Below are 72089 nucleotides of genomic sequence, written 5' to 3' on the forward strand. Positions count from 1 at the left end.
ATGCTTTCGGATGTACTGTTTCAGACATGTGGCTACTTCTTGTGATTCCCCCAGAATTTTCTGTTTCTGGCGAAGTCAGAGTTCCGTTTATAATACACATTTGATGTCGTTAGCTTTACGATTAAGTGTATTTAGGGGTAATACTAAGAAGCGATATGAAATGAGCAGTCACGGAAAATCAGTATTAAGGAAGGCGAATGTAATATGTCCAAGGGGGGGCTACGAAGTTGGGATCACGGATTTATTTCAAACTGTACACCTTTAGTGTGCCATTAATACAATATAATTTGCAAGCAGAAAGGTGCACTACTCTGGTAATTCTGAGAATATCGGAAGAGAATTTTATGCGTCTGTTACGTAATTGATGTTCCTTCGAGGAGGTGCTGCCAAGAAATCGTCGTGCTCAAGTCTACCTTCGACAGTGTGAGGAGCGCACGCCTTGTTTGCGTCTCGCCTGTTCTTCCGCTTGCGAGTGAGGTCACGTTTGTTTACTTCCACGTACGGACTTGTCTCCGACTCCGATCTCATCGACCGTCAGGGCATTTTCTTACCACGAAGCCACTATTCAATTAAATTAACTTTTCCTTTAGATCACTAACGACCGTAGGTGTACGAAGTATAACGCTTTATATGGGATGAAATGCGTCTCCCGCCACCAGATGTTCTCGGAACACATTTTTCGGTCCTCAGTACTACTGTGTACGTAAAACTGGTGAATGAGGAGACGTGCGCCGATGTCATGCGGCGCCACGCTAACGCTCTCAAGTTCAGATACTCCGACGGACGTGCGGAGAATGTCGCGTTTGATCACGCTGGTTTTAGACTCCGAACGTTGCGGGCTTTCGAACTCTTGTTCGAGGTACCGTCTGACGTTGTGGTAGCGGCCTTTTAACCTTTCGTCGGCAGTCACGTTGCTGAAACGTGGGAGACGTTCTAAACGCACCGTGTCTTCAAAGTTGTTCGTCAGATAAAAACTGAACTACGGAAACACGTGCCTTATTGCCGACTGCAGGACTGTCGTCATGTGCAACGGCCAGCCGCGCACCTGTCCACGTGTGGCCGGGAAGGCCGCGTCCGACGTAGGCTGGATCAGACGCCTATCTGAGAGGCAGCTCTTCCTGCGGCGCCCACTGCGTTACCTCTGTCTTGCGCGTCTGCGGCGGTGCTGCCTGCTGCACCCTCTCTCAATCAGACGGTACCGGCATCGATTCCTCTCGACGACGCGATGGACATTTCGCCTGTCTCCCCTACACTCCTCCCGGAGGCAATAAAAGTGAACGATGACCGACAGCAGACACAAGCCGTCTGTCCCGACCCCACGGTTGTTGATGAAGGAGCTGCACCGACCTCCGCTTTTCTGCCATCTGGCCACACACCGGACGATAGCCGCCCGCCATTCGACAGAGAACGGTTGCCGAGGAAGCGGAAGAGACAACGCCGTACCCCTTCTGATGACTACCTCCGTGCCTCCCGGCTGTCTGACGCTCACTGTGGGCGCTCCTCTGACAGTGCTACACCGAGCCGTCCCGGTGAGACGTCTGTCTACTGGGCGCACGACGCCGATGCTGAAGATGGACAGTCTGGAGCCGTACAGAACGGTGGACCCCTCCGCCCCCCCCCCCCCCCGTTGGCTCTCACCTCATCACGTTTACGCGCCCTTCCACGGGGGCCTAACATGGAGTTCCTCGCGATTCCCTCGTGCCGTGATTGAATCACCTGTCGTCCTGGCGATGGCAGCTTTCCAAACTTATTACACTGACACGGTCAATGTCAATACCATTTGCGTTCGCCACAAACATGCTTTACTCCACGACATCACGACATGCTGTATGCTGTGGACGTTGAAGCTGTGCACATGTTTCACATGCTTCCCCTACTGGAAGTGAGGTGGCGATCCTCTTACGTGACGCTACCCTCGCTGATAAAGCTGCCTATCTGCCTGATGCCAGAGGTATGTCTCTCACGTTTAGTAGCGTCAGGATCGTCAATGTCTGTGTGCCACCTGGTTCGGGTCGTCGCCATAACCTTCCACCTACCTCTCAGAGATGGCCACGCCTCTTTCCCTGGGTCGGCAGGATGCATTCATCGTGGGAGGCGATTTCAACTGCAACCGGCCACCCAAAGACCAACTATTCACGTCACTCTCCTTGCACAGCGCTAGCGACAGTTCTCCAGCACCTAGCCTTGTGGATTCTTGGGAGCACGTTCATGGCGATCGTCTAGCGTTTACGCGTTTCACTGACCATTCTTCCAGTCGCCTCGATCACCTTTACCTCTGCTTCGATACTGTCAGTGAGGTGGCGGCTGTTGGAAGTCTGGCCCGTCTTACTCTCTGACCGTGACGCCACCAATCTCTGCCGCAATACGGTGTGGCGCGGCCGTGGCCCACGGGCACTGAACACAGTCCACCTTACTTCACCTGACTGCCGGCAACTAAACGAGACCAGGTGGGCAGCTTGTTGTCGACGCCGTCATGCCTACCAGACTTCCCTGTCCTGTTGGGTGCTCTGTGCAAAGCCTGCCCTCCGCAATACCTCGGTTGATTACAGACGAGCCGGACGGGGTGCCCGAGCGGTTCTAGGCGCTTCACTCTGGAACCGCGTGACCACTGCGGTTGCAGGTTCGAATCCTGCCTCGGGCATGGATGTGTGTGCTGTCCTTAGGTTAGTTAGGTTCTAGGGGACATGACCTCAGCGCGCGGTTCCAGACTGTAGCGATTACGGCGGTCCCTAGACACATCTTTCGCTCGGTTCCGATCGATGCGACGATGGGTCTGCTTGCTAATGTCGCAGAGGACGAAGTCCATGACGCTATTCTCTCGGGTTCTACGAACAAATCGCCTGACCCTGACGACCTCCCACTGGAGTTTTGTCGAACATTTCATTCCCTTCTGGCAGTCACATGGAGTTGTGGCGCCGTTGTCCTACTTCCCTTACCATCCTATTGCCGGAGGCCCTTGCACCACTCTCTCTCTCAGGACCTTTCCCGCTTTCGGACGTCCCGCCGCCCTTCTTTTACTTCCACCACTTTTTCCTCGACCTGACATCCACGAAGGCGATCTATGGCTTCCTTCAGCAGCACAGGGCACCGAATCTGGTTGGCGGGTAGCATCCTCACGGCGACAGGTGTGCCGTTTGGAGATCAGTGAGCGCTCTTTATCCTGACATTGACATCCGGTCTGCATGGTACCCAACTATCAATGGGTAGTAAGTATTCCCATCACGCCTTCGTGGGATTCACCTCGCAGACACCCCGTTTCGTGTGGCCTGTTTTGGACACGGACGAGCATCGCCTGGTGGGAAGATCGGCAAGAGGCGTCTGGTTATTGGAGGGCCAGATGCTGTCCCTAACTGCACGTACGACTCCTGATCAGATACCTACTCAACTGCTCCTCTTTGCGGACGCGGGATACTGCCCGCAAACGAAGACGAACTCTATGAAGTGGGTTTGTGGACACGCATCTCACTATCTGTTTGCTGATGACGAGAAAAGTATATTTGATTTTTGGCAGCTTCTTAATGAATCTCCATTGTGTAGTTGTTCGCAATCCAAAATACAATTTTTCTCCAATTTCCTTTCCAGTGGCTTCCTTAACCCATCTCAGAGCTGGGATGTTCCTGTTATGAAGAGCTGATCCCCGCCTGTCCCACACTTAGAACTGATTTATTTTCCGGTCATCGGAATGTTCTCCTCGGAAAAAGTATACGTCGATATTCTCAATGAGTCTGACGTTTTGCTGCACCCTCCTTCTCGCGAAGTCGGTTTCCTGACATTCTCTGTGGTATGTTAATTGAAATAAATAAATAAATAGAAATAAAGAAATAAATAAGCAACTGCTGTTCATCCTAGCTCTAGTAGCCAGACCTCGGGTTGCGACCCGTGCCCACTTTGTCCCTACATGTTCTGTTGGTCGCCAGGAAGGTTCCTAAGGAAAAAAAGTGGTTAGCGTTCACGCACTGCAAGAGGGACGTGGACGAAGCCATGCTGGAATACGGCTAACACTTTTTGTTTTCATCACTGGTCACATAATTTAATTTATGTGACATTTGAGAGGTAACGTAACGGAAAAGAAACAACGTGAATTTTCATGAACTTGTAGTAAATTTCCTGTACCATTCGACTATTTGCTATTTTAATTAAATTTACAACACGGAAGAACAGGCTTGCAAAGCCCAAGTCAAACCTCGATAAATAATGGTGAGAATGACGTTGTTCGTAATGAGCGATGTAATCAGCTAGAATGTTCCACCCACAAGAGTAATGTCGTATGTGCTCTGGACATCATACGTTGCACAATGGCATTTCTCATTCATACATGGAAAACATAAATCGAAACTTCATGCAGATACACGTGTTTTTTGTGTTTTTTTTTTTTTTTGCGTCTCGAATGTCATATAAAGGAAATAATATGACCAGTGATTAAAAAAAAAAAGAAACAGAGTAATAATTCAGTTGGAGCGGGAGTCGAACCGCTGCCTCATACATGTTTGTTTTCGATATGCGATTGCTAATTACTTGACAACTATGAACTCTAACGTCCGGCACCTATGCATAGATACAGCCATGTAATAAGAGCGTACAACTTCTCTTGCAGTTTTCTCGGAATTGCCAGGGTAGTGCACGTTACTACGTGCATTTTACTCTGTTTTAGTGGCCTACTAAAGGTGTACAAAGTTTGAAGTAAATCTGCGATCCCAACGTCGTATTTTTATAGCGAACGCTATGAAAATACAAATAAGAAAACTGGAGTTAGTCTCTTTGGTCTCCGAAAGCTGTAACGAAAAGCTGAATTCCCACGGAAAGTATCTTCACAACGTGGTGCAAGAATGAATGACTTGAGTTAAAATTTTGGTCATTGAAAATACAAATGTTTGTGAGGTTTCCGTAATCAACAGTACAAATATTATGGAAAATGGAGTTGTCCGTTTGGCTTCTGAGTGGCAAATATTCCTTTACTGACGGAACCTGATATACTCATCTATAAAGCTCAACCATTCAGGCTGTGGGACCGATCTGACCTCGCTGTTCGGTCTCCTCTCTCAAATCTGCCATCCACCCAACAAGGGTGCAGAAGTAGGCGGCAGTCCTCTATGCCGGGAGGAGTACGACGTGAGTGTTGTTTCCAACAGTACACCTCTTACTAACTCTATTTATAGTGTACAAACCTTCCTTTGCCATAACCGTCTGACCTAATATTACGTCTGGTGTTCGATGATGATGATGTGTGTAGGGAATAGCAATCGTAGGAAGATTCTAAGGAATTGCAGTGAACCAACGATAAAACATATGACAATCGCTATAACACAATTCCACAGGAAAGTTAGAGAGACGGGCTCCGGGAACTTATACGGAATTTCATGGAAGGACGAAGACGTAGTTCTTACAAAACCATTTTGCGTGAAGGAATCTGAGTATCAGGATGGAAGAAAGACAACACCACAACGATTGCGTGTTAAGCGCCAGCATTGTAATTTGAAGTGAGTTTTCGCCTAAATTATAGGTGTTTTACATTACACATAAGACGGAAACACTAGAGCGAGTCGTGATGCGAGATGACATACGTCTAAAGTCGTCCCATGCGGGTGAAAGCTGTTGACAGAGACAAAAAAAAAAAAAAAAAATTGTTCAAATGGCTCTGAGCACTATCGGACTTAACTTCTGAGGTCATCAGTCCCCTAGAACTTAGAACTACTTAAACCTAACTAACCTACGGACATCACACACATCCGTGCCCGAGGCAGGATTCGAACCTGCGACCGTAGCGGTCACTTGGCTCCAGACTGCAGCGCCCAGAACCGCACGGCCACTCCGGCCGGCTGTTGACAGAGACGTCATCTGACTTTGGAGGGACATAGCTATGTTACACACGCAAGAACGGTTCTCTTACACGCCACAGAACTGAATCTTAAGCTGGAAAAACTTACATAAGGCTGAAAAAAATCTTTCGGTGTGAGCTGGAACACCCACACACTTTGTGTACAGCGCATAGAGGGAGTCTGAGACATTCTGAACCTCCCATTCGAAGCACTTAACGTCTTCACCCGTGAAACATTTAACTAATAGAATACGAGTGTTTAAACAGGTGACTATAGTCGAGATCTTCTCTGGAGTGTAATTTCGGATCACCAGTGAGCCACGCATTTGATCCTACAGCTGTCAGTGCGCAATTCTGGTCTACACTTGTCGCTCTACAGGTCATCATGTCTAAACCAGAACCACATTTCATCGTCTAATCCTAGCTGCCCTATTTTCACCCGAATACTGTTTCAAGTATACGAACACGTTTCTCACCTGCATGGAAAGTAACACAATAAACAACATGGCAAAGTACTAGCCTGCACGGAACTCCTCCATAGAAGGGTCTTGTAGTTTCCACTGCAATAACAGCATATGACAGTCACTGACAAGCCAAGGTCAATAGTACTCACATGTGTGTCTTCTAATTTTATAGAACAAGTGTTGAAGGATTTTTATAAATAATAATTTGGGTTCGGACAAATATGTATTGAAATTGACAAACTGTGTTCGTACACCCTGAAGCGCCAAAGAAACTGTTGTAGGCATGCGATTTCAGATAGAGAGATATGTAATGTAAACAGGCAGAATACGACGCTGCGGTCGACAAGTGTCTGGCGCAGTTACTGCTGCCAGAATCGCAGGTCTTCAACATTTAAGCAAGTTTGAAGGTGGTGCTGTAGTCAGCGCACGAGCGATGGGACACAGCATCTCCGAAGTAGTGATGGGATTTTCCCGTACGACGATTTCACAAGTGTACCGAGAATATCAGGAATCCGGTAAAACATCAAATATCCGACATCCTGCAATAACGGCCTGCAAGACGACTGAAGAGAATCGTTCAACGTGGCGGAAGTGCCACCCTTCCGCAAATTGCTGCAGATTTCAATGCTACGACATTAAAAAGCGTCAGCGTGAGATCATTCAACGAAACATCATCGATATGGGCTTTTGGAGCCGAAGGCTCACTCGTGCACCCTTGATGACTGCGCGACACAAGGCTTTACGCCTCGCCTGGGTTCGTCAACACCGAAATTGGATCACTGTAAACATGTTGCCTGCTCGGACGACTGTCGTTCCAAATTGTATCGATCGGATGGACGTGTACGGGAATGGAGACAACCTCATGAATCCATGGACCCCGCCTGTCAGCAGGAGACTGTTCAAGCTGGTGGAGGCTCTGTAATGGTGTGGGGCGTGGGCAGTTGGAGTGACAGGGGATGCCTGATATGTCTAGATAGGAAGCTGACAGGTGACACGTACATAAGCTTCCCGTCTCATCACCTGCGTCCATTGATACCCATTGTGCATTCCGAAGGACTTGGGCAATTCCATCTGGCCAATGCGACACTCCACACGTCCAGAATTGCTACAGAGTGGCTCCAGCAACACTCTTCTGAGTTTAAACACTTTCGCTGGTCATCAGACTCACCAGACATGAACATTGTTGAGCATATCTGGGGTTTCTTGCGATGTGCACCTCGTACTCTTACAGATTGATGGACAGTCTTGGATGATTCATGGTGTCAGTTGCCTCTAGCACCACTTCAGACATACTTGAGACCATACCAAGTCGTGTTGGGGCACATCTGAGTGCTTGCAGGGCCCCTACACAATATTAGGCAGGTGTACCAGTTTTTTTTTTTTTTTGGCTCTTCAGTGTAATAGGGGCTCAGAAGTATGAAGTATAGAAAAAATATGGAAACAAGAAGTACTATTTTCAAATAAACCATACCTTGTTCTAAAAAACAAAGAATTTATTCCTTCTTTGGTCTCACTGGCATCATTTACATTGTTACAATATACAACAGTAGTAGGGCAACCTTGTACCGCCCCAATCTCCATTGTTGCCATTTGCATCCAAGATGGTGGCCGTGACATCACATGATGACGCGAGTAATGTTATAAAAGATGTCGGCTTTTGGCACCGAAGTGCTATGCCCCCTTCCACGCCCCCCTGGTGGGAAGTTCAAATGACATCCGGACAATGCAATCTCTACTAACCTTAGAAAATGGCAGAAAAATAGGTCACTTGGGCTATCTCCATTAACCTAAGTCATCCGACCAACACATCTTTCTAGGAAATGGCAGAAAGACGACTCAGCCTGTTCTGGATATAGGTCTTTACTTTGAATGTACTGTTCATCCTCCAGTGTGCTCGCCATGAGGTCCATAGTCCAAATAACCTAGTACACAGTGCTGTCACCAGAGGGTGCTGTCATCGGTTCCATGACATAATTAAAGATGGCAGTCTGGGGTGGAGGGGAAATGGCAGGACACAGTGTGTTTACCAACGAGGTCCGGACCTAGTAAATAGTACTGCCACCAGAGGTTGCTGTCATCCCTTCCATGGCATAATCCAAGATGGCGGTCTGGAGAGGAAGCATCTTATAACACAGAATTCAAGGGTATATTGTTTATTTATAAAAAAATCAGTTTGTGGAGGTTGGATTTCTGTTTCACATCATTCTCTGATGTTTGGAAACATGTAAGTCGTGTAAGAGTAATTACATTGAGAAAATATGTTGCAAAACCTACTGTTTGCAACTGTACTCTGGGTGTCTTAACCTAATGTTTGGCCCTTTGTCAGCACTTAACCTATTGTTCTGTTGAGTGGTTTTCCATGTCACCCCCAATTCCTTAAACTATTGTAACACCTTTGATACCAAATTAAGTAATAAGTTATGTCCTCCCACTGTTATGTGGTACACTATTCTAATTACACATGTTTTTGAACGCCATTTCTGGCTCATTCTTTTCTGTCATCCTCCCCCTTAAACTACTGTACTGCATTTTACATAAACGTCATGCAATTTAAGCAAGTGTTCTAGACCTAACCTGCTGTTCTGCCCCATGTCACCCACTCGCAAAGACCGTCCCCTTAACTATAGTGCCGCTAACTCCACGTTGATATAAAAAATTTACGCAAATTGATTAAATCGATACTTTGTGCATGTATGGGGTAGTTTGCTCTAAATGCAGCATCCTATTGGTCACTGAAATCGGTGGAGTACAGTTTAAACAAAAGATTGCTAATAAAAAACAGTTGCCGCCAATCAATGCCCGAAGCCGCCACGACCTTCACCGCAGCAGCCGCCACTGCTGCCGTCACCACTGCCCCCCCAGCCCCTAACCTACCTCAGTCATGGCTGCCACAGCATCGCTCTGGCATCCAAGGGCTACCCTCTCTCAGACTAGCACGTTGGGGCTACAGCAACCAGGCTGCTCACAGCAGCCCGATTCCGCAGCATCTCCTCCTCCACTGTCACGTCCTCGCCGATCATGTCAGGTACTGCACATACCCATGTCCACCTTGCCACATAACTCCAAGGCACGTCCACATCGATTCCATATGCGAATCGCCTCTGGGCAGCACGTGCGTTTACCATTGCTGATGTTATACCTGTGGATACTGATGTCGCAGATTGCGCTATAAAAAAACTGTTCCAAAATAGCACAGGCTGCTTTCTCCGTAGCGATCATAATGGGACATACGAGCCGTGTCCAGCCATGCTTTCCTTCCCCAGCATGATTGACGCATCGCCTTGAGACATCTGCAAGGCGACTCACCGCTTCAAAGGTTCTCTATCTTATACTGACGTCACATGGCTATGTAAAGTAAGAGCCGAGTTGACCTCTCGGAAATTGTATAGTGTCCCAGAAATAGTTAACAGTCGATTTTGTAGGAGCTTATACGTTGTCTAAGCTTGTCTGCATGGAAATTCTTGCCCTAACAGAACCTGTTTACGAATATAGCGCGGAATAGCGCCGAATGTTTTTCTCTCAATGTTCCTAATGTGGCACCCCATCCATCACGTCTTACCCTCCCTGCTTTCAACATACACAAACGTTCTCATCGCTATGTAGAGACTCCTATATCCCAGCACAAAGGATGTCTTGTGCATGAATCGAGCATTATGATTGGCTCTTATTGAATTTACCTGCCGAATTACTGATGCCACCGGTGTGGAAGTTCCATCCACCTTCTTTCTTTCTTACTGTAGACGAGACTTTTAGCCACAAAAATTATTTTATACAGATGCCCATATTGCATCCACAATTAAACCTTACAAAGTGCCCTACATATCGTCAAATATGGAGAGACTCTTACTCAATGACACAGATGTCCGACTGAGCACAGGAGCGTGAATATGAGAGCGTGAAATCGATCTCCAACCCAGCTATATATCACTGTGTACCATGTAGATGTGGTAAACATACGATTTGTATCCTGTGCCACACAAAAATCTCCCCTTTCACATCATTTGTGGAGCTATCGATCACCACATAGTTCCATCTATGCGATCATGACGTAACCTCTCATTCTGTGTTCTAAAATTGTTTGTAAATGTAGTACATCTGCCAACACCTAGCCCAGATGCACTGATCGGGATTAATGTTTTCTCTTACCAATAATTTCCACATACTGATCCTAGACTCTGAAATAACACTTTAAAATTGATAGCTTGGTTGATTTACGTAGAAATGCTTCGAACTCCATCTGTCTGGAGCATAAAAATCACCTGTACCTTGCTCTTCTGCACCACCTGCTGTTATAACACTTTCAAATCTCTTACTATACACTGATAAGGAGTACTAACCTCCTTGAGAAGGGCGCATCTTGAGGAAGCTTGTGCCCCTGGATGGACGAGGACTCAGTAAGCTCCATTCACTCGCGAAACGTGGGATGTAGCTGTCTGCTTCTGGTCGATTGCAGATTAAATTGGTAAGGTGCTGCAAGGCAGGTTGGTCAATGACAGTGTGCAGGGGGTCTTTCGGCGTCTAATTTTACCCTATGACTGCGAGAACGCTCTGTGACTCCCATCAGCATAGATCGTAAATTAAGCACTGTGCTCGAAGTGTTGAATTATTTAGAGCCCTGTCTGATATACTTTGGTGATGGATATGCCCGAGAATAAAAAATGGACAGATATACTGCACAGTCATCTATCCACATTCGCAATGATACTTGCAAAAGTGGGGAGGGGGTGGTTTAGGTATGATACTGAAATTGGGAAACATGCTGTCACATCGTTGGTCAGTGTTGAAATTACTGTAAAATTGGTAAAATTGTTCACACACTCAACTGTAATGCCTATTATTTCAGTACATTGGGGGTATCTTTTTCATCCCATCTGTCCACTGGTACTCTGTTGGTTACCACATAATGACTGATTGAAATCGCTTGTTTGAGTTGTGGGAAGTGTTGTGGTGGAGGGACAACACCTTCTGGGGGCGGACAGCACCGAAACAGAGATCGCCTACGTGACTGCAATATTGGAATGAGTCAAAATGCAATACGGAGCCATGAGCTATTCTGTCACAGTGGTAGATGAGTTTAAATGTAGAGGTCATCAATCGCTTTCAGACAGCAGTTTGGAACTCTCCACAACGCCACCAAACTCTTCCAGTTTCCTTATCTTGTAACTGTCCTTTATTTAAAATCCTCCAGTGTTTGTGGCATGTTATGGTAGGCGCAGTAACAACATGATCTACACCATGCGACATCTAGGTTTCTTCGAGAAGCAATGGATTAGAACAAGTTAATGTCAGTTTAGAACCTGACAAAGACCTCAAAGTCGTGATGAAAAAACAAAATGTATGACAGTGTACAAATCATGTTACAGCAGAAAAAACAATGTTTCAAACAACGACACAGGATCACAGGGAGTGTCTCTTGCGACTGTGGGACACGGTATAGGTGATGAAACTTTAAACTACTCTGTGCAGTGGATCAATACCTGTATATTTAATAGGACTGTCACATGGGCTCAAAGCCGGCATGCATGTGGTATTTGTTTTCGATATACGGGAGGAGAGATTTGCAGTAAAAATCTTATTCAGTTCGCTATCGGATGAAGTTAGTGGAGCTTTTATAGTTCGTAATTTTTCTCTGGTGGATGGAACAGGATAACGATGATAGAATGTTGGGGTGATAGATGTCAATGGGCCCTGAGGGAAGTTGATCTGTAGTTCCTACTTGTAGTTTGGAGAAGCACCACAATGTAGTAGCAAAATACACCTCCTTCCCCCAGTTCCTGTACTGTCTTTTATACTACCTCGTGTTGCACGAGCAGGATTCGTTTCTGTCAAATGGTCAAAACACAGTTCTGCCGCAATAGCTTCACCTGTTTCTACATGGGTTGCAGAAGGTAGTGGATATAGCTATGCATTGGATAGCTTACATGATCAAGTGGAAATTTTGAGAATATTCAATATGGACGTGTGTTTGCCCTGGACCGTTATTCCCTTTTATGTAAATAGCATAGTTGAATTCTTCTGCGCATTTCACACATTTATTTAGCTGAGGGAACATGTATTGTGATGTGTGCATCTAGCAGGTGAAAGACAGGTGGAAGACACCTTTGCTGGTTCTCTCTAGATATGAGAAACACCTTAGTTGACTTTGTAAATTATAGGGATGATTTGGAATCTGTTACATCACCGTCATCGGTATTCGTGAGTGGAATTATCAGTTTCATCCACTTTTTTTCGAGTTCTCACGTAAAGGTCTTCGCAGATGGGATAAGTTTCTAGTTACTCAGTGGTTTACAGCACGCTCCACCTCGCTAAAATTTAGGGTTTGTAGACGAATAATTTCAGGTCTATATCTTCGGAATTATGTTGAGCGAGGGATGGGTAGGATACCACTGTGTGCTTGATATCGAGAAGTACTGCGAAAATGGTATAATATAATGGCAAACCATGCGAAAATGAATGTTTTTTTGTAATCTCACTGTCTGATGATGTGTAGACAAGTAAGCAAGCACGTCTGGACCATAAACAGTAATGTGTTTGTACCGAGGGGAAACAAGCCCGGTTTGTAGAACAGTTCTGAGAGTGACTTCAATCCACTCAGGGCACTATGGACACGCATTGGGAGTGGAAGACTTGTGACCGTCGGCCACGGGAAAATATCTAGTGCTGCAAGTAGTTTATACAGTGCTGTCTGTATTCGTTGTATATATATGAGTGTCTGGTGGTTGATAGCTATATGAATGATTTAAAAGTGGCGATTTTTGTATGGGACAGGATACGAATTGTATGTTTCCTACATCCACATGGTGTGCGGTGATATATTGCTGGGTTGGAGATCGATTTCATGCTCTCACATTCAAGTTCCCTTTCTGAGACAACAGTGTAATTGAGTAAGAGTGCTTCCATATTTGACGATATGTAGGGGACTTGCAAGGTTTAACTATGTACGCAATATGGCTATCTGTATAAAATATTTTTTGCAGCTGGAAGTCTCATCTACAGAAAAAAAAGGCGGATGGTGATTCTACACAAGCAGCATCAGTAATTCGGCAGGTAAGTTCAATAAGAGCCAATCATAATGTTCAATTCATTCACAAGATATCCTTTGTGCTGCGATATAGGAGTCTCTACATTGTGGTGAGAACGTTTGTGTATGTTGAAAGCAGGAAGGGTAAGATGTGATGGATGGGGTGCTACATTAGGACTATCGGTAGGAAAGCATTCGGCATTATTCCACGCTATTTTCATAAACAGGTTCTGTCAGGAAAAGAATTTCCATGCGGACAAGCTGAGACATCGTAAAAGCTCCTACAAAATCGACTTGGACACTATACAATTTCCGAGTGGTCGACTTGGCTCAGAAATAGTAACACCTGATGTCAGTATAAAATTGAGAACCTTTTAGATGGTGAGTTACCATGCAGACGTCTCAAGGCGATGCGTCAGTCACGCTGGGGCAGCTAAGCATGGCTGGACGCAGCTCGTATGTCCCATTACGATCGCTATGGAGAAATCAGACTGTGCTATTGTGTAACAATTTCTATAGCGCGATCTGCGTCATCAGTATCCACAGGTATAACATCAGCAATGGTAAACGCACGTGCTGCCCAGAGGCGTTTTGCATATGGCATCGATGTGAACGTGCCTTGGAGTTCTGTGGCAAGGTGGACATGGGTATGTGCAGTACCTCACATGATCAGTGAGGACGTGACAGTGGAGCAGGAGATGCTGCGGAATCGGGCTGCTGTGAGCAGCCTGGTTGCTGTAGCCCCAACGTGCTAGTCTGAGAGAGGGTAGCCCTTGGATGCCAGAGCGATGCTGTGGCAGCCATGACTGAGGTAGGTTAGGGGCTGGGGGGGCAGTGGTGACGGCAGCAGTGGCGGCTGCTGCGGTGAAGGTCGTGGCGGCTTCGGGCATTGATTGGCGGCAACTGTTTTTTATTAGCAATCTTTTGTTTAAACTGTATTCCATCGATTTCAGTGACCAATACGATGCTGCATTTAGAACAAACTACCCCATACATGTACAAAGTATCGATTTAATCAATTTGCATTAAGTTTTTATATCAATGTGGAGTTAGGGGCATTATAGTTGACCTGTGTGAGTGGGTGACATGGAGCAGAACAGCAGGTTAGGTGCAGAACACTTGCTTAAACTGCATAATTTTGATGTGTAATTAGAATAGTGTACCACATAATGGTGGGAGGATATAACTAATTACTTAATTTGGTATCAAAGGCGTTACAATAGTTTAAGAAAATGGGGGGTGATATGGAACCACTCAACAGAACAAAAGTTTAACTGCTGACAAAGGGTATTCTGATTCAAAAAGGGTATTTTTGGTTCAAAAACGGGCTGTTTGAGCTATGTGTGGTGTACGTTCGAGAACCTCTTGTCGACCCCTATTCAATAGTCTGGGAATTCTGACATTGCCCTCACAGTACATATTTTCTTTAATGTCGTTTGTTGTTAGCAATATTAGCTTATTCGCAAGAGTTAGCAGCTTTCACTTAGTTAATACTAGGCAGAAATCAAATCTGCATGTGGAATGCACTTCTTCGACTCTTATGCAGAAAGGAGTGCAGTATTCTGCTGTATCCATTTTCAATAAGCTACCACAAGAACTCGAAAATCTTAGCAGTAGCCCAAACACTTTTAAGTCTAAACTGAAGAGTTTCCTCATGGCTCACTCCTTCTATTCTGTCGAGGAGGTCCTGGAAGAGCTAAAAAATTAAGAGAATTCCAGTGTTACATTGTTGATTTTCTGTATTTAAACTTATACGACTTGTTGTCTGAATATGCTTTTTTATTTCATTTTGTCTGTTTCTACTATCGTGTTCCATGACCATGGAGACGTTTCCTTAATTTGGTGCCACGGAACAATAAATAAATAAATAAAAGATACGATACGTTAGTTACGGTACAATCGATAACACTGAGCCGGCCGCGGTGGTCTAGCGGTTCTGGCGCTGCAGTCCGGAACCGCGGGACTGCTACGGTCGCAGGTTGGAATCCTGCCTCGGGCATGGGTGTGTGTGATGTCCTTAGGTTGGTTAGGTTTAAGTAGTTCTAAGTTCTAGGGGACTTATGACCTAAGATGTTGAGTCCCATAGTGCTCAGAGCCATTTGAACCATTTTTGATAAAACTGATCCGTTTATGGCTGCAGAGGAATATTTTCACAAAATTTCAGTCTGCAAAATTCTACTCGAAATGCGGAAATACAATATGTTGTTAACTCCTGCCTCTATAAGCAGAAACGATGATTGTAATAAAATAAGAGATTTATGTGTCGGTTTTTCATGTGCGTCGTTCTAGAGCGCGGCGTTAGATAACTAAAGAGAAAGTGGTTCGATGGTGCCTCTGGGCGGCAGTTAAGTACGAGTTTCGGAGTAGTCGTGTAGATGTGATGCTCAGATCCGTGAGAAGATGTTTCTGTTACAGAATTCAGAATTTCGGCGCTGTGTATCCCGGACGCACATAATGTGGGAGGTGGGAGGCCGGTGTTGGCCGAGAGCTGACGTCCAGCGCGGCCCTTTGAGCGGCGGCGGCGGCGGCGACGGCGGCGGGGCAGTAATCACCTGCCGCGAAGGGCCACTTCCGCTTCCGCTCCCCACCCCGCTGCTGCTGCCGGCCCTCCATTACGCGGTCGTTTGCAGCTGCCTTCCTCAGACGGGCGCTCGCCTCTTTAGTACCCGCTTCACACTACGGCGTCGCCTCTCGCACAAGGAGCTCGTCCCAAGTGCCTGTGAAGTCTGCATCTTTAAAGCGGGCGGCGGAGGCTGCGCCTGGGGTGGGACTGCGGGACAGGTGGGGACGGAGAGCGGGGCAGTCCGCTCGAATCGGAGGCGGCGGAAATGCCAAACACCTGCTAAGCCACCGACAGCACTTCGGGTATCTCTTTCGTGCGCTGATGATACTTTTAACGATAGTCACGAGTTCGAAAAATAACGAAAAGCGTGTTTTCCTACGTTTATTAAACTCCTGGATGCTAGTATCAGTTTGTCAAATGAAATTACGCGTTGTTTTTTTCTTTTTTTCTCTTTTTTAACTCTACAATAATCGACGTACTATCAGACTTTCGGAAAACATCCACACTATTCTGAAGATAGCGAGGGTAAGGAAATGCGAAAACTATTGCACAGTCAGCTTAACAGCTGGTGACGAGAATAATATACAGAAGAATGGAAATGAAAATTGAGCACCTATTAGATGATGATCAGTTTGGCATTAGGAAAAATAGACGGGCTCGATAGTGGAAGCAAGTCTCAGGAGAAACCAAGACAGACTCACAGGATTTGTCAATCTCGAAAAAGGGTTCGAAATTCTCAGAAAAATACGAGAATGCTGTACACGAAAAGCAAGAACGAAGTGCTCAGATTGGAAAGGGTGTAAGACGTGGATGCAGTAGTCCGCACCTACGCCCTACCGTTCAATCTATACATCAATGAAGCACTGATGGAAGTAAAAGAAAGGTCGACTTAAAATTCAAGGTGAAAGAGTACTTATGATAAGTTTCTCTGATGATATTGCCATCCTCAGTAGAAGTGATGAAGAATTACAAGATGTCTTCAATGGAATCGATAGTCTAATGAACACATGATATGAATTGAGACTGAACTGGAAAAAGGGAATGATAACGAGAAGTACCAAGAAGAAAAACAGCGAGAAACTTAACACAAAACTGGTGCCCACGAAGAGACAAAGTGAAGTAATTCTGCGACCTTGGGAGAAAAATAATCGAGGAGGACATAAAAAGTGGACAAACACAAATAATCCATTCCTGCCCAAGGTAAGTCTAGTGCTGTCAAACAGAGGCCTTAATTTGAGGAAGAAATTTCTGATAAAGTATGCTTCGGGGACAGTATTGCTATGGTAGTAAATCGTGGACAGTGTGAAACCCGGAACAGAAAAGAAATCGAAACGTCTGAGATGCGGTGGTACGGAAGAATGTTTGAAATAAAGTGGACTGGTAGTGTAAGGAATGAAGATTTCCTCTATAGAATCGGCGAATTAGCGAACAAAGGAACATAAAGAAAACTTACAAGAAGAAGAGACAGGAAGATAGTACACGTGTGGAGACATCAGGAAATAACATCCATGGTATTACAGGGAGCTGTAGAGAGTAAAAACTGTACGGGAAGGCAGAGACTGGAATACACCCAAGTAAATATGGACACAGGGTCCTAAAGCGCTACTCTGAGATAATGAGGTTAGTAAAGGAGAGGAATTCATGCCGGGCGCATCAAACCAGTCAGAGGGCAGACAACTCAGGTCTTCTTCAGAGTGCACCTAAAATTCGTTAAAAGTTAGTATCGATTGAATACTGCAGATGTTTAACGAGCACTTTAAATGAATCTTCAGCTTATCTCTCAAAAGTGCTAATCTACATAGTCTTTAATTCTGGTGAATTTCATTCGGAACATCGTCCTCTACTACTTCCCCAGATGGGCTGTTTTAATCCAATTTTTTATTGTTGAGAGAAGCAAAAAACTTCGGGTATTACATCATTCAACTCGTCATAAGAATAACAGAAGAAGCATAGAAACGATTTACAGGAGGACACAGGGGACCACACGTCATCGACATACGAGGAAAACCAAAATTGGTCTGTAATTGAGCCCTGTGGCACTCCTGAGAAAACATGCTTGCACAACGACTTTTCATTCCCACAGGGAGCACATTGCTGTGTGTTGCACAAGTAGTTTTCAGACCACTTCAGCGCACTATGTGACGCTTTTCAGTTGTCACATTTTTCTGAACAGTTCGTTAAGAGCTGACATTATCAGATGATTTGTTGAAGTCTAATAGTGAGAATATCGCAGCCTCAAGGTTGTTCGCTGCATATTTCAGGTCTTAATCAGTGCAGTATTTGTGCTGTGGTGTTAATAGAGGCCAGGCTGATATCTGTCATACATGTTGAATTTGCGTAAGTATTCAGCACTTTGGTCGTGAAGAACATATTTCAGGGCTTTAGATGCTGCAGGTAATACGCCGATTTTTCGGTAATTACAAATTGATTGCCTGGTTTCGACGACAGGGACCGTACCTTTCTTACTATATTCACCGTTATGTGTCTTAGGAGGAAAGTGCCGTACTTACTTATGTAGTCTGGGGATTCTTGAGGGCATTAATTGGTTGCAGCACGAGGACTGGTTGGTGCAGAGAAAGATAAATTCATTTCGTCAACTGAGACATGAAAAATAGTTCCTGATTTTGTCTTTCCAATACTGAAGCTACGGAAATTCTAAGTAACGTTTCGATACCATATTTGCCTTGAAACGTCTATGAGCAGCTCGGTGGCAACTATGTGAAAGAAGCGATGGCAAGAAGGTGAAATTTTCTGCTACTTAACTGAGTGGTTCTGTTTTCTGTGCCCGCCGTATTTCCTTTCATAATAAAAGGCGGCCATTAGTTTCGGAATGATCCTGGTAATGTCCATTGTAACGCCAAAAACTGCAGTGGATCAACAGTTTATGTTAACATAACATTGCTTCCACTACTGCCTGTGCGTGCTTTCACGTGGCGTGCAAGTGGACACGGCTGGTGTGAGCTCTTCAGCGGAGCAGTTTGCGCTCCCGATACGCCGTGCTCGGCCTCGATCCTCGTTTCTCGGTAAAGTTCTCGCATCACGCCAGCGGGATTCGTTACTCCTACTTTGGGGGAGCACGCAACGGGGAGAGCCTTCCTGATAACGAACCGGTAATTTCCTTAAGAGCAAAGAGTCCTCTCCACCGATGCGCATAGCGTTACCTAAGGACCCAGTCATCGCGGAACTTCCCTCCGCCTTTACGTAACGACCCTCCGCGCTCGCGAGGCGTTGCACAATACTTGGTTGCTTAAAAGTTCGGTGCTGGGCCGCAGTATTAAGCGAACGACTCTTAGACAAAGTTACAGTGTCACTATTGTTGTCGTGGCCTTTAGTCAAAAGTTTCGTTTGATGCAGCTAGCTACCCATATACTAACACACACAGGCAAGAAGACGAATTGTCCGCATTAGAAACGGAGTTAGAAATTGAGTCCTTTATTAGGTCGGCTCATATTGTCCAGCCCTCCTTCAGGTGTGAGTGCATTGAAGCCCTGAAGTGAGACTCAGTATAATATCCATCAACAGGTGAGACACCCTCTTTACTTGACAGATATGGTATACCGAACAAAAATTTCTTATGATGTGGGAATGAGTTTGAGTCAGCAGAAACCAGATTTGGTAAGAAAGTGGATGTTATGATGTCTTGTTCATCAATTATCTGAGTTTTCTCATTGCCAAAGTAATTTTTCTGGTTCTAGCAAAAGACTAAACTTGCTTTTTCAATTCAGACCTCTCTTTGCGTATTTCCTTTTCTAGTCGAAAAAGAAGGAAAGTTTTCATGTCCCTTCACGGTCACCAGAGAAGAAAAACAGCTCATGCTGAAGAAGGGGATTCGCTGTGACGTCTTAAACAGATCATCGATACGTTCACCTTGAGCGATTTAACAAAATGAAGGATGCGTACGGTTAGACGATGATCTGAACCGGCGTCCTCGAATGCGAGTCCAAACAGTACCTGGCTGGCCTCAGTCCACACAGCGTCTGCCCGGCCCACCACTGCGTCTTCTCGTTTAGTTTTTTCCGGTCAGTCCAGAAGACTTGAATCCTAATTGGCAGCTACTGTGTTTGCCATTGCAAGGTAATCCGTAGACGACACCGGCCATAACCCTTGCTCCAGACGCAACTGGCCCGTCCTATTGTGACACATACACACCGAACTCCGATCACTGCTCTGACTGACATTAATTTTACTGGGCAAAGTGGAGGATTCAGCAACTAATCGGTGAAACGTAAGATGGATCCTTTTTGAAACAGTCTAAATATATGTAAATAAATTATACCCAAATGCAACCAGTCACTTTTTCATTAACCGGTTTTCGAACCCTTTCAGGTTCATCTTCAGATGATTTCGGGAGAATTCGCGCATTGTTCTAATTACCTGGCGTGGTATTTATTTACATTAATATACAGTCACGGTTCTAAAATATCCGTAATGGATAAGCATAATCTGTTGATACCACGCCAGGTAATTAGAACAATGCGCGAATTCTCCCGAAATCATCTGAAGATGAACCTCAAAGGGTTCGAAAACCGGTTAATGTAATAAAGCATTATTAATGAAAAAGTGACTGGTTGCAGTTGTGTATAATTTATTTACATTAATATACAGTCACGGTTCTAAAATATCTGTACTGGATAAGCATAGTCTAAATATAGGTCACACGTTCGTTTCCCAGTTCTGTTTTGGACAGACCGGCGCTGATGAGATACCTATCTTACAAAAAACTATTACTCACATAAATGTAACGTAGGATGTACCGTAGTCTTTCTTCTTTTGTGCACTGGTACACCATTGGTTGCCGATGCTATAGTATCATCGTCATTCATCACTCATTTGCCAACCACTATGAGATACAATCCTCTTTTACACCAGCCACGTTTGCTGTCTCCGCACGTTATCTGATGTCCTCTACCCATATTCCGCTGTGTGTTCGGTTCCAAGAGAGAACTCCCTGCAGTTAATTACTCTTGCTATACGTCCTACCCACCTACATTTCAACAGTCCAAGTTACGTTTTCCCGTCCAGTCTGTTCTCTGTTAGATCTTTTTTTTTTCCGTGGCTCTGCTGGTAGTACCAAACATGCATCTCTCCTGTAATAGCTGAACGACTCTTAGTCTTTACTACAGCGTTAGGCAAACAAACGGCAAATTGGAATGAAATTCAGTATATGCTCGGATACGGAAATCGTTAGCATTTCAGCGTTCTGTATACAGGGGAAAACTACGCAGCGGATTTCTCACTCTGGAAGCGCATTTCATAGTTATTTTTTTGTAAGAAGATTGAGCTACACTTCAACTCCATGCAGCACCTCGAGGGCACCAAGCGACTAGTGCCCAGAGGACTGACGTGTCGGTGACTCGGCTGTGTGGATTGTACAACTAGGTGACATACTTCGAGTCAGAGTAGTGGCTTCTTACAAGTACCCCAGTTTCGTCATTCAGCGCGGACGGTGGGACGACGTCGGGAGCGGCACGGTCTATCAGAATGGTGGCCACTGGTGTGGCTTCCCTCGTTGCCGCAGCAGAGAGAAATGCGTTGAGAATGGTGCGCACGGCGAAAGTGTTGGACATGTGAGAGGCACCGTACCGTCGTTTCAGGCGAGTACTGGTTCTGGAAACAGCATTACCGCTGAAGTCTCCGTGTGTGGAAGCACTGTGGAAAGGGAACGTCGTTAGATTGCTTTCGTCATCCAAACGCAGTGTCTGTCGTGATGTTGTGCGATGCCAGTGTATACGTAACAGATAAACTGTGGTTCGCGAGTGAGTAGCTAGGTGGCAGGCGTTGCCGTTCTGACTTGTTAGGGCCAGACGCTGCCTCTGTGTGCCTTGTCTCCAGCTTTCTGCACTGTCCTGGCCCAGCTCGGTAAAGGGGCTGTTCCACTTTTGCTTTGGAGAGCACGCTGTTCAAATCTGTTACCCTTTGAAAACATGTGACCCTGAACTGCCGATATACTGGCACGCCGCCCGCATCTCGTGGTCGTGCGGTAGCGTTCTCGCTTCCCACGCCCGGGTTCCCGGGTTCGATTCCCGGCGGGGTCAGGGATTTTCTCTGCCTCGTGATGGCTGGGTGTTGTGTGCTGTCCTTAGGTTAGTTAGGTTTAAGTAGTTCTAAGTTCTAGGGGACTGATGACCATAGCTGTTAAGTCCCATAGTGCTCAGAGCCATTTGAACCATTTGAACTGGCACGCCAGTACGATTGGTGAACTCGGGGACAGTTGAAACAGCACGGAGGGCCTGACACGTACCTGGCAGCCAAGTTCAGCCAGTGATGCAGTTTATACGACATTTAGCGCTCTGAGGGCCCCCAAACCATTTGAAACTTTAAGCACGTATTCTACCTACTCTACTGCATAAGTACTCTAACTACTGTTTTATTCTTTGCCATCCTTCTTAGTACTGCACTTTTTAATTCCTTGCAACGTAGTTCTCGCGTTAGAGCGTCATGTCTCACTGTGTCATTCAGATCCACTAGTTGCAAAATGTGTTTTCAGACGTTTTGGAAGATTGGTTTTGAAAAACCTGTTTAGTTTACCAGAGGCTCGTTCAGGCGGCCAGTTTTACTCTGCTGTATATTTATTTTTGTGTATGTTCAACAGGGGCAATTATGCAGGGTGTCCCAGCAGCAATAGTCAGTGCTCAGGGATATGACAGGAGCGATCACTCGGGGCAAAAAAGGCTAGTGAGCGAGGGCTCTAAAATGCGTACCTTAAGGACAATGAAAACTTCTCCATCTTTAATATTCTGAAACGTGTCTCTTCTTCTGCAAGCACTTTGCTTTCCGTATTTCGAGAAGATGGAAACTACAATCGCCTGACCGTAACTGTGGGTTCTTTGATTGTTCTGGGAGATGTCTCCCTGGGTCTACAGTACGTGAAATATTACTTCACTTTATTGCAAGAATGATGCAATCTTTTTCCACAGACGCGCTTGATAATTTACAACTTTCATTGACAATTAAAGCGTCACTTGATGCACTAATTAACAAACAGTTCTCGGGAAGTATAATGTTTACCATTTACAAAAGCACATTTTCATCTGAGGCTTGAGTAACACTTCAGTCCTACTCGATGGTGCTGACTACATTCACCTGAGGTCACGAAGTGGTCAGACCGCTTCCACGCTCAGCTCGTTATCGACTTCCGCACAGGGGCTCTGCTGCTCTGAGAGACAGGGAATGTCTTCTATAGCTTCTCCCATTCGTAGTTGCAGATTGCCGACTTTGGAGTGGCGGCGTGATCTATGGACAGTACCGTAGAGGTAGTAAGGACCAAAACAACAACATACTGTCCAGTAAATACGGGCTCTAAAACACATATCTAAATAGATATGAGCACTTTTTCACTACAAGAGATGTCTTTTTACAGTAGTGAAGACGAACAAGTGGTCACAGTTCTTAACATATGCACTTTACAGCTCATGTTTACAGGATATTTCTTTCTTGTTTTGGCCCACATTAGCCCTTCTCAAAATATGGAAAACAGAGAGCTTGCAGGAGAAGAAATTTGTTTCACACCATCGAAGCTGAAAGATCATAGCTCTTAAGGTCCCATGTTTACTAGACTTTTTCGCTTCAAATGATCGTTCCTGTCATCCCTGAATGTCGACCATTCCTCCTCGAATACCCTACGCTTACTTTTAGGGAAGGAACTGGAGTCTCAAGAAGCTAAACAATCATTATAAAAAATGATGAAAGTTTGAAAAATAATGTACACTACTTGAGGAGTAGCAGTTAAGTAACAACTCTGATACAAGTCAGTAAACTGGTTTAATACAGCTTTCCACATTACTCTATAGTGAAAAAGCTTCTTCATATTGAGGTAACAGTAGCAATCTACATCCATTAGCACCTGCTTCTTTATTCAAGTATTTGGTTTCCTCTACAGAAGTTAAGTCCTATAGTGCTCAGAGCCATTTGAACTTCTCTTCATAATCAAACAGACTGTTCTTTTATACCTCAGGATGTGTCCTATCAACCAGACCCTTGTAACAAAGCTCTCACGGAAATTGATATTAAATACGAGTATTAGATTAAACATAAAAACTACATCTTTATTTAATCAACAGGAAGTATAAATAATAACGCCTCCAATCAGAAGTTTTCGTATTTTACTAAATCACTAGCAGAGTACACAGTGTTGCGCAGGTATGTATTCATTCCAATCATGTATTAATCCACCTTCTCCTTCCTCCTCCATATGACCATGTCCTCTTCCCCCTTTCTCTGTCTGTCCCCTCCTCTTCCTTTTCTCTGCCCATCTCCTCCACTCTCCATAGCTCTCTGCCCATACCCTCCTCCCCTCCCTATGTAAATCTCCCCACGCCCTTCTCTATCCATATCCTCCTCCAAACTCACTCTCTCCATCTCCTCCTTCCCCCTCACCATCTCTGTCACCACATCCTCATGCCCCTGTCTGTCCCCATCTCCTCCTTCCCCCTCTCCTCTTTCCCCTCTCCTCTCCCCCTCTCTCTCTCCATCTCCTCCATCCCCCTGACTGTCTCCATCTCCTCCTGCCCCCTCTCTCTCTCCATTACCTCCTCCCCCCCTCTCTCTCCACCTCCTCCCTCCTCTCTGTCTCCATCTCCTCCTCCCCCCCCCATCTCTGCATTGCTTCCTCCCCGACGCTTCTCTGTCTACCACCCCTACTCAAACTGGAGTTTGGCAGTTCTTAACCTTTTTAAACCTACTGCATTTCTGCCCAAATAGTAATGTGCCAGGATCTGGGCACTTACATGTTATGTCGTCAATTTAAGTATTAACAATAAAGGGACTTTCAAGGGCATCAGGCCATGACTTCATTCACTTACGATGAATATGAGGCACTCTCGAGAAGTATTCCCTGAAAGTCTTCAAGACTAAGTTACTAACTTAAAGCGCTGGTGAAAAGTGTCGAAGTTGAGAACTCTATAATACAAAGTCTGCAGCTGGCCACAGCTCGCCGGGCCGCCGTGGCCGGCAGGTAGCGGTCACCGGAAACGCGGGACAATACGCACCTTTTGGGGTAGCCCGGCCTCCGGAGCCACGTACGTGGCGAAGACGGGAATTTCGTTTGCCTAGGGGTGATATGACCGACACGATCATTGGGTAGAATCTCAAAAATGGTGTTGGAGGGATTTCGGCGATGTTAGACCTTTCGACATTCGCCGAAACTGACCATTCTTCCGCCGCGTTTTCGTACAAGTGGAAGACGGGATACTTGTGGAGAAAGAGGACTTCGCCTTCAGCCATCGAGCGGTACGGACATGGAAATGGCGTCTTGACCATCGTCTTCGAAGGATGCGGACTTCGACTTGGACGTCGGCGACTTAGGACGCATCCCGCGAGATCTAAGACGCGAATTGTTCCTTCGTGCAGAATAGTGAAGAGAGGGATTTTTCTCGTATTCGAGTTACGGGTTTTGTGAAAAGAAAATTGGCATCTGACTTCTAACTTGCGGGATTTGTGCTGTCCTGTGGGATGGAAGTTTGAGAAGCAAATTTCAATTGAGTTTACCTCAGACTGGCAGTGCTGTGTTCGAAGATGGCAGAACCATCCGAATTATCAGTATCTTCAAAACAGGGCCAGTTTGAGTGATTTCCTTCACTATGGGTATAGGATTTCGCGTGTTGTTTTAGGTCTACACGACTAGGTTCAGCGCGGGAGATAACGGTCTGAATCGCAGCATTGCCCCAACGCGTGTTTCATGCAGAGTTCCGTGCTTAGAGCTCTGTGTGTGCTCAGAAGCGAGATTTTCACCAACGCTTAACCACTTCCAACAAATTATATAGTATTCTTGACTGTGTAGTTATCCTTGCAAGGTGCCGAGTATTCATCAACGTAGCTGCCGGTAATTGGGGTGCGTAATTGCAAATTAGTTAATGTGCCATGCTAAGGAGTGTGTGGGTGATCAAAGAAACTTCACATTTTTGTAATTTATGTCAACTGTGGTAAATATCAAAATTAAATTCCATTATTACAATCGAACTGTCTACTTCATTGTAGCTAGCATTTAACATCTCCCAGCAAGGTTTGCATGTACCCCAGTTACTGCACAACTTGCCCAGAAGGGATGGAAAGAAGGTTTGCGATCTTCTGTGTTAGCGGCGGACAAATACGCTTACAGTAAATAAAGTGTGTATGAAGTTGGGTTGAAATCGGTCCAGGGTTTAGGAGAAACCTTAAAAGTTACAAGTCATCTGGCTTCTTCCATTTATATACTGAATTCATCTGCCCCTTGTCACGATTAGCGTAGACAGGACACTTTAGCTTCATCATGCTAAAAGTGTCGTGAATTTATTTACTGCTGGGGAATGTGTTAAGAATTGCAGTGGTTGTCGGACGAGGGTTGTAGTTCCAGTCAGTTCGCACGGATCACTGAGAGCGACAGGGGAGAACACACAGCATTCAGAGGCTTCGTTTCGTCTTGTGTGTGCCAAGGAGCCAGGATAGCTCCTCTGCAGCGGCTATGCATATTCTATGGGTTCTTCCCATAGAGTGCATAGTCTTTGGTCTTCATCGCATGTTTCCAGTTGACCCACGTGGTTCACTGCGTTTGTTTGCACATTACAGTAACGAGCAGTGTTCTACCGCTTTGCAGTATTTGTGTCTTTGCAGCATTTGTATCTTTTAACGCATTTCCTTCGACGTCTTAGCCGTATACTTGTGCATTGTAGCAGCATTTGCATTTTTTCCGCGTTTGCTATGTGCCTTTCACAGCGTTTGCTTCGTCGTTGTAATACTGTTTTCCGCTTGTGCTTCTTCGTTGCAAAAGTGTTTTGAAATGGGTGCTTTTAAATGTGACATTAGAGGAAAAGAGTGCAATTACCGCAGGCCTCTGAAGCGGCATATTTCCACTGCAAACCCACAGAAGCTGAGCGAATTAATGTCTCCTGTTAAAAATAACGAAGGTTCGCATACCTATCGGTGCTCCTTTTGTGACAAGGATTTTACTTAAAGTAGTTTACAAGACCACCAAAAAACTATTTCTGAGAAGGGCAACAGTAACTTTGAAGTGTACGATTTGTGCAGTTGAAACTGATTCTAAAAAGTGCTGGATGGATCCTTTCCAGTCCACACATGATTTATGTGTGAAGAATCATTCTATTCATTGCTAAAACCACTCAAGTATCACTGTATTTTTGGAAAGTGTACCAATAATGATATATTTGGCACCCTCAAACAACATAACCATTTAAATGGGGTTTTAACTTATTCCAAAACATCTGAGAAAGATTTAAATTTTAGATGAAGTTAGGACACGTGCATTTATCCCTTTGAGATAGTCAGCGTTTGTTTCGCAGTAGTAAACGCTGAAGATGTTTTAATCATGTATAATAGAGTTAACAGAATGAAATCATTCATAACCATTGAACTTTATGATTACTGTTGAGGTATCTCTACCAGAGCCAATTGTACGTCACCTACAACTTGTTCCCACGGTTGCTTTATTCCAATGTGTTTAGTAGTTACAAGAGTTTTACTGAGTCATTAAAAGTATGTCATTACAGAATTTGCTGCATTTATTACTTTGCTCATTTCACATGTTCGCAAATTAGTCACTGTGCTGGAGATTTGAGGTGGAGCCATCGAAATTTCAATTTAGTTTTGTGTTGATAAAGTAAAAGCAGTCTACCTTGTCTCTTTACATGGGAAATCTGTCAACACTTAACTGTTGGCTTGTTATTTTCTTGGTAACTTATTGATATTGAACTGTAATGTTCTGAATTTTCACACAAAACTTGCACTGTATAGTTTAAAATTATACAGATGCAGACGTTTTACTACGTTGGAATGTGAGAAAGACGTCTTGGATGCAAATTATTACTTCTGTCATAATGTAACAGCTTTGTGATTTTGTTCTGCAGTAGTAGCTGAAGTCACTGCTATTTTGGTGAGTACTTTTATTATGGGCAACAAATAATTTCATATCCATTTCTTTCTGATTGTCAGTTTCGTATGATTGGCATAACACTAGGGGCAGACATAAAAAAAAATTAAAATGTTGTGAAAGCTTTTGTACATGTACTCATGAATTATGAGATGTGATTGTATTCATGCACCTCAAATATACTGCTATAAAGAATTAAATATTTGCTTTCAAAATACTTATCCCCATGGTGGTCTCATTAGCTATGAAGAAGTGGAAGTGCTACACAAGACTCTGTTTATATGGTTTAGGTGGTGCTTGATGTAATCCTGATTACTAAACATTTGGATCTTCTTGAAATATTTGTCTAATTGCAAATATACTAATACTTACTACAATATACAAACATTTCCGTTTGGCACTAACAAGCAAAACTCTTTTGGCACTTGGAACATCATGAAAACGCCCTTTGATGGAAACTGGCAATACTCGTGATGTTTTAATCTGTTAGTTACAATAAATTTCACATAAACTGTGAAATATATAATCATGACAAGTTACTACATGTGATTCATATAGACTACGCACCCACATTCAAATTCCAGGGTGGTCTTTATATTGTCACAATAAACTTTCAGAACACATAAAAATTAGAATTTTGAACCCACATACATTTAAACCAGAGCTAATGTTGTAAATTGGCAGGCGCCCTTTAAAGACACTATTAACCCCAGTTGCAATGTATATATCGGAGGAACACTTCTTTTGTATGCATTCACTTCTGCATTTACTGGTATATGTGTATCACCATAGAGCACCTTCCAATAATTCATTAATACCTTAAAAGTCAGCAACTGTTCCAAAAGTGGTAGCTTCTATGAGAGCAAATGTTGACAACTTATTTAACTTCCAGAGGACTATTTTAGATCATTTGGGTTGGAAATGGATATCTGGTTAATTCTTTTAGAAATGCGATGAACACCCATGTTAATTGTTAATTATATATAAACAACACAAAATGTATACATTTTCAATTGAAAGATCTGATTTCTCTCACATTTGCTACATTCAGTGATTGTGGTTAGAGATGAAAAACTAAGTCTGTGCAGGTATATGACAACTCTGTGGAAAGTTAAAAGTCTGAAAAATTTGGAAACAAATTAACATATCTCAGGATTAATGACTATCCAAATACATGCACAGCAGTGGAACTTCTATTACACAAAAATAAATTTGCAGGGCCTTATACATGGCCTCACTTCCTCCAGTTTCTCCTCATTGTTTCCCTCCCTACTCCAGACCATTACCAGCCAACAACCAAGGTGGGCAGGTGGGCAGTGTAACCTCTGTTAATTTCAGTTTGTTGTCCCCTGGTTTCCTTTGACAGAATAAATGTAAGGGTGTATGATATCTTTTACATCCATTTACATCAGTACAATAAATAATGGACTTTTTCAATTCATTTTCTTAAATTCATGAAGGATATACTTACTCATTTGTGTGGTTTCAGTGTTAGTTTAAAAAAGCAATTCCATGAAAAGTCAAAGTCTGATGAAGATTTACCCAAAGTGCATAAAATATCATGACTTTGGTGCAGTATATTTGGTACAAAATGTTACTTTGCTAAAAGGGCCTTTTTTTCCTCAACCTCTGATAGGCTATAAATAAAAGACATGTTAATAGAAAACAATTATTTTGTCACCAAAAGGTTTGTACACTTATGGCTACTTTTCAACATTATCACCGAGAAGATTGAGACATTTATTGTACTGTGGACAAGCTTTGCAATACAGTCTTCAAAAACTGTTGCTGCCAATGATTGAAAATGAGTGCTGACATTGTTTTGAAGATCATCGTTGGTTTGAAGGTGCTATGCTCCTAGCCACATCTTTAGTTAAGGGAAAAGGCGTAAGTTGCTGGGTGCCAGGTTAGGACTACAAGGCGCATGCATCCAAGTTCACCAAACAAACCAAAAAAATTCAAACAAACATTCAACAACTGAAAGGATATTCATACCGTGTTTTTGGACCAAAAAGGTGTGTTGCTTGTAGAGTTTATGCAGACCAGACCACTATCAATGCACCTGCTTATTGTGAAACTTTATGACGTTTGTGAAGAGCCATTCAAAACAAACGAAGAGGAATGCTGAATTCAGGAATTGTTTTGATCCATGACAATGCACGTCCACACACTGCTGGCACAACCAAATGGGTGCTTCAAAAATTTCAATGGGACATTTTCGACCATGCGCTGTACAGTCCTCACCTGGCACCCAGCGACTTTCGCCTTTTCCCTGAACTGAAGACATGACTAGGAGGGCGGCACTTCCAAACGAACCAAGATCTTCAGTCTCATTTGCAATCATTGGCAGCAACATTTTTTGAAGAGGGTATTGCAAAGCTTGTCCACAAATATGATAAATGTCTCTATCTTTTCGGTGATTATGTTGAAAAGTAATGATAAGTGTGCAAAACTTTTGATAATAAAATAATTGTTTTCAATGAACGTGTCTCTTATTTATACCCTATCGGAGGTTGAAAAAACTTCACTCGTATTTTATTGTTTCAGTAATTTAGAGACCTCCAAAAAATTTCATACAATATTTCGGAAATGGCTCTTTACATTTTAGAGACAAATAAATAAAATAGTTCATTTAACTCATTTACTCCCATAATTTTATATTTAACACAGTGAGCTACAAAGGCCACAGCAGAGCCTAATGCTGTTTTTCCACCAGTGTGGTGGTGAAAAGCCATCAGTTTGCATGCTGCAGTCAGTGTTTTGTGGAGGAAACATTGTAGTGCTCTCCAGTTTAATTTCAGTGAGATTTCTGTTGTTCATCAAGATGAGGTGAGGAGTGCACACTGAAATAATAAACAAATCACTATTTACACAACAATGGCCTACACAGTTACCAGTCCAGTTTCAATACCCTATATATGTTTATCTGCAATATGAGAAGCTAGGTGTTTATGTTTTTAATCAGAAAAAATACTTCAGGAAAAAAATCTTGAAAGTGGTGGAAATATTATCTGATGGAACCAAAACATCATGTTTGGCAGTGTGTGAAAGTCAGATAAACTCTCATTACTGATTTCACATCTTTAGTAAAATGTACAAAATCCCTAACTGAAAGTTGTTATAACAGATGTTCCAGTGGAGGAGGTGACAATGCCATGCTGGCAAGGTACAGATGCATTGGGGTAATACCATATCCCTTCAAATACTCAAATGCACACTCTCTGCACCATTGGGAAAATACAGTTTAAATAAGATCGTGGTATGGAAATGGCACGCACTTCCACTGCATACCTAATGTAAGCCATTGTGGTCAGGAAGGAACACTCATATTCTTTCATTGCCTGTAGCAGGAGCGAAAATTTTCATTGTTTAATGAGCAGTGGGTTATTATTAGACTAGATTCTGAATGAGGACATTTGCACTAATTTTTTGGACAAGCTACCAGGAAAGAATGTGAAAAAAATTGTTAAATTCCTTGACACAGACGGGAATAAATTTGTATGGCCAGAAAAGGATGATGCAAGTAAAGTTGGTAAGAGCCTGTCACAAAAACTTGGGAAAGCCTAACTTTTTCTATATTGAAATTAAATGCATCACACTAAATCTGTTATCTTAATGCTATTCATTTATTCATAAGTGTGACCCTGCACAATTATTTTAACATATTTAAGTACACAATTCCAGTCCTTCACTGTAAGTTAAGTGAAAGTGTTATGTCTGTGACATTAAAATTTACATTTGTAACATTTAACACATTGACTGCCATGAAGCCACCACAGAGCCAACAGTAGGACTTAATTGCCTTATTTTATATTAACACTTACTTTTTACGTTTTAATGGAAAATGAACAGAGACTGCATCATCAAATTTCGATTGTATGCTGTTCATATTAAGGTATATCTATACAAAATTAGTAGCTTTCAGATTTTATTTTTGTGCTAATTCCTCACTTTAAATCTTACACATGTTATGTTAGTAAGAATGGAAATTAAAAATTATTCCAACTACATCTCTCTCACACCCTGTCATCAGCACTTCGCCAGTGAAACTAATTTAATATTTAAGTTGTGGAATATCCAATGGTACAACAAAAAGTGGCAATGGCTAACATATTACAACAAACAACAAAAAAGGAGAATGCCTCTTTAGTTACACCACAGTGAAGTATACATGTACAGCGCAGTAGCTTTTCAATTTGTTAAAAACTGACTTCAGCTCATAATTGTGAAATAACAATACATTTACAAGTTATGCAAGTGTACAGAAGTGAATGTTAAATTTGTATCTTGCTAGCTGGTAAATTTTGCTACAGAATTACAAGACACATTACTAAGCACCCGCTCAATTGGCCTCAGCTGTGCCAGTTACTTCCACAGCAAACGCAGATGAAGACAGCTTAGCACTCAATTCTTTAGTCAGTATTTAGGTGAATATCCTATGAAGAAACAGACTCCAGCTTGAGAAGTCTCACCCAAAGCTAAAAACAAAACACGTACTCTCAAAGAATAATTTGAACATAGAGAATGTGGAACAACAACATAGTTGAAACTTATGTTCAGAATTCAGACAGAGTGTGTGAAACAAACATTAATTTTGACTGTAATTCCAAAAGGCAGCAAAATTACTTTGTTCTTGCTAGGTCATTACAAGTTGTTTTTTGTATTATTCACTGAGCAGTTCTGCTGAAAAGTTTTAAGGTTGGAAAAAGAACTAGCACAGTTTGAAGAACATACATTACAGTCATGAAACACTGTGGCATTTATTTCCTGCAAGCCCACACTGGGGCAAACGTACACATCACCATTAGCAAAGAGGAAGGGGAAAACTAAACTGGTTTGAATGGCACAGAATTGCATAAAACTCTTGGTTGACAACAGACACTACAAATTATAGGAGCAGACTATTTTCCTGAGATGTTTGCAACAGCATGTAGGACGCTGATTTACCGCAAAGCGAGTCACTATTCTTTATAGTGCCTAAATTAATCTCAATTATAATTCACGAGGACGATGCTGGAAGAATTTAGAAGTTAAAATTCACCCATTACACAAACAAATAGTAACGAAGTAACTCGTATATGCAAATATCTTACTGCTTTCATATGGCATTTCTGCTTTATGTCATTCTTATATTCCTTAATTTTCATAAGTTAACTGTAGATAGATAAGCAAAACGACTTTTGACTTGTTTGTGTATAATGTTGAATTTAGACAGTAGAGTCTATCGTCTACATCCTTGGCTTACTGCCAACATAACAGGGCCAAGAGCATTTTTTTTTCACATTGTATTACTACGTTTACATGCGACACATCTTCCGAAAAACTAGAACCGAATTTCGGAAACCTTTTTTCGCTGTCGTGTTTATATGTTTAGTTTTGAAGCGGATTTTCTACCCCAGTTAAATATGACACCTGGAAAACAGTTGTTACAGTTTATGATTTAGTCAGCACAATCGCTGTTTGTCTTCAATTAGACGAGGTGTAAACTGCTTAAATTATTTATAATTATCATTCACTGTACGAAAAGCCACTCCGTCCACGTTAGCCGAAAATTTTTTAAAACAAGCAAAAGCCAACAGCCCAAGCATGTTTCAAAATCGTTTGCTTTTACATATGATCGAAAATCGATTGCGGAATCGGAAACTGACAACTAGAAACGGATTTCCAGAATCGATTTTGAAGTGTTTCATTATTAACATAAAGCGGTATTGGGAAAGGTGTTTATGAAATCCGGATTACGGAGCCCTATGTTACTTTCTTTCTTTTCGTGTTTCTGGTAATGTCTTAATTCACTATACATATTTTCATTTATTGCAATATGCATTCATATTGTATTGACAAACTTAAATTTCTTATTTATTTCTGAATACGATAACAGTCCTTGGAGGAAGTGTCTTCCACTGACATACCTGTGACGCTAATGTTTTGATGTAACTGACAGTGAGCTGGTGAGGGGCGGGGCTCAGACTTTGGATATGTATGGAGGGTGGTGAATGGGCGGCACTTGTTGCGGGTGAAATCCTGGCGCTAAGAGCACGTCAAGGAGCCACCTCAAAGGCCTCTGGGAACTCCCCTGTCAGTCAAGCTAAGACCGGATGTGCAGCATTTGGCGCAGTTTGTGGTCCGGCTCTGCGGTAGGCTGCAGCCTCGCTTCACAGTTCACGGCGAGAAACCACAAGTGATGGAATGTCTTAGCCTACGCAGTCAGAAGAGAAGCCTCTCAATATTCACGTCACATGGATTAGGGTTCTGGGTATTCAGAAGTTTATAAACAAGGCTCTGCTTCGCCCCTTGCCTACAGCCATCAGACGGGATTTTCTAGAGCAAACTGGCTTGGAAGATGTTCCCTGATTGGATAGCGTCTAGAGACATACTGTGGAGGGAATTTATTAAATGTGGCAGTCTTCAGGATACTGGAGGCGACAGTAACATTTCCGGATTGGTAGCTACGGCTGGAAAGGCCTTTGAGACAGAAGAAGGGACGCGTGAGAAAGGGACATTCTTGGTTTGGGTGTGGAAGGTGAAAGGTCGTTGATTTTAGACGTCGGCAAATCTGAGTTCAGATGGTGGATGAGAGTTCACGGTGTCTTACTGACGAGCGAGATTCTGGTTGTTCACATGTGACCACACACGGACGACATATTGCCAAAGCAGAATGGTGAGGGTATGAATTAGCACCAGCAATAGATTGAGATCGATCTTTGAGAGGGGGGAACGTACCCATTGTCACAGTGCTGTCAATCCTGGTTCCAGTGATAGTATAGTTTTCATTTATTATTCAAACACTCGAGTAACTTACGCATTTCGTGAGTTGTATTAGTACTAGTAATTGAATGTGGAGCTACGTAATGGTGCCTCCTCCCCCCCTTTCTCACTCCCACTTGCTTCATACCTACACTATGTGATCGAAAGTAATCGGACACCCCAGAAACATACGTTTTTCATCTTAGGTGCATTGCGCTGCCACCTGCTGCCAGGTACTCCATATAAGCGACCTGAGTAGTCGTTAGACATCGTGAGAGACCAGGATGGGGCGCTCCGCGGGACTCACGAAGTCCGAACGTGATCAGGTGATTGAGTGTCACTTGTGTCATACGTCTGTACGCGAGTTTTCCACATTCCTTAACTTCCCTAGGTCCACTGTTTCCGTTGTGATAGTTAAGTGGAAAATCGGACACGTACAGCAGAAAAGTATACAGGCCGACCTCGTCCGTTGACTGACAGAGACCGTCGACAGCTGAAGAGGGCCGTAATATGTAACAGCCAGACATCTACCCAGACCATCACAGCGGGGTGGGGCGGCTGCGTGGTCGAGGCGTCTTGTCACGGTCCGCGCGGCTCCCCCCCCCCCACCCCCCACCCACGTCGGAGGTTCGAGTCCTCCCTCGGGCATGGGTGTGTGTCTCGTACTTAGCGTAAGTTAGTTTAAGATAGGTTAAGTAGTGTGTAAGCTTAGGAACCGTTGGCCTCAGCAGTTTGGTCCCATTAGACCTTACCACAAATTTCCAATTTCCAGACCATCACACAGGAATTCCAAACTGTATCAGAATCCACTGCAAGTGCTATGACAATTAGGCGGGAGGCGAGAAAACTTGGTTTTCATGGTCGAGCGGCTGCTCATAAGGGTCATACGTGATTTTTTCATTTAGTTAAGGAATAAATAACTTCCTGACCAGGCAAGTACTTCCTTATTTCCCTTCTCTGCACATAGTCACCTTGCCCATACTGTCCAACATTTATAGAAATGAGGTATATGTCTAACAACTTAATAGGGGCAGGAATGCGGTATAAAGCGTACAATGGTAGAATATCGACGGTGCGAACAGAAATCTGGCAGCTAATGTTATATTTCCTGAATCGATTCTGGAGTGCTTACAACCAACTGAGGAATGAGATTACGGAAAACTGAATTTAGAAAGCCCACGTGAACGTGTCTGCCAGCAGACACCTACAATTCCCGCATAACAACATGAAAAACTGCGAGCCGGGCTTCCGCTGACTAGCAATGCAAAGCGCCGTTCCTGATGCAGTAGGGAAGGGCTTGCCTCCGGCGCAGACAATGGGCGGGGCTGCCGCATTCAGCGGGGCCCGCGCTGTCGCCGGGAGCTGCGGCTGGGCCGGCCCCGCTGTACAGCCTGTACTGTGCACTGCACTGGACACGAGGAGGTGAGGTTCCCACTGCCCGTACTAACACTGTACGTGCACGTGCTGTGACACCGTTTTTTCACCGAGAAACAACACGCAAATGCGATTTCGGAACGAGATACCTACATGTTGTGCTCACACTGAAATGCTAATCATTTTCATAAACGAGGACGCTACATATGTAGCAACTGCCGGCGACTGCTGCAACACTCTCGGTCCTTTGGGCACAGATCGATGCTGCTGGAAAATAAAATGTAACAGCAAATGTAACGATGTTGTAGGGAGTCTACGTTGGCCTGCTATTACCGACACACGTGTCGATTTGCGTGTATCTACTCAAAAGACAATGAATTTAAACAAAGTTGAAAGTTAATTTTCCGTCATACATCCTTACAAATGAAGAAATTATATTCTTTGCAAAGAAATACTGAACGACAAAAATATGGTTCAAATGGCTCTAAGCACTGTGGGAGGTCATCAGTCGCCTAGGCTTAAAACTACCTAAACCTAACTAACCACACACAGCCATGCCCGAGGCAGGATTCGAACCTGCGACCGTAGCAGCCGCGTGGTTCCGGCCTGAAGGGCCTAGAACCGCTCGACTGAACGACAGTTTACAAGCTGTTTGTACGAGGTGCATTCAAGTTCTAAGGCCTCCGATTTTTTTTCTCCGGACTGGAAAGAGATAGAAACATGCGCATTGTTTTAAAATGAGGCCGCATTCATTGTCAATACGTCCCAGAGATGGCAGCACCGTACGGCAGATGGAATTTTACCGCCAGCGGCGAGAATGAGAACTGTTTTAAATACTTAAAATGGCGACGTTTTCCTTACGTGAACAGCGTGCTATCATTCGTTTTCTGAATTTGCGTGGTGTGAAAACAATTGAAATTCATCAACAGTTGAAGGAGACACGTGGTGATGGAGTTACAGATGTGTCGAAAGTGCGTTAGTGGGTGCGACAGTTTAATGAAGGCAGAACATCGTGTGACAACAAACCGAAACAACCTCAGGCTCGCACAAGCCGGTCTGACGACATGATCGAGAAAGTGGAGAGAATTGTTTTGGGGGATCGCCGAATGACTGTCGAACAGATCGCCTCCATAGTCGGCATTTCTGTGGGATCTGTGTACACAATCCTGCATGACGACCCGAAAATGCGAAAAGTGTCATCCAGGTGGGTGCCACGAATGCTGACGGACGACCACACGGCTGCCCGTGTAGCATGTTGCCGAGCAATGTTGACGTGCAACGACAGCATGAATGGGACTTTCTTTTCGTCCGTTGTGACAATGAATGAGACGTGGATGCCATTTTTCAATCCAGAAACAAAGCGCCAGTCAGCTCAATGGAAGCACACAGATTCACCGCCACCAAAAAAATTTCGGGGAACCGCCAGTGCTGAAAAAATGATGGTGTCCATGTTCTGGGACAGCGAGGGCGTAATCCTTACCCATTGCGTTCCAAAGGCCACTACGGTAACAGGTGCATCCTACGAAAATGTTTTGAAGAACAAATTCCTTCCTGCACTGCAACAAAAACGTCCGGGAAGGGCTCCGCGTGTGCTGTTTCACCAAGACAACGCACCCGCACATCGAGCTAACGTTACGCAACAGTATCTTCACGATAACAACTTTGAAGCGATTCCTCATGCTCCCTACTCACCTGATCTGGCTCCTAGTGACTTTCGGCTTTTTCCAACAATGAAAGACACTCTCCGTGGCCGCACATTCACCAGCTGTGCTGCTATTGCCTCAGCGATTTTCCCAGTGGTCAAAACAGACTCCTAAAGAAACCTTCGCCGCTGCCATGGAATCGTAGCGTCAGCGTTGTGAAAAATGTGTACGTCTGCAGGGCGATTACGTCGAGAAGTAACGCCAGTTTCATCGATTTCGGGAGAGTAGTTAGTTAGAAAAAAAAATCGGAGGCCTTAGAACTTGAATGCACCTCGTATATACCAGCGCTCGAGCATCCGTGCAAATTCACTGACGGAAGAAAATATCACATCACCGTGAATGAATTGTGCAACATAAACGAGAGTCGGTGGGCGTGTTTCTACGTCTGAAAGACGACGCCTGTTCCGGTTTGGCACCGGTCGCATACGAGTGTAAAAGTGACTTGCTTTAAATAGACGCTGTAACTGTCGTGAGCCATTCAGACTGGCCGTGGTGAATGATGTTCATCGAGAAAGCCTTTGAGCTGAGAAAGATGTCACTATCGACACCCCACTTAGTTTCAACGAGGTCGTGTAGTAGAGCTACGAGAAGCTGGCTCTGCCTCCTGCGATACCGCGGAAAACTCGGCTGCGGTCTGATCAGCGACGCGACTGCACGCGGTCGGTGTCACGAGGACGCACGATCTCACGAAAACTGGACTCCAGGTGGTCACTTGGTCCTGCCACATGGAAGACCGCTGCCTTCAACGTGTGGCTCCGTCGCATCGTACTGCACGCGCAGCAGCAATTAGAGCACCAGTTGGCAAGGCATTCACACAGCCAACTGTTACAAAGTGGCTACCTCGAGGACAGCCCTGAAGCGTGCTTTGCACCACTGGTTGCGACCTCAGTCGTGACGGCTCACTGGAGAGCACGGCGGGGTTCTGTTGTGTCGAGTCCGCCTCGGTGCCAGAGTGTTGGTTAGATGGAGGCCAGTGGTGGACCTGCATACCACCTGTTAGGTCTGGGTTTGACAGTAGGAGCACTCTCGTGATTACTCCACGCACCCTTACTGCAAATTATCCCGCAAACACAAGTCCGGCACCTCTACAGCACAATGCGTGCACGTTTCTATGCTCGCATTCAACATTCTGGCCGTTACACTGGTTATTAATGTACCAGCATTCCAGTATTCCCGAAACTTCGTTACTCTAAATTATTTATTTTTTGGTGTTCCGATTTTTTCCGTCGGTGTCGTTTGAAATTACGTTCACAGTCTCAGATTAATAAATTTTGGTACGATTTCCGCAAATATACAGCATTTTTGATTTATTACCGACTGAACTGAAATTTCTAGAGGACAAGTGATTTGTATTTTTGCCAGTAAAATCTCATTCCGATAGATAGAATTTGCGCGTTTAACAAAGAAGAATGACGCTGTTACACGTAAAGAGTTTCGTGTGGCTTGTGCTGTGGTTACGCGATATCCGAGCGTAGTCGATTCGATAAAGTAATACACTACGAGTCGAAGCACAATTCTTCGGACCAGAAACGTAGCACCGCACTAGCTGGGATTCGCTTCCGGGATTCCGAGATCTCGATGCAGCGACAATAACCACTAGATCACGTGGTGAGGGCACTCACTGAATTACTTTCACCTGAGAATTATGTCATTTGTCAGATACACCTACCGGTATTTAATTTCCTAATTCATGCCACCAACCAGCCTACCCTTTGAATATGGTGTAAGGTGGCAACGGCCTTGCACCTTCCATGAGTCCATTTAACGTGACACTTTAGGTTTTGTTGGAGTAAGACTAAATTACGGTGTAGGAAATCTATGTGGAAACGCATCGGCACGCGAGAATTCCGCCATTTTGTAATTATAAGATTTTGCAGAAAGGCAGTACGCGAGACAGAGCTCGGCTACATTCCCGCCTAGCCGCCGAAGGCCACAGCCTGACGGTATGAATGGTGAACTGGGGGATTTCTGCAGTCCCTTTAGAGAGGCCACAGCGGTCGCCAACCTCTGAAGGACGTGCGGCTGCAAGTGCTCAAGTGTTCAGCAAAACAGAGCAGTGGATAGCTGGACGGGCTTTCCTGTGCGTGCTCTCGCCTATGTCCCACTAATTTTACACCTTCGAGTAACTCAAGTGGGGCAGGCCAGTGTTAGGAGTAACGTTAAATAGTTGCTGTTTCCACAGAGGTGTCACGGTACTTTGGGGTGTTGTGGTTCTTCGTATTTTACGTTTTGTGTCGATGTCAGTCGGCCAGCCAAGTTTTAAGAGATCGCGTTTTGGACCAATTTTAACACAGATCACTGCCAATGCCAGTCAGGAGGATAATTTGTAAATTGTTCGTTGTGTTTTATTCAGCATTGATCTGAAGATTGTAATAAAATTATTGTGACTCGGTACAGCCTTTACTTTCAGTAGTTGATCCTGGATTCACCCTTTTGCGTTATTTTATTTTTGTGTATGTGTTTGAAGTCATTGAACACTCTAAGTGTTCATGATCATTCGTGTTTGGAAGTAAAAACAGGTGTGATTCATCGTCAACGCTACCACCGCAGATTAATTAGGGGCGACACGGCCACATTTAAATCTAGCGTTATCCATTTTTGCGTACAGTTCCACTCCCAATTTCTCTGTAAGTTGTTTGTCAGGGGCGAACACACGCAAAAATCCGACAAGCAACGGTTGGGGCATTACAATGGGGCGCATAAAAATGCGAAAGCTATAGGAGTATGTACGGCTGTCTTGTTTGTGGTTTTTTCTGCCGTACAGCAGATAGTGACGGGGAGGTAGAGAGTAGAAGATCAAACATACTAGCTGCAGCAGGATTCGAACCCGCAACTTCCTTCTTCCAGGCACGACTCGCAGCTCGAGTCGCCTCCCACGCGCCTCCGACCCCCCCTCCCCCCTCACGTCGCCGCACTCGAGCCCACGGTTGCGAAGCTCAGTCGGTAAGCAGTCTGCCTACGAAAGACAACGCCACGGTCGGTGATGTACGGTTATTCTGCCAGCGAGTCAAGTTCCCTTCTGGGAAAGAAAAAAAAAAAAGAAAAAGCATGGCTGTAGTTAGGCTAGTACTCCACGACGTTCTTCCAAGAGACGTAGCCAAGAAAGGTACCTAAAAATTCTTAAAATGTATCTGACGATAAAGTATTGGAAAACTCATAAATTTTTTGAATTACATAAAAATTCGTCTTACGGAGCATTTAGCATCCAACTGATTACAACGAACGTCATCAAGTACCAGTATTTCAACGCACACAGCAGAGCTCCTGTCAAGTTATCTACGTAGGTAGCGGTAGTGACGGAATCGATGTTCTGAGGGTATGCAGCACACGTGTTAGTGGGTAGACTTATTTGGAGAATGGTTCGGATGCTGTGATTAGTGCCAATTTTGGAAGTGGTCTACGATGGAACACCCTGTTAGAATCAGAGATACTACAACGCAAACTGACGTAGGCCACTTACTAGCACCACATTAGGCAAAGTTCTCGGTTGTGAAAAACGATACCTGAATAAGCTTATATAAACATATTCATGTTCAGAAAAATATAGAACAATCTGAACGACTAGAGATAGGACATGTGCATTACTATGTTCCGCAGTAATGATTAGCATTTGAATCATGTCGGCCTGGGGGTTCAAGATCGACACTGGTATCGCGGTGCAACACCACCTATGTTGCAGACGTATGCGCGAACCGAACCATCATGTAAGTGTGTTTGGAAGAGGGCGCATTATCGACATGAGAGAACTTCATGCAACACCCGGGAAATTGCTTCTCGCGTGGGACGAAGTGTTTTGGCAATGCAGCAGGTGTGTGGGGAATGGTTCGTGGGAGATCATCGAACAGGACGAAATGGGTCAGGTCGCACCAGACAGACCACCCACTCAGAAGGTCGACACCTCATCCGAATAGCATTGCAGGAGAGATCTGTCTCCTCCTAGGCTCTGGCGCAACATTGGAGCGGTGTAACACACCGTACACTATCAGGGGTGAGAGTCCCTTGCTGTTTAATACGACATGGGATACGTGCTCGTCACTTCTCCGCCTACCTGCGCGAATGTGAAGAAACATGTTAGATGGTAATGGTGTATCTAACGACGTCAGTGGGGACAGGAACGGTATCAGATAATGTTTTCGGACACACCGAGGTTCAGTTTGTTTCAAAATTCTGGCCGTATTTTCATTCGGAGCAGACAGTTGGTGTGTGTCCAGGTTACTGTGACTAATGTGACCATACCCTTTCTGCACAACACCCGAGACACCAATTATCAGCTAGAAAATGTAAAAACGCATGTTGCTACACGAAAATGTGCCTTCTTGGTGTCACTGGATGTCAGCCTAAAGTTCTGGCCCGCCCTATCTCGAGACCTGCGCCAATCGAAATTGTGTGGAAAGTGGTGAGATGTGTGCAGTGCTGTGACCCAGTACCAACTACCACATGGCCTCTGGAACCAGGTGAGTGCGCCGTGGATGACTATACCACAAGATGTCATTCGCGCGTTATGTGCATTAATGCCATCACGCGTGGAACAAGTTATCAGGGCTCATGGCGAACTCTGTGCCTTCTAGGCAACAGGATAGTTACTCAAATGAGGTGACTGAAATGCTAATCATTTCTTCAAAACATACCAATGTACGTGTCCTATGACTATGACCGTCCTACCTCTAGTTGATCAAGGTTTTCTGTTTTTTTTTCTGAACATGAGTGTGTATATACTATGCAAAATGTAACAGAAAATGACAAGTCTCCCTTCTAAAACCTTATACTGTCATTACAGAAGATACGCAATAGTATCGTTTTACATACATATGTAAACAATGAATGTAGAAATTTGTTGTTGTGACTTTAAATAACATAAGATGCGATGCTGTGTTCAAATTTTCATTCGAGATATTCTCATTTAGAAGATGTCGTTTCTTTTATTGTCTGAAATTTTTAACATTATGTTAGCTCAAAACCAGCATTGATGCGTCACCTTAAAGAGGTGCACTGGAAGCTTTACTTTGCCGAGTCGGGAAGAGGTTTATACTAATGCTTAATTTCGTAGTTCAATCGTTATTATTTACGAGTGTACACAAACTTTTAAGGAATAATAAAAGTGAGGCAGTTAGGAAGGTAATATACAGCGAAATAAATTTAATTTTCGAAGTGCCATCACTAATATAAAGCAACTGTTAGTAAAGAAGACAAAAAAATAAAAATAAAAATGAATAGCACAGAAGCAAGGCTGAGAAAGGCAGTCATTGACGGGACAATAGTAAGGTTCTTGAGACACGAAGAAAGAGTGAAAGAGAGAAAGAAGGACATCTGAGTGTGCAGGACGCTGCCCGGCAAACGCAGAGTTGCATGTTCGAGGGCAGGTCTGGCACCCAGTTACAGGCCCGAGGTAGCTTTCAAAACAGTCCACGAGTGAGCACATCGTCAGGTGGACATTCTTTTCATTCTGGTTTCTTTTTCTAATCACTGACATTTGAACAGAGATAGTGAATACAGAAAGAAAGTACGAAGGACAATATCTAGTTCTCTGTAATGCACGTCTTCCTGTAGAGTGTTTCAGGCAAATGTTTAGATTTCTGCAAAATAATAAAAAACTTGTGACTGTTGTGAATGTGCCAGCGATGGTTGTCTGCTAGCTGTTATTGCTTTTGCAGCGACTTGCCTTTCTGCAAGCTTCATGTTTGTTATACATATACACCTACCACAAAGATCCGGAGTTTTATAGGGAATTAGGAAACCTTTATTGTTTTAATTTAGTAGTGTGAGTGGGGGTAGGTCTACCCCCACCTGCGGCCGCTGTCGCGGTATTCAGCCGGTGTCCACTAGAGATGGGGGATCCGCTCTTGAACTGATTCATAGAGTTAAATCTTTCAAAGGAGTGAACAATCAGTGATTCAGAAAAAAAGAACGGTAGCCTCAAACGTTTCCCACTGCAGAGAGAGAGAGAGAGAGAGAGAGAGAGACGGAGCATATCAGCAGCGCCTCTACTGGTCACAGCACAGTGCACGCCACACAACACAGCCGGCGCCGGCCTCTGCCCTGCTTCTACCTTGGCTGCCTGCATTGTGCAGTGCCCCATTGGATTTTGTGTTTCACATATGCCGTGCCGTCTCTGTGCATCGTCTGCCGCGTGCAGTGTCTGGCACAGCTTAACTTCGCATCGCACTCTGTCGGCGATCGTTTCTGTCGCACGTCCTGCCCTCTGGGCAGTTGATGCGAGCAACAGGACAGAGAGCCACCTAGCGGATAACATAGGAACTACTTGCAACAACCAGCTCGCAAGGGAACGGACGATTTGTCTCGGAGTGGGTGAGTTCACCGCTCCCCCCACCCTCGGAACTCGCCCGCTCAACGCTCACCCCACCGTTCTCGACTGTAGCCAGAGCATTGAGCAAAGCAACTCAGGTGTCACTCTGGTCTCTGCGGTCTTAGCTCACGCAGTAATACAGCTCGAGGCTCGACCTGCTCGACTCAGCGCCTCTGCATCGGAGTTCATCCCTACTGGATATTGTTCTTCGTAGTAATACCGCTATGTATATTACATTATTATGTTATGTATACATCATTTGTTTTTATTTTATTTTTATTTGTTTAAACTGATCAGATTAGGTTCCTGACGACTCCTCTTACTATAGGATTTTTATTATGGACACTCGAATTTATGCTTTAATTACGAGCGAACCGATAAACGTATCGCAAAATGTGATACACCAATATTTTCCTTGTTTTATTCTGCGTAAGGTTATATGCAGCACTTTCGTTTTACAGTTTATAGACACTCGAATTTACGCTTTAATTACGAGCGAACCGATAAACGTATCACAAAATATGATACACCAATATTTTCCTTGTTTTATTCTGCGTAAGGTTATATGAAGCACTTTCGTTTTACAGTCAAATTTATATATTTTTTTCTTATTCTGGTACGGATTTTGCGATTTTAGGCGTCTTCGGAAGGAAATGTTCACTTTAAAAATATATGGCTTGCGATGTATTTGTATGAGGTTAATGAAATTTTAATACATTATAGCCAAATATATTGTTAATGTAAATCTCAAGTTACAACATTTTCCGATCACCCAAAAAACCATGATAGTGCAAAATAAATCAATAATCAAAAACTTTGTCATATCGTGGAAATTTCAATAAACAATACAAAATTCTTACTCATTATCTGTGTTACTTCAAAATAGGATCAAATAAGATCAAAATACAGGTATAGTACTGGATTAAACCAAGTTTAAAGGGCAATATGCCTTCCATTTATTTTCTATTGTAAATGATTGGTGAGTCATGAAAAAGAGCTAATTCATTTCAGGGAGTGAACAGTTCTGATCCGATCTCTGAAAAGAACAGTGTCCACGGGAGTGAGTCAGCAGCAGCAGCTGAGGCGTCCCTGAGGGTGTGTGTGCGGGGGAAGGGGGGGGGGAGGGAGAGGCGCACTGCGTCATACGAGGTGTCAAGGAGCCGTGCATCGGCAGGGCTGTCACTTGTATTCAGGTGATTCGTGCGGAGACGTTTGTGGCGTGATTATAGCCACACGACGGGATTAAAACAGACTTTTTACGCGGATTGGTAGTTGGAGCTAGACGAATGGGAGATTTCATTTCGGAAATCATTAGGGAATTCAATCTCCCGAGAACCACAGTATCAAGAGTGTTCCGAAAATAACAAATCTCAGGCACTACCTCTCACCACAGACAGCAAAATGGTCGACGGTCCTCCACATAGAGACCAAGGCTAATGGCGTTTGCGTAGAGTTCTCAGTGCTAATAGACACGTAGCACTGTGTGAAGTAACGGCATAAATCAATGTGCGACGGTCGCGAACGTATCCGTAAGGACAGCGCTGCGAAATTTGACGTTAATGGTCTCTGGCAGCAGACGACCGACTCCCTTTGCTAAAAGTACGGCATCGCCTGCAGCTCCTCTCCCGGGCTCGTGACCATAGCGGTTGGACCCTAGACGACCGTTGTGATAAACCTTTTGCATTTCCTTTATGATTTCGTCTTCTTCAAAGGCAAAGAGAGAAGATGAAGCGGTAGCCCATCCTAGACCCTATGCCTACCGTCATGTATTTTTTGACTTTCAGTTGTTAAAAAACAGAGGATTTTTTTTCTGGTACCAGTAGGAGGAAGGAAGGATTCGCGCTCAGCTAGTGAACGAGTGAGAAGCACGCCATTTTTAGCGAGTAATTGTAGACCGCCATTTTGGGGTCGCTATGAGTAAGTGAGGAGTATGTATTTCATACAGGGTGTTTCAAAAATGACCGGTATATTTGAAACGGCAATAAAAACTAAACGAGCAGCGATAGAAATACACCGTTTGTTGCAATATGCTTGGAACAAAAGTACATTTTCAGGCAGACAAACTTTCGGAATTACAGTAGTTACAATTTTCAACAACAGATGGCGCTGCGGTCTGGGAAACTCTATAGTACGATATTTTCCACATATCCACCATGCGTAGCAATAATATGGCGTAGTCTCTGAATGAAATTACCCGAAACCCTTGACAACATGTCTGGCGGAATGGCTTCACATGCAGATGAGATGTACTGCTTCAGCTGTTCAATTGTTTCTGGATTCTGGCGGTACACCTGGTCTTTCACGTGTCCCCACAGAAAGAAGTCACAGGGGTTCATGTCTGGCGAATAGGGAGGCCAATCCACGCCGCCTCCTGTACGTTTCGGATAGCCCAAAGCAATCACACGATCATCGAAATATTCATTCAGGAAATTAAAGACGTCGGCCGTGCGATGTGGCCGGGCACCATCTTGCATAAACCACGAGGTGTTCGCAGTGTCGTCTAAGCCAGTTTGTACCGCCACAAATTCACGAAGAATGTCCAGATAGCGTGATGCAGTAATCGTTTCGGATCTCAAAAATGGGCCAATGATTCCTTTGGAAGAAATGGCGGCCCAGACCAGTACTTTTTGAGGATGCAGGGACGATGGGACTGCAACATGGGGCTTTTCGGTTCCCCATATGCGCCAGTTCTGTTTATTGACGAAGCCGTCCAGGTAAAAATAAGCTTCGTCAGTAAACCAAATGCTGCCCACATGCATATCGCCGTCATCAATCCTGTGCACTATATTGTTAGCGAATGTCTCTCGTGCAGCAATGGTAGCGGCGCTGAGGGGTTGCCGCGTTTGAATTTTGTATGGATAGAGGTGTAAACTCTGGCGCACGAGACGATACGTGGACGTTGGCGTCATTTGGACCGCAGCTGCAACACAGCGAACGGAAACCCGAGGCCGCTGTCGGATCACCTGCTGCACTAGCTGCGCGTTGCCCTCTGTGGTTGCCGTATGCGGTCGCCCTACCTTTCCAGCACGTTCATCCGTCACGTTCCCAGTCCGTTGAAATTTTTCAAACAGATCCTTTATTGTATCGCTTTTCGGTCCTTTGGTTACATTAAACCTCCGTTCAAAACTTCGTCTTGTTGCAACAACACTGTGTTCTAGGCGGTGGAATTCCAACACCAGAAAAATCCTCTGTTCTAAGGAATAAACCGTGTTGTCCACAGTACACTTGCACGTTGTGAACAGCACACGCTTACAGCAGAAAGACGATGTACAGAATGGCGCACCCACAGACTGCGTTGTCTTCTATATCTTTCAATCACTTGCAGCGCCATCTGTTGTTGAAAATTGTAACTACTGTAATTTCGAAAGTTTGTCCGCCTGAAAATGTACTGTTGTCCCAAGCATATTGCAACAAACGGTGTAATTCTATCGCTGCTCGTTTAGTTTTTATTGCCGTTTCAAATATACCGGTCATTTTTGAAACACCCTGTATGTGCACCGTTTAGAAAAATACAGTATTGTTTTATTAACAGAAAGGTCGTGTGAGTTGTTAGTTCAAATAGTACAATAATTACAAGAACTGAAGCCCACCTGTGTACTTTGGAAAATTACGAAGATCCGATAAGCTTAATGGGAACACGGTCAAGACTTCAAAGGTGAACACGGCGACCAAACGTAGCATTATAAAGAATAGTAAGCACAAATCTACAGCGGAGAAAGAAACTACTTCGCCCTGCAAAATGATATGAACTGATACGAACTTATTTACAGGCATAGCTCAGCTTATTGTGCTTGTCATTCATGCCGAAAAATTAATCTCATTAATTCAATACATTTTAAAAGGCCACGCATTTTATTATCATCTATTCCATTATTTTATTATATTATACTGTGACCCGTTCAGATGAGTTGCGATTTCAGTTGGTAGGTGCTGACGGTAGGGTTCGGGTACGGCGCCACCCCACGAAGCCACGGCCCTAAGTTGCGAACATGGCGCTGTCCAAGCTGGTTTTGTCTCCATTATGGTGTTGGCTGTGTTTACATGGAATGGACTAGCTGCTTTGGGCTAACTGAACTAATCATTCACTGTAAACCGTTATGTTCGGTTATTTGGAGACCATTTGCAGCCATTCGCTGACTTCTTGTTCATAAACAACGATGGAATTTTTGTGGATGACAAAGCGTGTTGTCAGGGGGCCACAGTTGTTCGTGATTGGTTTGAAGAACATTCTGGATAATACGAGTAAATGATCTGGCTGCCCTGATCGCCCGACAGGAATCCGATCGAAAATGTATGGAGTATAATCGAGAAGTCAGTTTCTGCACATCTATAATTACTGCACATCTATAATTACGAACGGCTATAGAGACAGCGCGGCTCAGTATTTCTGCAGGGGACTTCCAACGATCTGTTGAGCCCCTGCCACCTAGAACTGCTGCACTAGGCCGGACAGAAGGATTTTCGGCACGATACTGGAAGGTATCGCACGACTTTTTCACCTAAAAATGGGGAAGGGGGGCGGGAGGGCAGGAAGGGAAAGGGAGATGAAGCTAGGTAAAATGATAGGGGTGATGTGTGCGCTTGGGGGCTTTTGTCGGGGGAAAAGATATTGGCCACTGCGCTCATGAATATTTATCGTCACCTCTAACTTGGTTGTTATTTTACGTACCTTTTAAAAAATTGAGTAAATGTTATAACACAGCTGTCCATTTCTGTTTTAAATGGCATTATTAGTTTCCACATATGGTTGTATATATTGTACCTATGTTTTTTGTAATGTGCCTTCTGTTATATTTACCCTTTGTCTCCATTAATAATGACGATCATTAACGTAATTTCACATTTGACGTTCCTATGGTTTTCACTGTACGTATGCCGCGTAGTAATAAATATGTTTCTTTGTTTACCATTATACAAACGTTTTAGACGTGCCAAATTCTGTCCAATTCGAGCGACAGATCGTCAGATTCCCGAAATGGCTGAAGGGCCCTGCTCATAATGTTTACAACATTCGGCGACCTTGCAGTCCAATGAAGGGTTTGGCAAGCACGAAGTCAAGCAGTAGAAACTCTCGCCATGTGCGGGCGGGCATTATCTTGCTGAAGTGGAAGCCCAGGATGGCGTGACGTGAAGAGCATTAAAATAGGGCGTAGTATGGCCATTTCCTCGGCTGTGATAAGAAATGCCGCTGTGGAAAGAAGAGGTGAGGAACACACTTGCTACTCCCACTGCTCATGCCAGAATTAGAAGAAAACACATACGACCAAAGTTGATGTCACGTTCAGAAATATTTCGTTAGCGGAACAGTCCTACTTCTCATCTGAAATCGTCTATTTACATAAAAGAAATAGCAAATGGCAATTACTTTACAAAGGACCCCTTCGGATAGCCAACATATCACGCCCAAGTGGTTCTCTCTCGGCCTTTCCTAAATGTGGTGTAATTAAATGATTTTACTGTCACTAGGATCTGAAAAGATTTCTACATGTGCAACAGTAATGAACTTGTTCTCTGTCCTGTGAAAACAATACTAACGTTTTCTTTGTAAATGACATGTGTAAAAACTGAAGCAAAGAAGGTAAAATTCATACGCTATTAGAGTGTCAATTTTAGATTAATCAGATATGTGTGAGAAAAGTACAAAGGATTAGATCACTACTTTCAGATAATTCTCCTGTTGTATGTGCAGATTTTGTTGACTATAGCAAATATTGCTTTTATTTACTGAAAAACTGCTAAGGGACCAGAGGTCCTGAGAATAATTGCACGAAACATTATGTTTGTAAAGGATCGCTTTAAGATTTGTCATACTGTGGATACTGTTTTTCTTAAAAGTGGAATTAACAGAAAACTGAGATGAAAAGCATTGAAGTGTCAAGCTAGAAAGTGAATTTATGTAAAGATTCATGTTTCCTTAGGGGAAAATCTAACAAGTAAGTTTTTTTACCTAATTACTATTTATTCATTTGCGGATAGTTAGTATATATATCTACTGGTCTTCAAGTTCTGTTATGCAAAAGAATGGTCCCTTAAAGATGACCTTGAACTGACTGAAGCCAATGAGCTCAAGAAGAGCACTAACAGTGAAACGTTAGTATTTCTGATGGAGTCAATCTCTATTTGGAAAAGAATAAAATCTTTGAGCCTAGATTAGGCACTGATTCATTAGCTTTAAATAGATAAGTACTTCTAAATAATGAGTGATGCACGGGTATTTCAATATGAATTTGTAAGTCTGCTAAAATGCAGTGGTGCTTAATTTGAGCTGTTCTCTATTTTCAGTTTTCTTTACGTGTATTTTTCGTACGTACTCATGTCTCTGGTCAGCTGTGTACAGACCTTCCTATTTGATGGTGTAGGGATTGCTAGTTGCCCAAACAATACGTATATAGAACACTGCTTAGTAGAAAGTTTTAAAACACAATCGGCTTAACCTGATCTGAATATCTGCTCATTAATCTGCAAGTACAATGTACATATTTTTGTACAGAACGAGGGAGTGACTGAGAGGTGAATGTGATTTACTGACCTCTTTATGTAAATACAATGAAAACATGTTTGATTTTATGATTAAAAGTGACATCTGTAGGGACGATTTGCAACTTAAACTGTGTAATGCAAGTGACAGAGCTCTGAACTAAAAAGCCCTTGCCTTGAGTTACGATGAAGTCACTCCGTGTTAAAGGGGACCATGAAGTGTGTGTGGCTGAGATGGTGAACCAAGCAAAGGCATAAAGTGTAAGTGAAATTCTGTGTTTAGCAAGCATTACTATGTGTAACCTGAACATTTCACCGACACGGACGCATTAGAAAAAAGTGAATACTTTGCTTTCTTGGACTTGATCTTGCGAGATTCTGCCAGGCTGTAGTTGACTATGTCCTTGGATGATCCTGCAGGGCACTCTATACGAACGCGATATGCGATCACGTACTGTACTGACGAACTGTTTATAGGGATGTAGAACGTACTTTGAGAACGGAATGTCGAGGTTTTGTCCATAAACATCGAGGTTATCATCGATGTTTTAAAGGTGTACATCGAGAATGCATCGACGACAAAGGTCAAAAACACCTACATCGTTCACGGCGAGTCTCGTGCTTCTTTCATTCCTGTTCTCGTGAGTTTTGTACTTTGGAAGTAGTAGGCAAGTTACGTATAAAGTTGACAGTATTACCATTTACTTAAAATAGTGTATAATATAAGTGATTCTCATCGTCGATAGCCATGTTTGTGCGAGTCACTGCGCACTATAAATTTGATGACATTTGAACGCAGGATGGAGCAAAACCAAAGAAAATGACTGAAGCTTTTATGAACGGATAATAAACCGTTATCCATTGTAGTAGAAATAGGCTTTTTACATCTATGAAATAGGTGTGACCACTGCGCAAGGTGCCAATTCGAGAGACAATAAAAAGCAGGACTGACAATAAGTATGAAGCAATCAATCATACTTTTTTTAAACATACATAAAGAATGTTGAAAATGATTGCATTGCCTACGATATTTGAGCAGAAACAATGCCAAATCAATCACTTGTGAACATTACTATTTGCTATTCACAAAAGTTTAAACTCATCAGTGTAACATTAAGTGTTTTGAACTGACACACCAGACATAGCTGTAAACCGCTGAAAAATGACATATTTTCTCCGAATGAAATAGTTCAATTGAAAAAGTAACAGCTATCATCACGGAGAATGACAGGACTGTTAGATAGCTCAATCGGGACATGTTTGGCGAAAAAAATTACTTACTGTTTTGCCCGTACGATTTTCTTAGCCGTAACGATATCCACTGATGATGCAAAATTGATAGGCAAAGTCCCAGATATTGCCGTAGAGTGACAGAAAAAAAGTGAAACACAAAAAAATTAATAATGTACAGTAATGAAAATTCTGGGATACTTTCGTCTAGGTAACATATTTAAGTGACTGACTATGCAGTATCACACGTTAATGGAAGCGTGAGATACGCCATTGAAAATGTGAAATGCTCGTACGTTAATAACTAGTGAAACGGACAGAAAGTTGAATGAATGCAATCAAACGTGCATGTACCGCGTTGTACAGGTTCCGGATGTCAGTTGCGCGAAAGAGTTCCACGCCTGCTTCACTTGGTCAGTCAATAAAGGAACGGCTGATGCTGTTCGTGGTGGATGACGCTGGCGTTGTCGTCCTATATTTCCCATATTTGCTCGACTGGAGATATACCTGGTGATCGAGCAGGCCACGGCAACATGTCTACGCTCTCTAGAGCATGTTGGGAAACACCCACTGAAACGCTGTTCGTGATGGTCAGCACAACAGGTGGAATCCCCAGACTGACGTCCAGATCTGCAGCCGAGGTGCGCGGGGTGACCTCGGCGGTGCCGCTGCTGTCACACGAAGTCGCACCTCAGACCACAACACCGTCCAGTGCGTCCAACACGCACACAGGTTACGCGCGGGCCCTAAACTGGCATTCTTTAAATCAACACGTGGCCATCACTGGCACCGAGGATGACCCAGCTTCCATCAGACAACACAGCACACCTCCACGCCGCCCTCCAATGAACTCTCTCTCTCTTGGCACCACTGAAGGCGGAAATAGTGGTGGCTTGGGGTCAGTGGAACGCAAGCTACACGACGTCTGGTTCGTAACTGTCCACGAAGTAACCGCTTTGTAGCAGTTCGCTGTGTCGGAACTGTCCTTGGAGTAAGCGACTAGTAACAGGTGATTGCGTCACTGTGGTGCCAATTGCTGCTCAGACTGCTGCTGCAGATGCAGTGCGATGCGCCAGAGCCACGCCCCAAACACGAAGGTCTCCTCTTTCGGCAACGCTGCGTGGCCGTCGTAAGGCCAGGCTCTTTCAGCCGTACATTCCCGTGGCCACCGCTACCAGCAGTCGCGTACAGCGGCTACGGTCCTAAACAGTCTTTCTTCGGTATCGCAGTAGGAACATCTAGCTTCTCGTGGCCCTGTACTCGACCTCGTTCAAAGTGAGTGAACTATTAATAACGATGTCTTTGTCGCCTTAAAGGAGTTCTTGACTGACGTCACCTACGTCCAATCTCAAAAGCAACTGAGTCTCACTACCTTCGCAGAGCGTATTTAAAGCAAACCTGATCTACATCTTGATAGTGGCGTTGCTAGGGCTACTCTTATGTGACTGCCGAGAAATTTGAATCGACATCTATTTTCAGATGTAGAAGCACGTCCACCGACATTCGTCTATCTCACATAAATCCTTCTTGGTGTTGTGATTTTTTCCCTCCCATCAGAGTATTTTAAAGGGAGCGTCGATGAAAGTGGCGAATTGCGGAAAAGACCGGTAGAATGGCACATAGCCCGCATCTCGTGGTCGTGCGGTAGCGTTCTCGCTTCCCACGCCCGGGTTCCCGGGTTCGATTCCCGGCGGGGTCAGGGATTTTCTCTGCCTCGTGATGGCTGGGTGTTGTGTGATGTCCTTAGGTTAGTTAGGTTTAAGTAGTTCTAAGTTCTAGGGGACTGATGACAATAGATGTTAAGTCCCATAGTGCTCAGAGCCATTTGAACCATTTGAATGGCACATAGGAAAGGCCAAATTATATAAAGGGACAGTTGGCGTTCACAAAGCATGGAACTCGTGTGTCTGTGTGTTAGAGAGATTCCGCTGTGAGAGACCTGAGTCTCCCCCCATCGTTTCCATCAGTCAGTGATCATTTTCCGCAACTCAGAGCCGTTGTGTGGAAGTATACGTTTTAAAATAGAGGGGCTAAAATATTTCTACTTCTAAAACAATAAGAAAATAGATTGCACATATTTATAATTTATACATTTTGATAGATTCTAAGAGAATTTACGGGTTTCCGTAATATCCTAGGAGATCCGCTTTTATACAGGGCCTCGAATTTCTTTTTAATCGCATAGCACAGGAACTGTCTGGACAATGTAACACGTTTCGAAAACTTAGATTAGTCACAGTTCGTGTCGATATTAAGTTTTCATTTTACTTGCATCAGTTGAATTTTCATAACGTCACAGAATAAGCGACAGTCTGTCTCGACAAGAACGTCTGCATTGCACAGCTGGGGTTGCCGTTAGGTTCGCTCAGCGCAGATGCGACACTACGTCGGTACTGGTAGAAAGTGGATAACGTGCTGGCGTCATCCTGTTTACATGGAATACCCAGCAGGAGTTTCCAGAGAACATCCATCTCTCACGCATTAAACTACAGCCGGCTAGAAGGTCGCATAACTCCAGCTAAGAGAAGTATTCACCTCCTTATTATGCATTTGTGTTGACGAAATGTTCAGGTTACACAATGCCAGACAAAAGATTTCACTTGCACTTTATGCCTTTTGTAGGTTCTCCACCTACTTTTAACAGCATAATTTGCAACAAGTCCCTGTGGCTCTCGCTGTTAGTCATGAAATGAAACATGTTGATTTCATAGTACATACACTAATAAGCCAATTGTAAAGGATGAGCCAGACAGTAGGAGATTTTACTTTATTACATGAGCCTCCAAACGGTAACTTTATTTTTCCGTTGCGGCCAAGTCACGGCCAGCAGTGTTAGCTGCCTGTAAATTGTTTCATCCCACGGTCTAGTAACAGGAAGTCAGCACCGAGGAAGGGCACCTGGGACACGCGCCTCTCTACTTTGCTGACGAGGTAACGCCGCCCCAGGCGTAGCTTAGCAGGCAACGCTCTGCCAAGTTCCATGCCGCCCGCACGGTTTGCTCGGTCCTGACCAGTCAGGGCGGAGGAAGCCGCGTGGTGCGTCGAACATTCCCGGCCGCCCGTCGCCAGGGCCCGCTCTCTGGTATTCTTGCTCACCCGCGAGTCGGATGCGCGCCCTGTAGCATCGAACATCTCCCGATTCTCCCGGTGCTGCGGCGCTGTGGACTTAGTTTTGGCAGACAATAACTTTCGGTAGCTTCGCGAACAATGTTTCGCCAAACTCTAAGCTCTGGCTCACCCTCACCTCCCTAGGCCTATGTAGCCCCTTTCAACATGCTTTAGCCAATAAATGGCCTTTCCCTAAAAATAACCCTAACCATTCCATAACGCCCACCGCTTGCCTATACGCCCATCCTGTACACAATATTCCATATTTATTTCTCAACCTTCTCCTTGTACTGTACAAAAATGTTTACTCTGGACTTCCAGATTAAATTATTTTTTTATTAGAGTTGCATGATACTTGCTTTCCGCACCCTCGGCAGGCATCCTCAATTTTATAAATGGCACCTGTACTATAGAAGACGCCGGCGGCCATTTGCACCAACAAGCATCAATACTCAAACTAAGGTTTTATTCGGTGGTTTTGATCAAGTTAGAATTAGAATATTATTATAATGAAGTTTTAATACCACCTTACAGAGTTTGTTAAATGAAATATGCCCATGAGTGGGACATGGACAGGTGATTAACTGAAATACGCGTACCAAATATTCTGTGAAATGATAAGGGAATATGGTGTGGCTGGGAGAAGTCACTGTAACATATTTATATAAAAACACAATCACTTTTATTCAATTAACATTACTATCTCAAATATTCCCTCTCACTTATCACGGAATGCTGGCGTGATACAAATAGTATCATATCTAAGTAAACTTAGTTGAACATCCGGCTAACATGTGCCGTGAATCGACAATGACTACCGCCTGCACATTTCTATCATCATTTAGCCACACACACACACACACACACACACTAACATTCACTCTATTCATTTTATCTAACAGATAAAAGAGGAAGATTCCCATACACCAAGTGGGACAACATTGGGAGAGAGCACATGGTTCCAACTGTAACTTTAATTCGGGCAAGTCCCGTCTTCACGTTTAACTAACTCCGCGAGGTTTACTGGATATCATGAAGGAACAATTAAATCACACGCGTGAATTTACGTAGAAGATCCAGCTCGATCACGAAATGTGATTACGTCGAGCTGAAGCTTCTCACCCAGAAATGCACGGGGTCTGCGGACCACGTGTTACCAGTCTCTCCACAATCAGTAGTCAATAAACACATTTAAATAAAATACACTTTGCATATATGCTTCACACTCACACTGAAATGCAAATTGAGCAATTGTCAGTATTACTCGGCAATGAGCGCCTGTTCACTCCCAAGTGCAGTGAACACAAATTCCCATGAAATTACTTGGCAAAAGTAATCATCTCCCTATCTCTCCTAACCGAGATGATTCTAGGAAATGCCATAGTGGCTTTCCTCAGCGGGGAAGCTGCTTCCAAGTTCAAAGTGAATATGGAATTCTAAATCTTCGCTAACTATCGGAGCGATAGAGCAGAGCGTGCTTACTCACCCAGGTCTTCCCAGCAACAACCCCGATACGGTCTCCATCGTCCGGGTCCACACATCGTGGCCGCAAGGACTCAAAGATACCGCACGCGGTTATTTGCCAACCTAACGAGCGCTAATGACGCGCGTGGAGCTTATGCCTCTCTGGTCCGGTGCAGTCGCGCTCTACGAGATTCGAGGTTGGCTACACTTCCACTATGCCTGTAGCACACCCACAGCCGACATCTCACGCATACCTCATCATACGTTCGCATTCACACTTTGCACACAATTACCATATCTGATATTAAAATGATCGTCTATATTTAAATAACCCTATCTTACTAATTATCATCAGGCTCTTCCCTGAGTATCGGAAGGGCACTCAGGTGTCTTTAGTTGTGAGGTCGAGCCATGTAGCGGCTTACATGGAGCCGTTACAGAGTGTAGATTCTTTTTCGTTAGATAAAATTTTTCATCCTGGCAGTCGATTTTAACAGGATTCAGGAATGATATATTTACGGCTTATCAGCTTGCCATTACACTACTACTAAAGAATATGAATCGCTGAAAGTTTGTCATGCGAAACATTCACAGATTAAAACTGGGAAAAATGCTCTCATTGAAGCTACCGATCGTCAGGAATCCAGCAGCTAGAGAGGCCTCGCTCATAAGCGTTATACTAATGAACACAACCAATTCACCCACTAATTTCAAGCGGCTTCAATTCCCAAACAATGTTTTATATGTGTGGGAAAAGTAGACATACAGTGCAAAGGGTGGAGGAAATGGACACGGAGAGAGAGCGAGGACGATGGAGAGTGTTCCGGCGTAAAATTTGAGCGCCGGCAAGACGTCCAGGAACGGTAGAGCAGAGAGGGCTGTGAAGAAAACGTCAGAAAACAGTACCCCGGCCGACCGCTCCGCAGGGCGACAGCGAGACGGCAGCGGCCTCCAGACGAAGGGAGCACACGCGCCGCGCCGTACTACCAGCCTTGCAGCAGCGTCTTAGCAACTGCGCTCTTTCCCTTGTATTAGGAGTTGTGTATGCTGAAGACATCTTCTTGTTTTCTCTGTGGCCTGTTGCTTGCGACACACTACTGTAAATTCTCAATGTTAAGTGTTGTCCTTTATACAGGGTGATTCAAAAAGAATACCACAACTTTAAAAATGTGTATTTAATGAAAGAAACATAATATAACCTTCTGTTATACGTCATTACAAAGAGTATTTAAAAAGGTTTTTTTTTTCACTCAAAAACAAGTTCAGAGATGTTCAATATGGTCCCCTCCAGACACTCGATCAATATCAACCCGATACTCCAACTCGTTCCACACTCTCTGTAGCATATCAGGCGTAACAGTTTGGATAGCTGCTGTTATTTCTCGTTTCAAACCATCAATGGTGGCTGGGAGAGGTGACCGAAACACCATATCCTTAACATACCCCCATAAGAAAAAATCGCAGGGGGTAAGATCAGGGCTTCTTTGAGGCCAGTGATGAAGTGCTCTGTCACGGGCTGCCTGGCGGCCGATCCATCGCCTCGGGTAGTTGACGTTCAGGTTTCATAACTAACCTTTTTCGTAGGACTCTCCATACAGTTGATTGTGGAATTTGCAGCTCTCTGCTAGCTCTGCGAGTCGATTTTCCTGGGCTGCGAACAAATGCTTGCTGGATGCGTGCTACATTTTCATCACTCGTTCTCGGCCGTCCAGAATTTTTCCCTTTGCACAAACACCCATTCTCTGTAAACTGTTTATACCAACGTTTAATACACTACCTATCAGGAGGTTTAACACCATACTTCGTTCGAAATGCATGCTGAACAACTGTCGTCGATTCACTTCTGCCGTACTCAATAACACAAAAAGCTTTCTGTTGAGCGGTCGCCATCTTAGCATCAACTGACGCTGACGCCTAGTCAACAGCGCCTCAAGCGAACAAATGTACAACTAAATGAAACTTTATAGCTCCCTTAATTCGCCGACAGATAGTGCTTAGCTCTGCCTTTTGTCGTTGCAGAGTTTTAAATTCCTAAAGTTGTGGTATTCTTTTTGAATCACCCTGTATTACTGTAACAAAAATTCATTAATACGATTTGCTCGAATTGTTGTCTAGCGATCCGAGAAAGTAGGTTTCCTAGGCACCCCATATTCTACGAGCAGGCAGAAGACAACGTAAAGAAAGAAAGGGAGGAAGAGGGGAAGGAGGGGCAGCCAATGTTCAGAATGAGGGCGGTCGAGGTGATGGATAGAGAAAAGGCGTACGAGGATGTCTTGCGGAAACGGGCGTACATCCAATCACGATACGTATTTAGCAATTGTGAACCACTGCCGGGTTCGCTAGTCTTGTTTACGAAACACACGTTTTGATCGCGGTTTCTAGTGGCCTTTATCAGACTGACATACGGTACCTACCCGGGAACGTGTTACTGAAAATGGTAACGGAACTTACGGTTATTATGTTTTATGCACAAGTTTTACGGGTATATGGTGCAGATATTGCCATTTTTAGCTTTTTCTCTTAGCATGTTTCCTGTCGGCGTATGTCCCAATCAGGCCCCCACAATCGCACGAGTGGTCGACTGCGAAGAGTGGACAAATTGAATAGCTAGGCGGCGGCCATTAGAGTGGTAAACTGACACGCGGAGTTCGAATGTTTATACATCGCTTTTGGTTATAAAATGCCTTCCCTTGAGTTAGGTCACAAACATAATGCCTCATTTAAATACGTTACTACAATATACTTTTTAATTTATGAACAAACAGTAACTAGTCACTGTTTATGAATTTATCTTACGTACTACATGGAATCTGCCGTAGCTAAAAGTTATGTACTGGATCCCTAGCATTTTTCGTAGTTCATTTACGATAGATGTACGCAAAATGCATCAAAATACTCGAAGATTTGCCCACTATATTAATAGATATTTTCTGACTGTACCATTATTTAGATTTTATGACGAGAAGTGCGTTATATATGGCATAGTGCTTTGGCAATTCACGACCAAATTATCAAGTTTCAACCTAACCTAGACCATGAAAACACTACCGATCAGCCAACTTTCTGCAAAATGATCAGAACATATAAAATGGTATTCTGTCGGTCGGAAATCTTGCCTCCTGACAGCGTGTAACTATTTTTGTAACAGCTGTGGTTTTGAGAAAGGAAACCTGCAAATAGATGCACATACATTATGCTGATACCGTGTTACAAAAACATTTATTAAGCAAGTGCATTGACATACAAAACAACTTAAAATATTCACATACCTGTGAAATGTAATATTCGTTCCTTTCTCGGATTTATTTGTGCAATTAATCGCTGCACAACTCTTCACCATTGTACTTCTTTTGATTGGTACATACAGACAGTAGAATTACGAATAACAAATACTGTATGTACGCCCCAACAAAGATACAACGTTGAATCAGGGTCTTCATTAACAACAGTACTACACAACACATCAGACTACAACCACTATAATGGCGTCCAGCCGAAGGTTCAAATTATCCCGCGACTGCAGCGCCATCAGTGAGTCCAGTTATTTCTTACAAGGTCTTTGGTCCCAGTCATCCTCGTGTAACGCGGTTTACGTGTTCCTGACACTAGCGCCTCCAGCGCCGACCTGCCGGACTGAGGAGCTGACGCGGGGCTCGAGGCGCTGCCCGCCCAGCAGCCTACTCAGTCCCAGAAGCAGGCTGCCCCCGTTTCACGTGGAAAGCTCCATATTAAATTAGTCGTCTATAGGAGGCTCTTCTCAGTCATATTTTACACGCTGCGATCAAAAGCTATAGCTTTATTTGTTTACTAGGTTCTGCCGACTTATGATGAACGGTTGTGAAATGAAAGCGATAAGTCACAAGTAATGGGACTGCAGCACGGGGAGGTGGTTATTCGACGGCACGGTGAGAGATTAATTAAACTGCAGCGCCCGTCGACGACAGCCGTACGCCGAGATTCGTGTCCGCGCGGCGCCCACTCCACGGTCCCTGCATATGCTGGCCGGCCCGTAGTCTGTCTTCGCCAACCACGGACAATGAGCGTAGTCCCCACGTAATACTGTGTCCTTCAAGCCCTGCAGGGCAGCTGCTAATCGTCTTCTCGGGAGAGGAAAGTTCGCCATATATAATCGAGTTTCATCAATGTGACCACCGCCTGCGTTCCAAGTCAGCGTGCAGTAACCACTCACAGGCGGCACGTGACAGCGCTGTAAAGTACGTTGGGGGAAAGCGTCAACACTGCAGCCATTGGCGTAATGCGGAAACTGAGCGATTTCTGTAACGTCCAAACGGGCACGACCATTGGCTTTCTGGCCAAGCACGGAAGCATTTCCGAAACGGCTGAGTGTTTAAACTGTTCATGTATCGCCTCAGTTAGCGGAATACCTTGCATGGCAGAAGGGCGCAATCCGAAACTGGAACCGAGGCAACTGGGTAAAGGGTAATGGGTGACTACTAATTTTTCAAATCTATTCAAATTTACCTTAAATGACGTAGTAGTCATCTTTGCTGGTGACTTCTAATTTTTCAAATCTATTAAAATTTACCTTAAATAACTTAGCAATCATCTTTGCTGGTGATTTCCAATTTTTCAAATCTATTAAAATTTATCGTTAATAAATGGAAGGCTTTCTGAAAGGTTTTACAGTTGCTCAACTTCATGATTATTCCAGAAGGAATAATTTACAAATACACAAAGATGATTTAATTAATTTAATTGTTTCGAATAATTTACCACCACCACCACCCATTTTTCAAAAGCTAATGAAAATTTTACTATAATAAAAGACAGAAAAATGGAAGTCTCTCTGAGAGATTTTACAGTTGCTCAACTTTGTGATTATTGCAGAAGGAATAATTTACAAAGATATAGTGCACTTAGAAAGGATGGTCTTATCAACTTAATTATTTCAAATCATTTACAAGTTCCTACAAGAACTCTATAAAATTTGAAAGTAAGTGAACTCAAAGATAAAGCTAAAAATCTTGGTATTAAGGGATACAATACATTAAAGAAATCAGAGTTAATTAATGCCATTGTATTACAAGAGTTTAAATTTCATCCAGATGTATTCCAAAAGACTAGATTAAGACCAAAGCGTGTACCAAATATAAATTACTTTTACAGATTTGATGATGATATTATTGAAAAGCCTCATCCACCAAGAGAGGAAAAAATAGCAAGGTTAGATCAAATTTTCCCATTTAGTAACAAAATATTTGATCAAGAAAAGGAAACTGAGCCATCTGAAAAGCATTTATTTGAGATAAAAGAAATTAGATCTAAATTTCATGAAAAATTTAAAGCATGGTCTGTTGACTACAAAATTGTCTTTAACGATGCTAACATTGCCAAGCTCGATACTGTTAGTAAGAAAACAGATTACATAACAAAAGTACTCAATTCCATGGTAGATGTAGCTTAAAAGCTAACTAATTTCAGGAAAAGAGACAAGCTGAATATAACAGTCAGTAATACAAAAATGTTTTATCCAATTTCTACAGGTTATAATGCATCAAATAATACTTGAGAATCTGTTCACATTTTGTGCAATAAAATGAAGGATATCTTAACATCTGATGAAACTGTTGATGTAGCAGAAACATCGTTTAATATTCACATGTTAGCAATTCCAAGAGGTACTGGACGTAAAAAAAAAATAATAAATCTAGCTGAAGACAAAAAAACTAAGAGATGCATCACAAGAACTAAAAATGATGATAATCTGTGTTGTGCTAGAGCTGTATTTGTGGCTTTGACATATTACACAAATAATAGTTTGGGAAGAGAACTAACTACAAACGAGATTAAGAAAATCAGGGAAGGAGATAAATACAAATTACGGAAAGAGTTAACTAATATATTATGTAATCAGTTGGGTAAATACAACGAAGAAGGATTTACTTTAGATGACATTAAAAATGTTGAAGAATTGTTGGAAGGGACCGATGACCTTTGCAGTTTGGTCCCTTTCATCTTTAAACCAACGAACCAACCAAGAATTGTTGGATATCCAAATAAATTTTGTATGTGCTGAAAATTTCAGTGCAATAACCTATCTTCTTCTTAAGTTGCCAATCCTAAGATTGATTTGCAGCAGCTCTCCATTCAGTGCGATTGTCGGCCAGCCTCTTCAATTCCGTGAAACTTCCGCATCCTAGGTTCTGCATTATCTGGCTTATGTACTTTCTTCTAGGTCTGCCTCTTGCCCTTTTGCCCTCCACAAGGCCTTCCATTATAGTGTGGAGAAGACTTTCATGTCTCAGAATGTGTCCCATCCATATATCTCTCCTCTTCTTGACCGTCTTCCAAAGAACTGGAACTTCCTCCGCTCTCTGCAGGACTTCTTCATTTGTCATCCTGGCCATCCATGGAATTTTTTACATCCTTCGCAGACACCACATTTCGAATCCTTCAATCCTTCTTCTTTCGTCCTCTCCAAGTGTCCAGGTTTTGCTGCCGTAGAGAAGCACGCTCCCAACAAAGGTCTTTATTAACTGCTTCCTTAACGACAGACTTATCATATTTGATGTGAGGAGTCCTTTCCTTTTATAGAATGCAATCTTTGCCTGATTTATTCTACTTATTACATCTTTCCTACTACGACCATCTGATGTTATTCTGCTTCCCAAGTAGACAAAGTCTTGTATTTCTTTCAGCTTCTCACCATTCAGCCTTATATTCGTAATAGCTTGATTATTTTGTTTGCTTGCAACTAAGATTTTTGTTTTTGACTTATTAATTTTCATGTTGTATAGTGGTTGTGAAAAAGAAATAAAGATTTATTCGTACAAAGATCACAACCATTTTGATGTAATTAATAGTATGACTGCTTTCTTGGGATCTTCATATTTCTGTGATAAATGCAAGAAAGCTTATCACAACAAGGATGCTCACAGATGTAAAACAGAGCGAAAAGTATGCATATTATGCAAAAGTCCAGAACATGAAAGTGAAGAAAATAAGATTTATTGTGAGAAATGAAGTACATACTGTTATAATTAAGAATGTTTCAACAGTCACCAAGAAGTTTGTGATACAGCGTACAAGTGTGAAAGATGCAAAAAGATTTGTTTAAGATCTAAAGAACATAAATGTGGCTTTGAACTTTGTAGAAATTGTCAACAAGTAGTGGAAACTGGAAATCATAAATGTTATATGCAACCTGTATTGCAAAAAGGTGGTATCTGTGAAAGAAAATTTGGTAAGGAATTTATAGTGCAAGATTGCCCAAATTGTAATAAAGAAGGTTGCCATGTTAATGGAGAATTCCAAGATTTTTATACTTGCCAGAGCTTCATGTGTAATAAAATAGTTGGTGGTAAAGAGTTTAAATGCTGTAAGAAAGGCTTTCCAAAGAAAGTGAATAGTACCTATACTGAGAGATACATGTGGTTTGATTACAAAGCGACTCAACAAACTGGAACACACATTCCAAATCTTATAATAGTCCACAATTTTAAATATGATACTGTTCATAAATTTAAGACAAATGATGAATTCTGTAAGTGAATGATATCTGAGAAAAACAATTATATTGCATTCACAGCTCACTATGCAAAATGTTATGATTCCCAATTCATTTTGAAGTACTGTGTTGAAAATACAATAAGACCATATACCATGTACACAGGAACTAAACTAATGTTGTTGGAAATCAAACCGTTAGGAATAAAAATTATAGACAGTTACTGTTTGTACAAGGTCCACTTAGTAGTTTTCCAAAAACTTTTGATTTAAAAGAATTGAAGAAAGGTTACTTCCCACATTTATTCGACATACCAGAAAATGAAAACTATATAGGACCAATTCCTGATACTAAATATTACTGTGTTGATACTATGAAGCCAAAAGATAGAGAAGCATTTCTCAAATGGCCTAGCTTTAGAGCTAAAGAAAACTGTGTGTCCAATATGAAGAAAGAAATTTTCGAATACTGTAATTCTGATGTAGATATATTAAGAAGAGGCTGTTTGGAATTAAGAAAACAGTTTCTGGAAATTGCTAACAATGATCCATTCTGTTATTTAACAATTGCTGGTGTTTGTAAGGCAATTTACAGATCGAAATTCATACATCCAAATATAAAGAACAGAGAGAGAATTACAGTAAACAATCGATAGCTTGCTTAAACAGTTTAAACAACAATAATATCTTGCATGCTCTTAATGGCAGAGAAGTAAGAATTGCAGGAGCAAAAGTTGATGGATTTGATAAAGAAACTAATACTGTTCATCAATTCCACGGATGCTTTTGGCATGGATGTAAAAAATGTTTCTAAAGTGAAACAATTAACAACATTAATACGGAAACTATGGATGATCTTTATCAAAAGAGATTGAGAAGATGTGCAGAAATACGAAATGCTGGGTACAAGCTAGTAAAGATGTGGGAATGTAATTGGTTGAACTCAACAGAATATAAAATCCTTAAGAAATTAAAGCAGTTACCAGAAGTTATTGAACCATTGAATCCACGAGATGTATTTTATGGTGGAAGAACAAATGCAATGAAATTAAGAGCTAATGCAGATGGTATGAGATTAAAAATAAAATAATATTGATGTATGTAGTCCTTATCCTACTGTGCAATATTATGATTATTATCCTAAACAACATCCAAGGAAAATATATAGACGAAGATGTTATTCTGAAAACTGGTATGGCTTAATAAAATGTAAAGCATTGGCTCCTAGAACATTATATCATCCTGTTTTACCGGTATGCATGCAAATCGATAAAAATGAAAAACTATTGTTTCTGCTGTACGTCAAATGTGCAGAAGAACAGCTATGTAAATGCAATCACTGTGACGAAGAAAGAAGTTTTATCGGAACTTGGACGACTGTTGAAGTTAAGAAAGCAGTAGAAAAAGGATATAAAGTTTTAGAAGTCTATGAAGTACGGGACTTTAAAAATAAAAGCAATATGCAGTTTAAAAATAATGGAGACTTTATGAAAATAAAATTAGAAACTAGTATACATAATTTTGAAAGTGACAAAGAATACATCAAAACATTTAAAGAGAATTTGGATATTGACTTGGATCATGATAGAATAAAGGAAAATCCTGGAAAACGAGCTGTTGCTAAAATTTGTCTTAATTCATTATGGTGAAAATTTGGACAAAGGCATAATATGAGTCAAACATAATATGTGAGCAATTTACAACACTTTTATGAGATATTCCTAGATGATCGTTTATATAACTTAGATGTCAATTATATCATAGAGGAAATGATTCAGATGAGGTATAATTTCAAAGATTATTATGTGGAAAACAATGCAGCTACAAATATCTTCATAGCTGCATGCACTACATCAAATGCAAGACTTAGATTATATGATATGTTAGATAAACTAGGAGATTTTGATACCGATTCTGTAGTATATATTGATGATGGTAAAAATACTGTGGAAACAGGTTGTATGTTAGGTGAACGGACAGATGAATTAGGAAATAATTGGATTACAGATGAGGCTTCAACAGGACCAAAAAGTTATTATTACGAGAAAAATAATAATAAGACAGAAGTGAAGGCATAAGGATTCACATTAAATTACAAGAATATTCAAAAGTTGAATGGTGAATCAATGGTAAGGTTAATAGAAAGTGAAGTTAAAGAAAAGATACAGTTAGAATACAATCAGATAACAAGAGATATTGATACTAAAAATTTGGTAAACAAAGAAGTTAAGAAAGAATTTTCATTTCAGTACGATAAAAGAATTGTTTTAGATAACTATGATACTGTGTCTTACAGATATTAAAAATTATCTATATCTTCTAATGTAAATTAAAAATTCATAACATATGCCTTATAAAAATAGAATAAATTTGTTAGTTAGTTGTATTTTGTTGTATTCTAGATTGTCAAACTTTTCGATTATAGAGTGATAAACTTTTAAAAATAACAAATAAGCTTTAATGTAATTTTTTAGGTAAATTATTAATTGGTAAATCTGTTTAAAAAGGTTAGTGAGCTTGATGTAATTGAGCAGTATTACATTACTAATTGTGAACATTTAAAAACTAGATATGGTGATAAAATTTGTCTTGAGCTCAATAATATGTTTAAAATTATTTTGCCAGAAAGGTTTAATAAAATAATAACTAACTGGAACTTCCAATTTTTTAAAGATGGTGAAATTAAACTAAAATATAAATGACGCCTAGCAACAGTTAAGCAAGCTCTAAATAGATGGCGCTGGCCACAGAAAATTAATATTATCATAATTTTCCTATTTCTGAACCGATTTTGATGACTTAAACTTTGAAGTTAAGCTAATTAAACTGTTTAACAGCTATTTTGAGTAATATTATTTAAAATATTAAACTAGAAATCTGTGTAATTTTGTTTGTTGTCAAACAATGTTTGTCACACAAATACCGAGTATATATATATATATATATATATATATATATATACACTCCTGGAAATTGAAATAAGAACACCGTGAATTCATTGTCCCAGGAAGGGGAAACTTTATTGACACATTCCTGGGGTCAGATACATTACATGATCACACTGACAGAACCACAGGCACATAGACACAGGCAACAGAGCATGCACAATGTCGGCACTAGTACAGTGTATATCCACCTTTCGCAGCAATGCAGGCTGCTATTCTCCCATGGAGACGATCGTAGAGATGCTGGATGTAGTCCTGTGGAACGGCTTGCCATGCCATTTCCACCTGGCGCCTCAGTTGGACCAGCGTTCGTGCTGGACGTGCAGACCGCGTGAGACGACGCTTCATCCAGTCCCAAACATGCTCAATGGGGGACAGATCCGGAGATCTTGCTGGCCAGGGTAGTTGACTTACACCTTCTAGAGCACGTTGGGTGGCACGGGATACATGCGGACGTGCATTGTCCTGTTGGAACAGCAAGTTCCCTTGCCGGTCTAGGAATGGTAGAACGATGGGTTCGATGACGGTTTGGATGTACCGTGCACTATTCAGTGTCCCCTCGACGATCACCAGTGGTGTACGGCCAGTATAGGAGATCGCTCCCCACACCATGATGCCGGGTGTTGGCCCTGTGTGCCTCGGTCGTATGCAGTCCTGATTGTGGCGCTCACCTGCACGGCGCCAAACACGCATACGACCATCATTGGCACCAAGGCAGAAGCGACTCTCATCGCTGAAGACGACACGTCTCCATTCGTCCCTCCATTCACGCCTGTCGCGACACCACTGGAGGCGGGCTGCACGATGTTGGGGCGTGAGCGGAAGACGGCCTAACGGTGTGCGGGACCGTAGCCCAGCTTCATGGAGACGGTTGCAAATGGTCCTCGCCGATACCCCAGGAGCAACAGTGTCCCTAATTTGCTGGGAAGTGGCGGTGCGGTCCCCTACGACACTGCGTAGGATCCTACGGTCTTGGCGTGCATCCGTGCGTCGCTGCGGTCCGGTCCCAGGTCGACGGGCACGTGCACCTTCCGCCGACCACTGGCGACAACATCGATGTACTGTGGAGACCTCACGCCCCACGTGTTGAGCAATTCGGCGGTACGTCCACCCGGCCTCCCGCATGCCCACTATACGCCCTCGCTCGAAGTCCGTCAACTGCACATACGGTTCACGTCCACGCTGTCGCGGCATGCTACCAGTGTTAAAGACTGCGATGGAGCTCCGTATGCCACGGCAAACTGGCTGACACTGACGGCGGCGGCGCACAAATGCTGCGCAGCTAGCGCTATTCGACGGCCAACACCGCGGTTCCTGGTGTGTCCGCTGTGCCGTGCGTGTGATCATTGCTTGTACAGCCCTCTCGCAGTGTCCGGAGCAAGTATGGTGGGTCTGACACACCGGTGTCAATGTTTTCTTTTTTCCATTTCCAGGAGTATATATATATATATATATATATATATATATATATATACTTACTTACTTACTTATCGCGAATGGACCCAGAAGGATCACGCAAAGCTTTCTGACGTCGTTTCTTCCATACTTCTTTCATCCGTTCTCCATGTTTTCTTTTTCTTTCTTCTGTCCATTTTGTTCCTGGTCTCTTTAGTGCTTCCTTCTCCGACAATACAATCCACTTTTCCACCTTATTTCTAAAAGTTTTTCTGTCTTTGACATCTTTAAGTTCAATATTTGCTTTTTGTAAATCTAATTTTACTTGGCTAATCCATGGTGTTGTTGATTTGACTTTTTCTATGTAAGTGAGAATTCTGTTGGTGAGTCGTGTGGGGGGAAGTCTAGTGACATGTCCATAAAATTTTAATCTTCGCCTTCTTATGTCTGCTGCCAGGTTTGATATAGTTTCTGTGGTTCTTCTTGATTGTATCCGATATCCTTCTTCTGTTAATTTTGGACCTAAAATCTTTCTCATAATTTTGCGTTCTTCTTTTAGTATTTTTTCTAAATCACATTTTGTGTGGAGTGTGAGCGTTTCACTAGCATATAGTGCTGCTGGCTTAATTACTGCGCAGTAGTGTCTGATTTTTGTGTTCGAGGAGATGCATTTTTTATTGTATATTTCATGTGTCATACCATATGCTCTCTTCATTTTCTGTTGTCTGATCTTCTGTGCAACTTTCTCTCCTCCGGTTGGCTCCAAAATTTCACCTAGGTATTTAAAATGTTTTACTCTATTTATTTTTCCATATTTTGTGTTCAAACTGTGTATATTTAATTTTGTACAGAAAAATTCTGTCTTTTGAAACGAAATTTGTAAACCTACTTTATCCGCGCATTCCTTAAGGATCTCTATTTGTTTGGTGGCGATTTCTTCATCATCTGCAAGTATGGCCAAGTCGTCCGCGAATGCTAAACAAGATATCTCCACGTTGTCTTTGGTTCTACCAAGATGGATTGGTTTCCAGTAGGATTGATTTTTTAATTCTTTTTCCCATTCCTTAATGACTTTATCCAGGACTATATTAAACAGAAGTGGAGATAGCCCGTCACCTTGACGTACTCCAGTTTTTATGAGAAAAGGTTCAGAGATTTCTCCCCTGAATTTAACTTTAGATACAGTGTCTGTCAGTGATTCTTTGATAAGCCTTAGTGTTTTGGAGTCAAGTCCAAGTTCCTCTAAAATGTTAAACAAAGATTGCCGGTCTATTGAGTCATAGGCTTTCTTAAAATCTACAAATGTACAAATTATGGGGGCATTTCTAATTGCTTTGTGTTTTAATATTGTCTTTAAATTAAATATTTGTTCTATGCATGAGCGACCGGGGCGGAAGCCTGCTTGATAATCACCAATTTGGCGTTCCAGCTGCTCTTGTGTTCTTTTCAGCAGGCATGTTGAGAGAATTTTGTAGGTGACTTGTAAAAGTGAGATTCCCCTGTAGTTATTGACATTTGTTCTGTCTCCTTTTTTATGTAACGGGTGAATAAGGGCACATTTCCAATCCTCTGGTAATTTTTCTGTTTCCCATATTTTTGTTATTATTTTTGTGAGCTCTTGCAACGTCTTTGGTCCTAGGTTTTTTAATAGCTCGGCAACAATGCCATCTTCGCCAGATGTTCTATTATTTTTTAAGTTTTTAATGTGACATTTGATTTCTTCCTGTGTTGGTGGTAATGAATCCGGTTGAGCGTTGGCACTGATTTCTTTGGGAAACCTTAAACTAGGTTCTGGGCAATTTAGTAGGTTAGAAAAATATTGAGCCAATACTTGACAGTTTTCCTGGTTTGTTAGGGCTAATTTACCATCTGGTTTTCTGAAACATAAATTTTGAGGGATATATCCTCGTATTTTATCTGCGAAAGTTCTGTAGAAGTCTCTTGTATTATAGTTTTGGAAATTTTCTTCTATGACATCCCGTTGTGCCTTTGTGTACTTCCTTTTTGCTTGCCTAATAGATTTTGAAACCTGTTTTCTAACCTCGTTAAATAACTGTAGACTTTCTTGTGATTTTTTACTGTTATATTCTTGAAATGCCTTTTTTCTCCTTTCCAATGCATTTTCACAGTCTGAATCCCACCAAGGGTGTTTGAATATCTTTTTCAAGGGAATAGTTTCCTTAGCTATTCGCGTGATTTTAGAATGAAATTCTTCCCATGTGTTTGCCTTTTCCTTCTCCCATTCTTCTTTTACTTTAGATTCTTTAATCTTCTTGGTGTCATATTTCTGTATTTCTGTTTTCTTCTGATGACTTCTTCGTGCTGTAAACTTGATTTTAATTCTAGTTAGGTAATGGTCTGAATCAATGTTTGCTCCTCTGCGTACTTGGACGTCGTAAATTTCTTTTTGTACTGGGTATGAAATCGCCACATGATCTATTTGAAACTCGCCAATTTGTTGTATAGGAGATCTCCATGTCTTTTGTTTTCTTGGACATTTTCTTAGAGATGTTGACATTATCTTCAGGTTATTCTGCTTACATAGTTCGACGAGCCTTGTACCATTTTTATTGGTAAATTTATGTGCAGGATATTTGCCTACGGTCTTTTGGTGGATTTTCTCTCTACCAATTTGGGCATTAAAATCGCCGAGTAGAACTTTTGTATCATCTTTTGGAATCTTGGCCATTATATTCTCCAAATTTTCCCAGAACTTTTCTGTTTCTATGGGGTTTTTCTTGTTGTCTCCGTTTGTGGGAGCATGAACATTAACCATTGTGTATGTTTTGTTGGCACATTGTAAGCGCATCGTCATTATCCTATTATTTACGGGAGTAACTTCCTTGATGGAGCTGAGCACGCTCTTGTGTATGACAAACGCCATCCCGAGATGGGGGGCTCCTCTTCCGATTCGTTTATCCGTCTTGCTCTTAAAGATGCGATAGTTGCCATAATCTGATGTTTCTTCATCTGTAAAACGCGTCTCCTGTAAAGCTAGTATTACTATCTTTTGCTTTTCAAGTTCTGTTGTAAGGTTTAGAAGTTTTCCTGGTTGGATTAATGTATTTATGTTAAAGGTTCCAATGTATGTAGGTGTTTTGAGTGGAAGTTTGCCAGAGAGCTCCGACTTTCTCTGATATAATCGTGTAAGTCCAGGTTCCCCAGAATCCGAATTCCTGGTTGCCATCTGTTGATGGGTGGATTGGTTACCACCTGGGGTAATGTTGTTATTACTTGCACGAGTCATACTTGCTTGTAATCAAGTTGGTCCAGTGTTTCCACTGGGTGTTTAGAACCAGGGATTGTTAGTTCCTGGCACATTATGACCAGCCGCACATTGTGTGAACAGACGCTGACCAGGATGCCGATGGTTCCCACTTCAGACGCGTCCTGGATTTGGGTGTTGACAATGCTTATTGTAATGGCGGCACTTACTCGCCATGACACAGCAACGTCTTCGGGTTCTGTGGTTTTTGAATGAGTGTGACCCTTGCCAAAAGTCACCCTCCCACACCCTCGTGATGCTGCCGCCTCGGTCCGGGACTGCTTATTTGGGTTTCCCCTTATTCGCAGCTGTCCACCATATCTGATGGATCGTTCGCTATCCGCCACCTGCGACCCGCCCTGTACCTGAGGCTCGGTACATATATATATATATATATATATATATTCGACAACTTTGTGGAGAATACACACACAATATATATATGCCAGACATTCTCCTCGATCTACATATTTCTTGCACTTCGATCATAGCGCGTGATTTACGATTACAATGCCCCATCTTTCCCTATGTGGGTGGGAGTCACGTAGTATTCATGCATTCTTAGTATCAAGTTAGGAACTGAAATATCTCCTCGCACTGTCGTTGACCAACCCTGCCTGCAACACTGTCACTGATTTAGTTTGTAGCTGACCAGAAGGAGACTCCTACAGTCCACGTCTGATAAAGGAGCAGAACTAGTTGAGTCCGTAACTGCTGTTCAGTGAAGACTGTTCCACACCAGTCTCATGCACGGCACCCATCCAAGTGCACAGAAACCTCCAGATGCGCGCATGTCGAGGAGGATAGCAGCTCTTATTGGGATGTAGTAGCTATGAGAATGTTGCGATGATATAACAGAGCGTGATGAAGAAATGTGTGGTATATGCATG

Source organism: Schistocerca cancellata, chromosome 3 (genome assembly GCF_023864275.1).
Source record: "Schistocerca cancellata isolate TAMUIC-IGC-003103 chromosome 3, iqSchCanc2.1, whole genome shotgun sequence".
NCBI lineage: Eukaryota > Metazoa > Arthropoda > Insecta > Orthoptera > Acrididae > Schistocerca > Schistocerca cancellata.